This window comes from Mytilus edulis, chromosome 2 (assembly GCF_963676685.1).
Source record: "Mytilus edulis chromosome 2, xbMytEdul2.2, whole genome shotgun sequence".
NCBI lineage: Eukaryota > Metazoa > Mollusca > Bivalvia > Mytilida > Mytilidae > Mytilus > Mytilus edulis.
In genome coordinates this window covers 59,027,715-59,099,803 of record NC_092345.1, presented here as the reverse complement: position 1 = coordinate 59,099,803, position 72,089 = coordinate 59,027,715, and the positions used below count along the sequence as shown (strand labels likewise).

The window sequence follows — 72,089 nt, the reverse complement described above, 5'->3', positions numbered from 1 at the left end:
TGATGTCTGAGTAAATTGAATTGTGCTGTTGTTGAATTCTAGTATGTAGTTTTGTAGTGTATCTGAAGAAAGTGTTTCTTGAAATTTTATTGCTGAACAGTCAGTCCAGATATAATTAGGTGTCATATTTTTCAACTGGATTGGAATATCATTTTCTCCAGGAACACAATATTTTGCAGATAATTCCCACTCAAGTTTACAATGACAATCAGATAATGTGGGAATAAATCTGGATACTTTAAAATACAGTACATTTTCAAGAATTTCTTCCGACACAGCAACATAATCAACCACACTTGCACCATTGGGGGTATAGCAAGTAAAATTACCAAATGTATCACCAAGAACTCTGCCATTTAAAATTCTTATTTGTTTACTAATGCAAAAATCCAAAACTTCTTTGCCTCTTTGATCAATTTTTTGGTCTCGACTTTTTCTTGTCATAATGTTTTTGTCAGTAGGGTATGTATCAAAAATTGGAGTAAATTTTGAATCATCGTTTACTATAAAGTCATTTTCAGAGCCTATTCTGGCATTAAAATCTCCACATAACAAAATTTCACCCATTTTTTTATACTGAAAGATATCTTTTTCTATGCATTCAAAAACATCAGAAGAGAGTTCTTGGGTATATTTAGACGTAACAGGGGGGTTGTACAGTACACAAATAAATAGGTCACTTTTAAATCCAAAAAAGGATTTTTCTAATTTAATCCATTGATAATCTGGATTACTGTTAATCAATATTTTGACATGAGGTTTAACGTGACTTTTCTGTAGAATTGCTATACCCCTAAAATGACGGTTATTATTTGATAATTTTCTACATATTGGATGATAATGAAATTTGCCAATATTGTGTATTTGGGAATTATATCCCACATGAGTTTCGACTAAAAAAACAATGTTGTAATTCTCTATATGTTTCAGAAAAAGGGGATCCTCTGCTTTATTCATGCCCTTTGAAAATAAGCCACCTATATTCCAATAACCAAATTTTACAGATGATTGGTTTGATTTTGGCATTTTGGTTGATACAATTAAATCTGGTATAAATAATAGAATAGATTTTCTATCTATAAAAAAAAAAATAATAAAAATTTGTCTCTAAATAAAAGGAAGAGACAACAATGAAAATATTCAGAAATGTAAATATTTGAAATAAGTAGATTTATTTAGAGGATAGTTTTTACAATGGTTTTCTAAATACAATTAGTCTATGATATAATGACAGATAATTTCTTTTCTATGTATCCTCTTTTAACTGAATAACTATTAAACTGATTTGGGTTGAATAACCTGATATCCTGGGTTAATTCAAGATCAAAAGTATGATTCAAATGTGAAAACTAAAAATAAAAATGAATAAAATAAAATAAAAAAGGCGAACTTTTATACCTAGTAGAGGTTACATATATATGACCATGTAATAGTGTGACTTCTTCACATAATGGCTGTTTCATTTGAAAAATCTATTCAAATGAGAATATGAATTTATCAGCCCAAAAAAAAAAAGAAATATATAAAGTTGTACATGTATATATAAATTATATGTAAATGACTTTAAACATGTTAAAGGAAGTCAACATAATGATATGGTAATATGTATAATATTAAAAAGCAAGTTATTCATGATGACCTCTGCCACGTCCACGTCCACGTCCTCTTGTGTTGCGCGATTTGGATCTACCTCTTGAATTTGGCATGGGAATGTTTAAGGCAGTGTGTATTCCACGCTTTAAGTTTGCCGATAGCTGAGACACGCCAGAGTCAGAGAGATGAAATTTATCTTGACTTAGTAGCTCTGCAATTGGGTTTCCATTTCGCAACATATTGCCATGATCAACAAGTAGAACATCTTTAATGTCATCATATATTTGTTTCAACAAGGCATTTATGATTTGTCCATTTGTGTTAAAAATTACACTGTCGAGTCGAGGAGTAGTAAGAGAGATGATGCAACCACTATTTTGCCATTTTTGAAGTGCAAGCTTGACAATATCTTGTATTTCTTCTACACATTGCTGTGGTGATTTTATTTTCAAATCATTTGTCAGGGAATGAAACACTACTAGATTTGGAATTATATCCGATATCTCCAAAATAGCTTGTTTAGTTTCTTCTAAATTGAAAGCAGTAACCTTATTGGTTGTAAATGATGGCGATAGCTTCTCTGCATTGATACGTTTGGTATTGGATGTACCAATTAAAATAATTGTTGGTTTGTTATCAATGTCAAGTTTAGATTTGTCAATATATTTCGTGTCTGCATTAACAAGATGAAAATCTTCAAATCGAGAAATCATTTGGGAGCGGAGAGAGATATTTTCTTCTTGTAATTTCTCCAAGTGTTGAGTATGTCGTTTTAGAGTATCAGTTAGTTTGTCAATTTCTTCATTTTTGGTTTGTAGGCTTACCGATAGAAAGTCGATCTCAGAGTTTGAAGTAGTTAATACCTTTTTCATTTCTGCTCTAGTCTCCTCCAGTATTTGATTGTGACATTTCATTTGATCTTCATGTTGAGCTTTAATTAACATAATATTGCTTTGCTCGTGTTTTAATTTAACTTCCAAAGTCTGTTTTTCTGTTTGTACGGTTTTATATTTTAATTGTAATGTTGATATCTCATTGTCGTCTTTTCTACCTTTTCCCAAGACTAGAACATCATCATTGCATTGTTTAACAGCAGTTAATACTTTGCTGAAGTTTTCATTGTGACTGTGTTCTATTTTAGCCAGCGTGTCAACTAAATTTAATTCAAGCCTTTGAAAATCATCTTTTTGAGGTTGATCTTCTTGTACTAGTACTGATTTTAACCCAGTCTGGGAGTCAGGTAATACACAAGTGACCTTGTCAACAGGGCATAATTCATTAATGTGTGTATTGTTATTGTCATCATGACATTCGTGTGAAATACATGTATTAGTAGGACTGGTTTGTGATATGTTTGTAAGAACTTTATCAAGAATATCTTTCAGAATTGGAAAATGAATATCCACAAACTCATAATAATGACTGCCTTGTACTCTTATTGTTCCTGTTGTGACAAAAAATGTAATATTAAATTGAAGTTCCCCCTTTTTTAATACTTCAATCATCACAGAATTTCCACTGTTGTTTCGGTTTTCCCATATTTTGGGTTCGTCATACCATTCAATATCATAATCAGGTTCCTTTCCAAGATTGTCATAATAGTAAATATCTAGTGTTTTTATCCATGGTTGGATTCTGTCAAGGTTTGTGTAGAATGTGATGATTTTAGCATGTTCATCATACAAGTTTGGGTCAATTTGCTCGAAAAGGCTTAATTTTGCTTTACCAGTCCTCTTGTTTTGCTTTGATGGGAGAGATGAAAGAGGATAGTCATTAATGGTTTTGTCCATCGATAGGTCAATTTTCAATTTGCCTAAATCTACCATGATGACCGGCTTGTAGTCAACACGTGTTTATATAGTTATATGTGCACACACGTAAATCAGCGTAAATAAATGTTTGTAAATATAATTGATCGATCGGAAGTTATCTTAGTGTTTCTTCCTCTCTGATATAAATATTTGGTGTATTTTAAATGATGGAAACTGTTAAAAAACCCAGGATTCTCAGAATATTTTACCAGTGAATTTTTCCACCAACCGCCATTCTATCACATCAGTTGCATTTCGGGTTTACATTTTTCAAATCGGATATGTGCGTTTATGGTAATGATTTGAATGAGTGATTTAAGAAAAAAGAAACAAATAAACCAACATTATCGTCAGTTCATGGACCGCCGTCTTCTGTCTGATTTGTAACTGGTTCGTAGTCCGTCCATCAAATGCTAACGATTCGCGTCTTAACATTAAATGGTAAATAAGGTAAATGAAATAAGTAAATGCAAATATATACATGTATGTATCTTAACTTATGATTACAAGAGAAGACACGTTATCTCTTCGGATAATACAAGGAGATAACAATAAATGTATTACTTTACCCAATCTGTCAGCTTTTCCTTCGATAGTTGACAAGGCATGGAGAATTAAAATTAGAATGAATAACTTTACTTTCACCATTTTGAAAAGTTGGCAACCTCAATTTGTCAAACTGATAAAACACGTATATTAACTTTCATATACATGTATTATGAACAGCTTGTCTTTGTTCTATTATTAATATTACTTTTACTGTTGAATGGTTTTATGTGATATCCGTTTGACGTGGATCGGTACTTATACATCTCGTCAATGTGTTTGTATTGTCTTTCATTTTTTTGGTGGCGTGTTTTGTATATGCGACTTTTTGTATTTCTTTGGTTCTTATAACGTGACTTTTTACTTTAAAAGATCTCGTCAGTATGATATTGTTCTATTTTATGTCATTATGATATCTTTCTATTATGAAATAATTTAATTTTGGATGTAACGCGTCTTCTGATTGGCTGACGTTATTTAATTTGTTATGAGCCCATAGACATAATTTAGTCATGTGATCGTGACGTCATCAACGTTTTTTCATGGTTTTCCACGGTTTAAAATGGAATTTAGAATTAGATTATAAGAAATGACTGTAATATTTTTTTCTGTTTATTCGAAATAACATAAAAAATGTGGTGCACACTGTTAAATAACCCGCTACGCGCGTTATTCAGTGTGCACCAAATTTTTTATGTTATTTCTTCATAGACAGAAAAAATATTACAGTCATTCCTTAATTACAAAATACGTTGAACCATAAACGTCAAAATCATTCAATCGCGTAGTGGAATAAACTATTTGTGGATTCTTATAAATTCTATATATAACTTTTTGGACTATTTTCCATCTCGGTCTATTTCTGAAATATATTCTTACATACTTTTGATATTTTAACCCTATATGCTAACATTGCCTATGTAAATTTTAAAATTGTTTGTATGTACATTAAACGACAAATCTATGTGACGTATAAAATTTTCTGACATCAGACACACAAATCAATGAATGTGTTTGTAGATAGATGTTTTTGTCTTCTGTTAAATTGTTCCTTTTAAAATTGTTATACGATGAAGACTGATGTACCCATATTTTGACTATTTTATTTATTGTGTCTAGATATAGGAAGATGTGGTGTGAGTGCCAATGAGACACTCTCCATCCAAATAACAATTTAAAAAAGTAAACTATTATAGGTCAATGTACGACCTTCAACACGGAGCCTTGGCTCATGATCACACCGAACAACAAGCTATAAAGGGCCCCAAAATTACTAGTGTAAAACCATTCGAACGGAAACTGTTTAGTTAACGCATCAACGTAAATATAACGGAATTTGATGAGACTGTCATCAAAGTGAGAGGGTTAGTGCTATAAAACCAGGTTTAATCCACGATAACAGTCACTGTAACATTATGCTGAAATATAACATAATGATTGGTTGTAGTGTGTATAGCTTGGATCATCTTGTCAACTAAAGCGTACCAGGACTTCATTCAGAATTTTTCGATATAGCCTGGAAGCGATTTCCCATCCTACATTATAAACACAGCCACTAAAATTATAAATGGAGTAAACAAATGCGTTCAGATACGTTTATATCATAAATCTTGTAAAATATATTCAGATCATACATTCTTCCACACAAATTGACTCCGCATTAACAGTCTCATTTCATGGCCCAAACATATTTGCATAAATGAATATTTTATTAACACGTATCTGATACATTAGCATTTTCTTCTTATTCACAACCATTGATCGTGTGAATATACATGTACATTTGTCATAAATTATTTGCCACATTTAGCTGGACAACATTGTTTCAGACTGTTGGCTATTGAGAATATCTTTGAATTGTACATAAAATGAAATAAAAAAATTACACAAACCATTAACAACTAGCAATGCAAGGAACAAAGCAACCAAACATTACATGATTTTTTTATTAGTCGTTAGTGGCTTTGAACTAGCTGGCAGTAACTGCGAGTACTCTCAGATCTGTACTTGGTGTCTTTTTGTTTTTGGGATATACAAGTACCATTCCACGACCACTCTGTGTAGTATTTCTATTTGTATCCATCTGATGAGTTAAGCCTTTCTCAACTGATTTTTATAGTTCGTTCTAATGTTGCACTATTACACCACTGTTCCAAGTTAAGGGAAGGGTTGTGATCCCGCTAATATGTTAAACATGTAACAATGTTTAACCAAGCAACATTATGTATGTGCCTGTCTCTAGTCAGGAGCCTGTAAATCAGTAGTTGTCGTTTACTGATGTGTTACATATTTGTTTTTTGTTCATCTTTTGTACATCAATTAGGCCGTTAACTTTTTTCGTTTGAGTTGTTTTACTTTTGTCATTTCGGGCCTTGTATAGCTGACTATGTGGTATGTGCTTTGATCGTTGTTGAAGGCCGTACGGTGACCTATAGTTGTTGCTTTTTGTGTCATTTGCATTGGTCTCTCTAGGAGAGTTGTCTCATTGGCAAACATACAACATCTTCTCTTTTATATTTACCGTGAAAATCTATGCAATATTGCAAATACACATGAGAAGAAAAAAAAAAAAAAAACGAGAAATGGGGATAGTAAGCCACTGTATATATGAGACCTTAGCAAATATCATCATAAAAGAGGGAATCAGCTAGGCCTGTGCCTATGGTCAAATCTAGACAAGACTTAGAATTTATTAAATTTATACTATAAACTGTCGGTATACTGACAGAAAGTTACAAGACAAAAAAATCACAGTCCAGAAGTTTACAATCTTTTGGGTATATGAGAAAAAAATTGAAATACATAATTTATTAAATATTTGATATCGTGATGAAAACTACCAAATAACAAGCATCAACTGCCTCCTCGGTCAAAAAGTCAAAGGACAGAAAGTCACATTTAGTTTGGGAATATATTTGTTTTATTTACAACAATTATAAACAGACTCTTATTTTGTTTTGTTTTTTATACTAATTTATTAGCTAAATTTTGTCAAATCATTTATTAGGTACCTCACAGATTTATTCATGTTGGTAACAAAAATATTAACATGTGCATGCTAGAAATATAAGGTAATAACGTAAGCGTTATATGATTATGAAAAATACACACCTGAACGTTTATCGAACAACTATAAATTCAGCAATTTAAAAGCAATAATTTAAAACGATTTTTTGTTTTATTTCATTTTGATAAATCATTGATACATTTGTTGAATCGTGCATGCGAGAACTTGATTGCGCAAACTGATGTAATATACCTCATACAAGTAAATGTTTATATTTATTGTGTCATTTTATTTTACTGGCATTTCATACGTATAATTACACCTTGTTTAAATGAAGTTTAACATTCACTTAAAAGAAAGAAAATAAATAAGATTAGACAACACCTGAAAAGAATGCCCCGTAAATAGTTTATTATATACACGTCACGTGACAACTTTAATTACCTCTTTTTACTAAGTCAATAATGCAAGTTTTCAAGGGGGTCGTTAAATTCTTTTCAGGGACGGCCATATATCATACCCGTAAAAGTTTATCTCAAGTAATAGGTTATTCGTATAGATTATACAACGTTTATGACACTTTGAGAGTTTATTCCCCCTAACATAGTATATCTGCACTGTTTAGCTTGTCAGAACAAATTCCTGTACTCTGATAATAAAGGTTGGTGTCACTTTTCATTTTCTATTAGATGCAGCGTCCAGTCGCTAATTAAAATGCATGATATCTATGCGTGTGATTGCACATAATTTAGATATGGGAAGTTTTAATGCCATTACACGATTGGGTACTATAAATTTATACAGATGACTTCATTTGCAAATTTGATACAGAATTTAAGGTGCGACGCCTTTGTTTTAAATGACAAAGTTCAACAAAGTATTGGACTGGGAGGAAGGACGTTAACTGACGACAAAGCATGTATGGAAACATTTCTTATTTGGTAAGTCAGTTTTAATTCTATAAAAACTTTTGTCATTTAATTTTGATGCAAAAATACCTTTATAACTGTATTACAGTTACTGTATACTAGTATATACATGTACAGCGATTTTACTTAAATACTATAGCATGTAATTGCTAGTTTTTTTTATACATCTAGTTTGCAGATATGGTCTTTTTATTCATTGTGAATGCAGTAATCAAATTTATAAGCACTTTTTACTAACTTGGGCTTTCTTTTATAGACTTCTTAAATATACAGAGATGCAAAGGAGAGACTGCTTTTTTTCATATTTGGGAGACATCACATTTTTTTGCGTCTCACATATAAGTTATTACTACGATTCAACTGAATCTCTATACCCTTAACACCGATGCATTTTATTGACTTTGGAATTCGTACATGATTGTGCTCGAATGAATAAACACGCTTTTTCAGTTATTCTGTATAGTTGATACAGTTTTTATGACTGGCACAATATATCGGAAACTAAAATACGTAATTGTGGGTATAGACTACATGTATGTCTGACTGCATGTCTCTTTTCTATACCACATGATCTTTACATTAAACGAATTCACAAAGAACAGTTTGTGGGATTTTTCGCAAGGGTCATCTAAAACATATTCAGTTAAGCAGATCTTCTTGTGGACAAAAGACCATAATCAAGAAACCTTTAACGCGTTTAACTTCCCATTCGATTTTAAACGCAATAAAATGATGAACATTTGTCTGCCACCTTCGGCCTTGTAAAAATTAGTTTCATGAAGGAAAGATCAACAACTCAATGATTCACTGTTTTATTTTTACTAAACAAAACTCCGCATGTTTGTATATGACACCTTTATAGGACGTTTTATAACGTACTCTCAGAGATTTATGCGTGTTTCAACAGATATTGGTTACTGTAATAGTTTAGATTCTCGCAGCGTTGGAGACCCATCGATGGCCTTATGCTATTATCTGCTCTTTGGTCGTGCTGATGTCTCTTTGACTTATTCACTATATTTCCATTCTCAATTTAATGACCTCAGGTAGTAAAATAACACAATATTTTTTTTTATCATGTGAATAAAGTTATCTGTTTCAAGGTGGCTCGAGAACATTTATTTTTTAATGCATCAGAACTTCAAAACAATAAATGAAAAATTAAAAACAAATCCCATCTTCCCTTTCTCAAAAACACTTTATATCTAGTGTAATACTTTCTGACAAAACACTTATATAAAATTTACAATCTCTAACTAAAAATATGGACAATTTCATTTAAAGAGTTCTATTATTCCGTTTCTCAGCGCCAGACATGCTAATGTTTAAACATTGTTTTTAAACTAGAGAACTTTGAATATATGACCCGAATGTTTAAACGAGAAATGTCACCATATAACATTTACATGCATAAGATATAAAGACACAAACTTGGAAAGTGTTTGAAAACATTGCAAATTTGCAAGTTTTTAAAATCACTGTCGACCCCAGGGACTATATTCTTCGAAAATCAAAGGACGATAAATGTTTTCCGAGAGCAGGTAGTTGCTACAGTACTTCAATCACTGTCTAGAACTAATCGAATGCTTTCAGATTGGTAATTGCTCCACCAGAACAGAAACTCTTTGGAATAAAAGCAAAGACCATGTCGGAGCACGGTCTTGCTTGACTGACGTGTTTAATTAAGGTGGTTATGTTAATAAAATATATGTAGCTACATGTAAGTTTAATGTTAAAGATTTGAGTATAATTTGACTAGACTATAACATCAATATTTCTAAATTAAAACCTTTAAGATAAACATTTAATCGAAAAGCGAGAAAAAAAAGAAGATTTTAAGTAAATATTCAACTACATATAGTTATGCTACTATAATGCTGGTAATATTTTTCGTGATTATTTGTAATGTCAATAATGGTTCGGCTTGCTGACAGTCTGTCGATAACAATACGGAAAGTTAGATAGTCGTATGGTTTTTAAAATGCAGTCACTGTTACCTAGGAATGATATCATAAGATCTGACTGGCATGCTAAATGAAAAGAAAAGAAAAAGGAAAGGAAAGATTAGGGACTTTCCATTTTGAATTTTCCTCGGAGTTCAGTATTTATGTGATGTTATTTTTTTCTATCAGCCACGTTACACAATTTCATATGGTATGAAAACCGATTACGATTATCATCCATTTATCGATGTAACTTATAAGTTTAATTTAAACAATATCTTATTCAAATAAATTGAATTCAATTGGATTGGACAACAGGCATAGCCTATATACGTAAGTCCTCTCCACAAAACAAGGTACGATATATTACATTCCAACAAAGCAACACATACACAAACATAATGACAAAACATAATTATTTTTTTGAAAATACCTCTTAGATGACTGGAATGATGTTTCAAATAGTTAACTCAGATCAAAAGTATGACCGTCTTAAAAATGCTTCAAATATTAACTCAGAAAAATAACAAAAAATCAATTATGGAAAAAGTTTTAATATTCTAGGTAATAAACTCCAACATTAATTTGACTTATTATTGGCGATTCTGTTGTGCTGAAATCGGAGCAATTGATTATTAATTTTCAATATTTTGTATTATCAACTTATTGTTCCCGCGCAATTTTACCTCGTTTCGCGTACATAGAGATACTTGGCGTCCGTTCGTCCGTCCATATATCCATATATACCGTCCGGACTTGTTGGTGCTCTCTCATGTACAATTCTTTCCAGATTTTTATGAAACTTATATTTTGATCAACATATGAGACAAATTCGAAAATAAATTCATTGCTAGTGCTCTCATGTGTACAATTCTTGGAAATACTAATTATAACAGAAATCGCATTGCATTTTCTCTGAAGCCTTCATTTCTCATTTTTAATTTCAAGTATTAAAGATATTTATAAAAAGGCTTAAAGAACAGAAACAAATGTGTTTTTATTTTTTGGTAAGAAGTTGACCTTTGTTTACTTGAATAGTTAAATATGTGCAAGGTATGGGACTTTGAAACTCTGTCCTTTTATTTATTATTGCAAATATTAAATTGACAGTATATTGAAGTATGAAAACGACTACAGCACAATTTGTTGTAACTGTAAAAATAGTAAAACAAGCTTTTAAAATCTGTATTAATATGTAATTTCTGATATAAATAATAAACGTGGTCAGATTATACCAAAACAGGCGTCGATTATCATAGCCACGACTGCAGTATCAAACCCAATTAATCGCTGCAGGAGTCTGTGTGAACTTTAAAAAACTATTATTTATAAATTACATACATTGTTCTTATAGGCGTTGTCTAAACAATATATCAGCAAATTAATTAACAAGGATGTTAATAAAACAAAAGCCTTGATAGTGTTGACAGTGATCGCTAACATTTTATATGTCAATTGGTCATTTAATTTTAAAAAAGAGCCAAAGCATTCCATCAAAATTCCTTGATATTAAGGTTCGGTATTATTCTCAATATGTATGCTGCAGTTTCGTCAAATCTTTTGAAACCTACGACCATCAACATCTTTCAGATATTGTTTATCTGTAATTATTGTATCCAAAGAAACAACAATAATTATATACAGCTATAATTTGAGGATTAAAGATCAAAAGTAAGTACAAGTAATTTGAAATCAATTTAATATCCAAAGGGCAATGTCAAAGAGAGGGGAGTAATGTAAAACTAAATTATCAATCCATTATTTAGATTAAGGTGTCTTGTTCACATTATTTATGATAAGCGATTTGAAAATTTACAAAAGAATCCTATTATCTTCTAACCTTTGATACGAGCTATATCTGTAACATTTTAATTTGCATATGCATAGACTTTCATGCAAGAAGTCAGACTGAACATATTTATTATAAGTTTTTTGTTTGTTCTGCCTTTCTTTGCTTTTGTTTGTTTTAGTTGTCGACTTTAGCATTATACCTATTAAGAAAGTAAAAGACATATACCTATTAAGAAAGTAAAAGTCATAACAGATCATCATATATTGTAAATTCGAGACCACTCAATAAGGAAAAATTGTACAATATGCAAAAATAACAAATTATTTATCGCGCAAAAATCTAATAGAAATGAGACAATTTTATTTATTCACTTTCCGTGAAGTTCACTGAACACAAATTCCTACCACTAATGTACTATCTATAATTTGCATCGTAAGATGCAGTATATCTTGGATGGACACTAGCATGATTAAGGTGCCCGACATCATGGATTCAAACCAGCGGATCTGACCTGCCGATGAAGGGAGCATTCACTGACTGTCTGAATATACGCACTGTCATGGAGTTGCTCTCTTTATTGAAGGTCTATTATCAACACAGAGGAAGAGGAAGGTGGTAGGTTTTTCTATGCCCTGTGCAGGAATCTTCTAAGTGGAATATGAAAGCAGCAGCAGGCATCGGTTGTTTTCCTTGTAATGACTGTACAGTACTCTTCGACTTTTTTCGGCGACGTTTGGTTTTTTTTACCCTTCATGGCGGAGGGGCATTAAGGTTTAATCTTTTGGTCGTCTCTTCATCTACAAGTACGAATTTCCCATTTTTTTCTGCACTCTTTCATCACTTTCACTTTCACGTTTTAGATTCATGCCTAAGTTATAAACGGTAATTTTTTTTAAAACGCTAACAAAACATATAAATTATGAAACCATAAGTCCAATAAAAGATTACAATTGTACAACTCTCTAAATTTAAACCAACAGAAATTGTTACGTTTCTGAATACAAATGATCATGAAATGTATTATTCATTATGCATATCTCCAATAAAAAATCGAACGCTTTACATGCAACTCCGATATTATTTACTGGGATAAAGAAATAACAATGCAGGGGTGGACGGGCACTTAAAATTATGTCCTTGCTCCGCCTTCTGACAGGAGACAAACCTTGTTTCTGTTTATAGTACTTATTAAAGTGGTAGTGAGCCCTGATGTGGTTAAGATAGCCTTCAAGTTGAGTTGTGAACTAAATACTATTTCTGCATTCATCAAAGAATCATATTTAGGTAATAATTTGAATTGAGTTATCTCCATTTGTTCATGATTGATTATATATACTAATATAGTAGATATATATATAAGATTCTAATGCCATTGTATAACTTGTGGCTTTAAAAAAGTGTTCTTTTTAATTATCAGAGAAAATACATGTGTTTATGGCCCCGCCATTGCAGAGGGAGCATTAAACTTTACCCTTCTCCGTCTGTACGCACATACGTACGACCGTCCGACCCAAAGTTGGTTTCCGTTCTCTAACTTTAGTTTGCCTCAATCAAATGTTATGACACTTATATACAATGCGTATTACCACTAAACACAGATCAAGTTTGAATATTGGTGGCGTCACTTGTACAGTTCTAGAGTTTTACTCCTTTAGAAATCATGAAATAATTGCTTAAATTTACGTTTTACAGTTCTCTGACTTTATTTTGCCTCTACCAAATTTTATGAAACTTAGACAAAAAATGATTGCGTCACTTTTATGGCAGTCTAGAGTTATGCCCCTTTAGAATTAAAAAAAAAACTGAATTTTGATTCCGTTCTCTAACCTAAGTTTGCAACAATCTTATGATTCGTATACACAATGCTTGTTACCACAAAACTCATATCTAGTACAAATTTGGATAGCGTAACTTTTAGTTCTTGAGTTATGTTCCTTTGTAACGTTATATATATATAATTTAATTTTGGATGTAACACGTCTTCTGATTGGCTGACGTTATTTTGTTATGAGGCCATAGACATAATTTAGTCATGTGACCGTAACGTCATCTACGTTTTTTCATGGTTTTCTACGGTTTAAAACGGAATTTAGAATCAAATTATAAGAAATGACTGTAATATTTTTTCTGTCTATTCGAAATAACATAAAAAATGTGGTGCACACTGTTAAATAACCCGCTACGCGCGTTATTCAGTGTGCACCAAATTTTTTATGTTATTTCTTCATAGACAGAAAAAAATATTACAGTCATTCCTTAAATATATACACTTGTATGAAGCATCAAGGTCTTTCACCTTCTTAGATATCCTGTTCAAGATGGCAAAATCGAGAGCTAAAACACACCAGACGAAGTGAAAACAACTGCCATATTCCTGCCTTGGCACAGGCAATTCTTAATATGTAGTAAATTGCGGATTAAATCTGGTTTTATAGCAAGCTAAACCTCTCGTTTAACAGAAGAGAGTGGAGAGGAATAATGTTAAGAAATATTTGATTCTATATATCTTTTAAAAACAAATGCGTTCAAAGAGAAGTAAAAAATTGTATTTTGTTATGAAATAGGTCTCAAAAAACTATGTTTGCTTTTTGAAAATTGGTTGCTCTCGAATTTTATTTAATAAAAGAAGTGTTTCTTACGGAAGCGTATTAGCGCCACACATTTTTTTTTATTTTTCTTTCTATGTTTGCGTTGTAACGCAAAACTTTGCGTTTAACGCACCTTTGCGTTATAACGCAAACCTTTGCGATATAACGCAAACCTTTGCGTTGTAACGCAAACCTCTGCGTTATAACGCAAACCTTTGCGATATAACGCAAACCTTTGCGATATAACGCAAACATTTGTTTTATCTTATTTCTTATTTAAGATTCAAAGGAAACAGTAGTTATTAATGGAGGAGGCTGTATATATTAAAATTTACCACCTTTGTAGTCATTGCAAAGTAAAATGCTTGAATAATTAAATCATATCAATGACTAATAATGAGCAGAATAATATCAGAAGATGTGGTATGAGTGCCAATAAGAAAACTCTCCATTTAAGTCACTATTCGTAAAAGAAAACCATCATAGGCCGAATTACGGTCTTTAACACGGAGCATTGGCTCACACTGAACGAACTATAAAGGTCCCAAAAAACGATATCCATGTTACTACTAGTATATATATTACAAAAGAAAATTGAGCAAATTGAGGTTATACCTAAGAAAAAAATCAACCCTGCTAATATAGCTATAACCGAGTATAAATATACTTTCAAAGTAAGCTCTCGTTTGAGAACTGAGTTAAGTAGGTTACATTCAAACAAGCTACCCTTTGGCAATAAATGTATAGAATGAAGACGTTTTATTAATAAAATTATGTTCTCTCTATTCAAACTGCTACCCAAGCATCTTTAAAATACTTCACTATATTGAAATGAAAATTCAATGACTTTCTATCAAAGAATCTTGATCATATTCTGAGATTTAAAAAAATGTTTCCTTATTAATAATTCATTTTAAAGCAGAAAGATCATTTTGTCTATTTGACTTGGAGGTTTCACAATTGTATGACATTATTTTTGATCTTTTAATTTAAATATGACTATATACTAAACTATATCTATTTTCTTTTTAAATTATATACTTTTCTGATGCACAAATCAGTCTAAATTTATGTATAATTGCACTTCAATTATTCCATTATTCCTATGCATATTTATTATAATGATTTGGCCTTGTATGTATGTTTCTTTTTTATCTACTAGTAAATCACATCCGAAATGAATGACAGACGGACATATATACAAAACTTAATGAATAATTGAAATTAAGATATTTGCGTTATAAGGCAAATGTTTGCGGTACAACGCAAAGGTTTGCGTTGTAACGCAAACATAGGAAGAAAAAAAAATGTGTGGCGCTATTACGCTTCCGTAGTTTCTTGCACCGGCCATGGCCCAACAAAAGATGAATGGTTGGTGCCTTATAACATAAAACATAGATGTATACATCTGCTTGTAATTGTTTTCCTCTAATTTGATGATAAACATGGTAAATATCAAATACCGGGCTTTTTTTCAAATCATATACCGCAGGAGAATTAAAATGTGTATCAATCAAAACAACCGCTAGCCTAGTAGCGATATCATATACATGCATGATTCAGGGTATAAAGAATACCCTACAAAGTCAGACAACTTGGAAGACTTTTTATAATCGAAATTTGAATTTATAGATAATGTTTTACGTTACAAATGTGAGTTTACAAGAACAGGCTATTTTGTAAATTCTATATCACTTCAAAAGAAAAAGAAACAAATAGGTTTACATAGTTCTTATTAGTTATATCATAACACAAATATACACACCCATCTTATCCAAAATATTTCCATTATGCAGCAACAAATCACACAACAAATAAATCTCACTAAATTTAACTATCATGGTATATGTAAGCTTGTCTAAAATGATGTCTTGGTAATATTGTTAATTATCATATATAAAAAAGAATGCTGTTCTCCGTAAAAATATTTAAGCTGGCTTTCATCAGCTAGATTTCTAGCACACAATTCAGATGAAAAGCTTTGGGTTACAGCTCCAGGTCCGTAATCACATCTATGTGTTCTGCTAAGATCTAGCTGCATATAAGTATCTTACAGACACCAGAGTGCCACAGAAAAGTTCAAATTAGGTAGACTTATAAATCATGTTTATTTTTTCAAATGTTTGGCAACAGACTTCATCAGAATAATTAATGTGAATTATGTATATGTTGTAGTATAATGTTTCTTATTTTCATATTCATCCCTTTAATTTTCCTTTCTAATCCAAACATAAATCTAAATATTACTGTCTGAAGGGAAAGTATGTACCATAAATAAGTTTTCGGGTAACAGCACCGTGCATCTGTGGCTGAGAAGGGTTGATTGTATACAGTATATAGTGGTTGTCGATATTTTCTGTCTGTCAAATTTGTTTTCCATTAATTGTTTTGTCATTATTCAGGTTATTGGTTTTAAACTTATCATGTTTGAATTGTTTCTTTTGACATTTTTAGAGTTGACTTTATGTTATTGGATTTGCTCGTTGTTGAAGACTATACAGTGCAATGAAAAACATCCATTATTGTCGAGCTTCCGACTTTTGTCGCAAAAAGCATAGGGATAGTGATCTTGCGGCGACGTTAGCTAAATACACTCTTAAAAACTTTTTATTTTAGAAGGTGGAAGACCTGGATGTTTCATACTTTGTATATAGTTGCCTTGTTTCCGTCTGTAACATGTCTATTGTCTTTGACCTCATTTTCATGGTTCAGTGACTACATGAAAACTGAAAAGCTACGATTTTTTGTAATGTTAATTTCTCTCTTATTATGAGTAAAATGATGACAGTTTAAATTCTATAATAAGTAAGTAGTGAGCAGTGGTCGTTACAAACAAACGTTCACCTAATCTGTCCCAGTCAATGGGATAATTAAGGTCGTCAATCAATGGCCACAACCACACTGTTTTGAATATGATTCTATGCAATAGGTAAACTATATTTAGTGTATGGAAATATTTTATGATGTACATGTCAGTCTCCACAGGTTTTATTTGACCTTAATCTTATTTCCATGGTTCATTGCTCAGTGTTAAGTTTTTGTGTTTTGGTCTGTTTTTCTTGAACTATAAGCAACAGGTCAACTAAATTTGTTGTATGGAAGGATTGTAAGCTGTGCATGTCTGCCTGGTATGGTTCATCTGACCTTAACCTCATTTTTATGGTTCTTTGGTCAATGTTAGTTTTCTTGGTTAAGTCTATTTTTTAGAAACTATAAGCAAAAGGTCAACTGTAATTAGTGTATTGAATGATTGTAAGGTGTACATGTATTTCCTGTTCGGTTTATATGACTTTGACGTCGCTTTCTTGGATCATGTTACGTTTTTGTGATAGATGTAGTAAAGCTTTATATTTAGGACTATCAACATAATATCATTCAATGATTAGTAAAGAAGGTGAGACATTTAGGCGAGTGCACTCTTGTTAGAACAACAGCATAGGGTTTCAACAGTTATTGCATGGGCTGAATTACAAATGTACATTAAAATATTAAGTGATCAAGTACTTTATTTTCTTTTTCAGCATTCCATTCGTAAATAATAACAAATATAACAACTACTAAGAGTGAAACAAAACCACTGTTCTAAAAAAAGATACATGCAACATTAAAACAGTTTCTATTCTTAATCAACAAAATGTACTACGCAGACAAATTGGCATAGTGAAATGGTCTTTAAGTTCTTTCTTCATGTCCTTTAAGTAGTTAGTGATCAATTCTAACTTTAATATTAAGTAACAATACTGTGACATAAAATTAAACAGAATTGCAGTTATATATCATAGCCTTTATGTATTGACATTTTACATTCTGTTTGGATTTTTTGTACATTTTGCCTTCTTGTGTTTAATAAATGATCCTCTCCATACAAATTTTTCATTACAAAATTCACATGTATATCTTGGCTTTGCCTTTCCATGAAAACCACGAATATGTTCATTTAAATGTACCTTTTTAAGATACCTACGTTTACATATAACACATTCAAATTTACCACTAAAGCTACCACTATGATACTGTTTTTCATGGACAGTCAAATGAGTTTTATATGTAAAAGATTTTTTACATGTTTTACATTTGAAAGCCTGCACACCGAGATGTGTGTTCAAATGTCCTCTGAAATGCTGTCCCTGTTTGAATGACTTTCCACACAACATACATGTGAAGTCATGTTTACCCATATGACAAGTCACAAAATGCTGCTTCAATAGAAAGTTGCTCGAGAAACTGTCCCCACAATAAATACAAGTTGAAAGCATTACACTACCAGGATGGTCCACTTTAAAATGGGTCTGTAATTCTGTTGCTGACCCAAATAAGCCAAAACATGTACTACACATGTTGAACCCATCCCAAGGATATGACATGTCAGTAAACACTTTCAGTACATGTCTATTTTCTTCTTCACTGTTTTCTACTGTCGTTGTTCTAGATTTGTTGCTGCTTTCAGTATAATTACATGTATTGACACATTTTTCTTCTTTTGTTTTAATAAAAGCATCTGCATTAATAATTTCAGTTGAATCCATGTTTATACTGCCTAAATTCTCACGTAAACATTGTAAATCAGTATTAATTGTGAACTCTTCCTGCTGTTGCTGTTCAAAATTACCAACATTATCTGGAAGTTCTAATTTTATAACAGATACAGAACCTGAAAAAGAATGAAGACAATAACTCACTAACACAATGTTTAAAATTTATTTTAAAAAAATCTGTTTAAATGTTCACAGAAATTATAAAGAATAAAGGAATCTGTAACAATATCTTATAAATCATGCAATAAAATATGATATTGTAGTGAAAGTAGCATTCTGAGAGTATTGCAAGGCAATATATAGTCGACTACTGTTTAAATAATCATTGTAAATAAATCTAATGTTATCTTGATCTATAACTGGTCATGGTGTAACTATATAACAAATATAAATGAAAGTCAATATATTAAAGCACGACAAAAAAGTGTTGAAAACTGATTATTTGAGTGAATTTTTAAGTCGAAGGACCATAACTCTGCACAAAATCATCAGACCAGAAAAAAATTCGACCTTGATCTGTAACTTGTCATGATAAAACCACATTTCAATTATCAATATCTGACAAATAAAGGGTGGATAACTGATTTGCCGGACTGACAATGACTGATGGATGGACAAACAGACAGACGGAGTGTAAACCCTAAGCCCCTTTGACTTCATTGGTAAAAGACCAAATATCTAAAGTTCTATATATAATTACCAGTTGGATGTTGTTCATAAATTGCAAGCCTTTCTTCAACTTCTTTAGGGAATCTAGGATCTCTTATCAAATTAACTTCTAATGAATTATCTCCCCTTACAGATTCTTCTTCATCTTCGCTGTCTAAGTTAATATATTCTATTGAATTAGTGGAAATGGCTGCATGATCTCCATGAAGTTTTTCTTCTTCATGATGTATGGTTTGCTTTTGGAAAATGTGCTCTTCACCTCCCTGTTTGTTATTGTTTGTTCTTCTAGAAGAGTTTTGATAATGTTCATGCTCTACAAAAGTTTTGTTTCCTAAATCCCTTTGTTCTACGTTGTGACTTTGTCGTGGATACTTAGTTGATAACTTTGGCGCTATTGTTTGCGAATATAATGATGATTCCCTCTGTTGTAATTGTTCATTGGCAGTGTTTGTACTAGATTGAGAGATTCCAAGTACATAAGACCTTGCTCTGTCCTTTTCTGCATCTGCAAAATACAAAAATATGAAGAAAAAAAACTTTTGGATGATATTTTATAAAAACAGGTACAGATGAACATGTCAGCATGACAGGATCTGGCCAACACCTAAGGTCAGTCATCCCCCCTCCCTTTTATGAAAAGTTCTGGGATTTAATAGAAAAAGAGATGGGATAAATCTTTGAGATGCTCCCACTCAGGTTACAACTTTATTGTATTGGTTGTCCTTGATTGACATGGACAATAGACAGACACTAGATAAATGTACATTGTATAATACAACTATAGGCAGTTACAAATGTACAAATGTAAAGAGTGTAACTGAGTGCAGAGTGGACATTATTAACCCTCTTTGCTGCCAACCATTTTTCAAGGTTGCATTTCATATGCTGTAAAAATATGACAGAATGACGTCTGTGACATAACATGCCAAACAACGACATCTTTCAATATATATAACGTCACGACATAATGACCGTTACATTTGGGACCCATTGGAAAAAATCATGACAAGTGCAAGTTTAATCTTCGGTCTTTTAATTGGACATGTTGAAAGAGATACAGTATTGATGAGGAGCTTGCATAAATTTAACCATGGACATGTGTATCCCTCCTGCAGTAAGAGGGTTTAATATATATATTAATATAATTCCGTTTTATTTTTTTTTATTTTATTTTTACACCAACAGCAGGAACGAATAAAGTGCCCATTAGTCAGTACTCAGAGTGTTTTTTGAGGTGAAAATACAGCCATTGTTAGCCATTTGTAATGTCTAGTAGTACAATGTAATGATGAACCTTAAAATAATTGTGGCTAAAAGACAAATTTGCGGCGAACTCACCATTTAAAATGCACCCAAATATCTTATATTCTGCTACTTTGACATCCAACCACATCACAAAATTAGACAAAACCCATGGTGTCAACTTTCTAATGATGACATCAAAATCTTCTTGAGCTGAATGATAATCTAGGTTCATTTTTCTGCAGTCGAATAGAAAAACATAAATACGGAAGTTAGATTATCTTTCTAAAACAAAAATAATGTAGGTACGGATATGAACTTAATTTCGTATTTGTTTCGTTTTTAAGCTTGCTTGTCTGTCTTTTGTACAGACAGAGACATATATACACAGAGATTGGCAACTGTAACAGTGGTCAGCGAAATCTAATCCAAATCGCGCATGTGTATATATGTCTCTGAAAAAAAACTTATATACCTTAATATAAATTAAGGTATATAAGATTTTTTTTGTTTGAGACAAGTGCCTGTGGCCTTTTGTTATGAAATCGTTAATAAAAAAAGAGAAATGAAGATACTGATATATGTCTCTGCTTCTAGTGACTTCTACGGGGAGCACTAATGACAGGACGATTGCCCGGATAGTGACAGGACGGTTGACCGGACGAGATATAAATAGTCATAACTTTTTTGTTATTCAGTAGATTTGTTTACAACAATCAAATCAAACAAAATAAGTGAAAAAAATATTTTTGAGCAAATAAAGTTGACCGGACGGTATTCACACTCGGCGTTATACGCTATACATATATTCAACTGGTCGTCAACAAGTGTTAATATCTCTTTTGTTTTACAATATTTGTCAACAAAATTCCGGAATCTGTGAGAATAATAAATATTGGATACGACAATATAAACTTCAAAGTAAAAAAAAAATGTTTTTCTCCATAAAAAGTTGACCGGACGGTATTCACATTCCAGTGGCGTAGCTGGGTAATTTTTACGTGTACGCCCAAACCTTAGCGAGGGATATGAGGGGTGCCAACCGCTCAATGTAGTGGGTTCGAAAGGGAAGAAGCCCCCGAAAGCTATCGAAAATGAGATATAATAATGATTCCTGTCTGTAAAAAATCATTGATAACACCATACTTTTGAATCTAAATTTTTTTTTTTTTTTTTTTTTTTAAATTTTGTAATATGTTAACTTATTCATCGCGTTAAACTGGAAGCTAGCCTAATGGTCATTGGTTTTAGAGAAAACGTCCAAACCAATATTACTTTTAAATAAATTTAAAGGGTACCGTGAGTGAGCATACAATCGACAAAAGCACCTTTAATGAACACGAAAAAAAATATTTCTAAGAGGTGCAATATAAAAAAATTCTGGAACACCTAGGATTTCTTCCCACAAAAAGTGAAACAATTTATCATTCCTTAAAAGGGATTTAAAAAAATCTAAAATTTTCTTTTGATATTTTTTTCTTGATCTGGAATATTTCATGACAATCTATGAAGGTTTATAAACTGAGTATGTAAAACAATTAATTGCGTAAAGAAGAGTCCGGCTATCTGTCTATCAGAAAAGAACAGAAAAATGAACGAAAACAAATGCTTTCAAAATTTTAGCATTAGACATTAGTCATAGAAAAAGCTTCTACATAATGTAAACCCAAACTGCGACCACTTATTAATTGCAGAAAGAAATACATTTTGTCCTTAAAATGCTGGAAAAATTAAAGATATAGTTGCATTATTATATTGCTCTGAATACTCTTTTGATGATAAACAGTTTCTGTACAACTTTTGTAAAATTTCACGGAGAGTCATTCAAAAGACTTTATCCACATTCGGAACCTATTAATATTGACGCCGCTTTGTCTCGCTTTTGGGACATAAATCACAGGCTCGAAAAAAATACAAACAGCATATCGAATCTGAGCAGATAGTGAATTGCTTTAAATATAAGAAAAGTACGTATAATTCATAGTAGATTCAGACTTTTACAAAAGATTCGAACAAATATATAAAATGATCTATTTGAGTAAATTTACTCCCTTTTTATTCAAAATTACAATCCATTGAAAAAAGAAGCACAAGGCTGATGTGCTTTTAACCAGTTTTTCATTCTATGTCGATTATTTGTGTTATTTTCAAAATTCAAGTGTACGCGTTAATTATATTGAAAAAATGATAAAAAAAAATATGTTTATTTCTTATTTGTTTTACAATATTTTTACACGAAACTAAGAAATCTACGAGATCAATAAATATTTGATATAAAAATATAAACTTTATAGTACATAAAAATGCTTTTCTTTAAAAAATGTTGACCGGACGGAATTTTGAATATATGTACTGTATAGCGTTTAACGGCGAGTGTGAATACCGTCCGGTCAACTTGATTTGCTCAAAAGTATTTTTTTTTTACTTATTTTGTTTGATTTTCATAAAATATATTTTAATATCTTTAATAAGGTCTACAAATATTAAGCAAATCTACTGAATAACAAAAAAGTTATGACTATTTATATGTCGTCCGGTCAACCGTCCTGTCACTATCCGGGCAGTTGTCCTGTCATTAGTGCATCCCGACTTCTACTTCTATGTGGTTAATCTGCAGTCGGAAATTTCATAACGCAAATATACTGTGCGCGTGTGTCAACCAGTACACGCCATATATAGATAACGAAAACTCGGTTGAATACATAGGTTTTTTTAAAAATTAATATCTGGAACAAGGATGTGTAAGTGATACATCCTTGCTGAGACTATGTATAATTATATACACTGAAATAAACAAAGGCGCTTGGGTTTATGATGCAGATATTTTAAATTTTGCGGTCGTATATTGTTATGACGTTGGCGTCGTTGTCGACTCGTTGTTCGAAGACATTTGGTTTTCGCACTATAACTTTAGTATAAGTAAATAGAAATCTATGAAATTTAAACACAAGGTTTATGACCACGTCATAAGGAAGGTTGGGATTGATTTTGGGAGTTTTGGTCCCAACAGGTTAGGAATTAGGGTCCAAAAGGGTCCAAAATTAAACTTTGTTTGATTTCATCAAAAACTGAATTCTTTGGGTTTTTTGATATACCGAATCTAACCATGTGTTTAGATTCTTAATTTTTGGTCCCGTTTTCAAATTGGTCTACATTAAGGTCCAAAGGGTCCAAAATTAAACTTAGCTTGATTTTAACAAAAAATGAATTCTTGGGGTTCTTTGATATGCTGAATGTAAACATGTACTTAGATTTTTGATTATACGCCCAGTTTTCAAGTTGGTCCAAATCGGGGATTCGGGGTCCGAAATTAAACTTTGTTTGATTTCAACAAAAATTGAATATATGGGGTTCTTTAACATGCTGAATCGATTAAGTTTTTGGATTTTGGGCCCCGGGTTTTTAAATTGGTATACATTGAGGTCCAAAGGGTCCAAAATTAAACTTTGTTTGATTTTATAAAAAAAAAATGAATTATTAGGGTTCTTTCATATGCCCGCGAAACTGACCATGTATTTAGATTTTTGATTTTTCGGGCCCCCGTTATCAAATTGGTCAACATTGAGGTCAAAATGGTCCAAAATTAAACTTTCTTTGATTTCATAAAAAAATTGAATTCTTGGGGTTCTTCGATATGCTGAAACTAACCATGTATTTAGATTTTGGATATTAGACCATAATAGGTAAATGTCCAATTTAAAATTTTAAGATCTTAGACTACATTCATTCTGTGTCAGAAACCTATGCTGTGTCAAATATCTAATCACAATCCAAATTCAGAGCTTTATCAAGCTTGAATGTTGTGTCCATACTAGCCCCAACTGTTCAGGGTTTGACCTCTGTGATCGTATCAAGCTCCGCCCTACGGAGCATTTTATTTTTAGTTTTTTTTGTTTGTTGATTAAGAAATTCAATTTTCTATATTTATAATACATATCTATCACTTCTGTGCATGTCTCACCTCGTTTTGAGTGATTTAAACGACTCAGAGAAAATACCCAATTTTACGATCTGTAAACTGATTGCCGGTTATTTTCTCTGAGTGATAGATATATATTATAAGTATAGAAAATTGAATATTTTAATCAACAACAAAACAATAAAAAAATATATCTGTAACATATACCCAAGAGCCTGTGCAAATAAGGAGATGTGGTACGCATGATTACTATCCATCTGGGAACAGTAACTGTCTGAGATATGTATTTTAGTAATGCTTTCCGTGTGCTTCGATATGCCTGTGTTGTTTCTAGGCATTTAAAAAAAAACCTGCTGCTTTTATATCTTGTCTACATGTTGTGTGTTTTTAAGTTGTGTTTATGTTATTTCAAATTCGGTAACTCAATGTTTGTTTTGTTATATGTGAACCTAGAGTTGTATGATGTAACGACTGCATTGATTGTATTTGCCAATAATAAAAATTAAAGCTCTTCCAATTCTCATTCTGAGATGATGCATGACACACCTAACTAAACTGGTCACTCTTCCAGTCCGGGTTCAAAGAGAAAGACTGGGCATGAATAAGAGGGAAAATAAACCAATAAAATGTAGACCTTATTGCGATGCTAAACCAAACATTAACTAGATATGTAACTCATCATAGTAGACTCACAAAGTAAAATTAGCTCAATATTCACAATCCATTTAACGTGAAATTTTAGTAGTTTGAAAAGTTCAATCAGTTCTATAGGTACCCTTTTCATATTCAAATACAAATTTCTCGTTGTTTTGTAAGTATGACTTCGTGTAAATGTGGTTATACAGGAACACTTCAGATTTATATGTCGATCGTTATCATTTTGTTCGTATGGCTTCCTGATTTGAAACTTTATTGAATTTGATCCGTAATTGTACAAAAAGCTCATCTTTAAAAAATGGAGTTATCTGCCTTTGTCCAGAATTATAGTTGAATCATGCAACTACGACATACATTAAGCACGATGATTAAGTAGTGCTTTTCTACATTTTGGTTTTATTTTGTCGATTGTCTTATCAAGGATTTGTATAGTAACTATACAAATCCTTGGTCTTATACATTGTTATCATTGTGATGTTCGTCCCAGTTTGATTTATTTTCTCTTTACGCAGTTTTTACCTTTCGAATAAAATCCAATTGATCTCGATGCTCAGAAATGTACATTGTATGTACTCGATTTCTTGAATTATTACGTCGACATTGATATCTCATGAATAAAATTTCAGACCAAACAGGTATCTGTATAGCCATGTGCAGAGAAATCTGTATGATATTCGTATGTTTTTAATCATTAATTATAATGTTCAGTACCGTTGTCTCTGGTTTAATGGTGTCGTCCTCATATTTCATATTTTTTATTTTACATTCAGTTTACAACTCGTTTTGTTACTAAAATATATTTTGATTTTCCCGTAATGGTCAACTGTAAATGCGCAATATTTTGTATTGCCTGGAAAAAGTCGATGCAAACACTGTGAACAATAAATGTACCGGGGTACTGCTGACCTGCGTTTCCCCCTTTAAATGTTTTGTGAAAGATTGAATACATTTACTAAGTATTCATCCACTTCATTTTTGTATATATTTTTTTTTATTTCCTGAACATTAAATTAATGAATCTGGAATAGATGGCTACTAGTATATAGTTAGGAGCCTGTAATTCATTGGTTGTCGTTAGTTGCTGTGTAACATCTTTGGTTTTTCGTTCATTATTTTGACATAAATAAGGCAGTTTGTTTTCTTGTTTGATTTGTTCTACATTAGCAATTTCAGGGCCTTTTGTAGCCGACTATGCGATATGAGCTTTGCTCATTGTTAAAGACCGTATGGTGACCCATAGTTGTTAATTTCTGTGTCATTTGATCTCTTGTGGATAGTTGTCTTATTTACAATCATACCACATCTTCTTATTTTATATATATATATATAGCAGTTATAATAATATTATTAAGAAAAGGCATATCATTTGATATTTGCTTTTATTAGTTATAGATGTATATATCAGCTGCATGCATCAAAAATGAAACTCATATAGCTTGCATGATTGTTATCGCTCAAGTAAATTACATCTTTACCTTTCATTCTCTGTTGAAGATTTCAAAATGTCTACAACTTTTATAACTATTTTAGAGACCAGCAATGTTTAATTTACACTCACTGACACACATTTTAAGATTACGAGAAAAAAAGTGACGATGCTTTAAATTGTTTCCTTTTCAACACTTGCGGTACATTTCAGTGTATCAACTAAACACGATATTTTGAACTTATAATATGATGTTTGCTTATTATCATTGATACCGTAAACATAATCTAATTTGAATGATTCAGAATCAATCAATGCTACAATAACAGCCTCCATTTCGGAGGTAAGTAATTTGGGGAACATGTCTTGGAAATGAGCAATTTCTGTTTTTAGTTGGTCTTTTTCGATATGGTCTAATACTGCTTCAATCAAGTATTGACTGTAACCCTCCTTCAGTATAAGGACATCATATGTTCTAGAGGTGCTTGAATCGTAGATATCATTTTTGTACAATTCACGAATTGTTCTTATATTATCCACTGGCTCTTTAGACATTGATTCCACAGTCTTTGCGTCTTTAACCTTCGACAAAACTTCCAGATTTGCTGAAAATATATAAGTGGTTTTTTTTTCTTACATGGATGTCAGACATTAACATAACACACACGTGACAAAAATCAACAGTTACACGTTTGTTTCATGAAAGCAACACTTTCGATCTAACTTTATTGTATTATATATAGGTTACCGAAATCTGCTTGTTCATTGATACTCGCTATTTACACAGTCAGCAAAATAAAGAATAAGAACTGGTTATGCTTTAAAAAGTCAAACATGTCGTTAATTCTTCGGCAAACTACTACTAGATATAGGAAGGTGTGGTATGAGTGTCAATGAGACAACTCTCCATCCAAATAACAATTTATTAAAGTAAACTATTATAGGTCAAAGTACGGTCTTCAACACGGAGCCTTGGCTCACACCGAACAACAAGCTATAAAAGGCCACAAAATTACAAGACGTGTAAAACCATCCAACCATACAAGTACCTATTTATTTGAAATAAAATAGGGTTATATCGCAGTCCCACTAGGCCACGATCGCACTACGATCCGTGAAAAAAAATGTAAATTTTGATGATCGTAGTACGATCGTGTAGATCGCAGTAAGGTCGTATCTTGGTCGTGGTGAGGTCTTCAAGATCGTGATGAGTGTGGCCAACTTTGAACATGTTCAAAACAATCGTGGTGCGGTCGTTGCGAAATCAGGTCGTAGTAGAAGCGTAGTGAGAGTGCACTAAGATCGTAGTCAGATCGCAAAGGTCGCTGTACCATCGTAGCGGTAGCATAGCGAGAGCGTGATTCTATTCCGAGAGACTGTGCTACGATCTCACAGCGACGTTATTACGACCTCACTACGACCATCACGTTCTCACCTCGACACAACTACGCTTCTACTCCGACTATACCACGTTTACACCACGCTGTTCAAGACCATAGTACAATTCTAGCACGCCCTTGCCGTCCTCATCACGCTCTTCTTACGACCTGACTACGTTTATACTACGACCATCATTCTCAATGTCATTTTCACATAAAATATATATCAAATTTCTCCAAGTTTTGTTTGTCTGTATGTAATTAGACTTTTTCCATTTTCTCTAACGGCTCAACCATGCTTCTCGTTTTAATATATAGATTGTACTGTTGGTTTTCCCGTTTGAATGGTTTTACACTAGTAATTTTTGGGACCCTTTATAGCTTGCTGTTCAGTGTGAGCCAAGGCTTCGAGTTGAAAGCCGTACCTTGGCCTATAATGGTTTACTTTTATAAATAAATCTTCCTATATCTATTGCCACATTAATCTCTGCTATCTTTCACTAAAATATCGTCATTTGAGCTTTATGGACAAGCAATAGTTTTATATAAAAAATACAAGATGTGGTATGCTTGCAAATGAGACAACTTTCTACAAGAGATCAAAATAACACACAAATTAACAACTATAGGTCACCATAGGCCTTAAACAATTAGCAAAGCCCATAACGCATAGTCAGCTATAAATGGCCACGGAATGACAATGTAAAATAATTCAAACGAGAAAACAAACGGCCTTATTTATGTACAAAAAAGAACGAAAAGCAAAAAAGGTAACACATAAACCAACGACAACCACTAAATTAAAGGCTCCTGACTTGGGACAGGCACATACATATTTACGTTGGATTGGTCGGTCCAACATCTCTGCTTGATCAGGATTCGTTACTATCATAGCTCCCTCTGCCTCTACATCAACCCAATACCACCACGCCCACATGTTCTAGTAGATTTTGGTGGCATGACTATTGTGTCCGCATAATCTACGTTTTAATCAGAAATAGAAGGAATGAAACTGTATTGTTATGGAACACGATGGTGACATTTTTTCTAAAAACGTTGTAAGATCGCGGTATGAACGTAGTATAAATGTGGTAAGAACGCGCTAAATCGCAGTAGAAGCGTGGTAAGATCGTGTTGCAATCGGATAACTCGTGGTATGGTTGTAGTGAGAACGTGATGAGCGTAGAAAGATCTTCGATAAGCCTAGTGAGGTCGCAGAATAAGCGCGGTGAGAACGTGGTATAATCGTAGCGGGATCGTTGTAGAAGCGTAACGAGGACATAGTAGCATCGTGAAAGCAACGAAAATTTACATTTTCATGCCGCTCATAACGCGACCTCACCAATATCTGAATTTATTTTAGATCGCGGTGAGCGTGGTACGATAGTGGTCTAGTGGGACTGAGGCCTAAATGTATTTTTTTTTATTGTGAATCTTTATTAATGCAAAAATGTACTTCGCATATTTTTATAGGTATTTGACAATAAATACTTTATAAAAAAGAAACCAATGATACCACACTTCCTTATTTTATAAGCAGGGTACAAAAAGAAACAACAAATGTATACTCATGACAATGAGATCAATGTGGAATGCACATAAACTCTGCTTTATAGTATACAACGCTTTGCAGAGTCGGATAGCTAATGACTATACCGTGACTCAATACCGCCCAGTCTTTGCTCTTAATCCCAAATGCCGAAATGTAAGGAGAAGCAGAAAATGTCAATTTTAAAGTTTTTGATTTGACTCGGTGTGGATTGAATCCACGACCTCGCTCACCCGGGTTGAACATGTTACCACGATATCACTCATGTAGTTTTATTTTTTAGGGTATAAAACTGTATCGCCACAAGCAAATCCAGATGTATTTTGTTTATTAAGTTGCCTCTCCTCTTGGCGACCGATGACTGACCGTGCAGGTTGGATTCGATCGTATAATATTCTCTAAAATTATACATCAAAATATAAAACAACGTTATCTTGGCGTCTGACTATATCTTAATTTAATGTACTATTACCTTTTCCTGCTAGCTGCATTTCAATAGGATAATGGTCGCTGACATCAGAAGTCTGAAATGGATATCAAGTTTAAAGGCAATAACAAATGTTTCAAACATTACTAATTGCAACTCTTGTAAAAGACGAATTAATAATTGTTTATAAAGTATGTTCAAGAAGTTTTTTTTCGTTTTTCTTAATTTTTGTTTAAGACAGGACAGTTGAACAACATAAGGGTAAATCATTTCCTCGGTTCCAAAGATTAGTGTGTTGATGTTTCAGAAAGATGGAATGGCTTATACTTTGATTTCGTCGAAAGCAGTGAGTGTTTACAGCTGAAAATACCAATTCTCGTTTTTGGAGATCGTATTAAAATTAGTAATATAGGGATATGATATGTCTTCAGATGCTAATCATTATGACACACACGTGATTTTCTCGCTGTACTGAAGACCCATTAGTGGCCTTCTGCTGTTTTCTGCTCATTAGTCGGGTTGTTGTTTGGCAGTGCGAGTTTTACAAGTACGCATCCACTTTCCGTCAGAAAGGTGATATTAAATCCGATTCCTCATGTAGTAAACTCTCTGCACACAACCTACAACTATTTTTGGTATTCAAAAATTTCTCCATGGTAGTTAAAGTTACCCGACCTTCAACCAGGTAGGAGAACCTCTGTTATAGTATTTACTTGTATTCATTGTTAATTTGTTCTTGCCCTGAACATACACGAATACATGCTACATGACGTTAAGCAACCGGCAATCATTAATTTAATCTTTCACAACAGTGTACGTTTTGGAGGACAGACTGACATGACATGTATTTCAAAGAAACAAACTTCAATGCAAATGTATATTAATCCAGGCAATGGGAATAAATAAATGTATTTAGAACGATCTATTATATAAACATTCACAGATTTTAGCTACCTAACATTTAGAAATAAGAAAATGATCGTATACCTGTTCTGGTGTTAGATTGAAATAGTCATCAAATTTAAAAACTCTAGCGCTGTTGGGAACCACTGCGTCTTTTAATTTAGCACCTGCCACAACAAATCTGCAATGAAGAGTAAACTATAATGTGTGAAAACAATTTTAATTCTACGACAATGATGTTCACTCCATTCATGCTTTTGTTAAGTATGTTCATTACTGTTCAGATGTCTCTTGATGGAGTAAATCAATTTCAATTGATATCTTATAGTGGGTCTATTTTGTTATGATGTTACATTATTGTTTCAGATAAGGGTGAAGTTTGGTACCTAATACTAATAAAACGTTTCTGCAATTGCAAGTGAATGATTCGACATTATTAAATCCGTATTTATGTGAACTTCAATTTGTCCCCTTAGCTAGAGATGGACAACGCATGAATTGTCCATGTAAAGTTATTTAAAGTAAAAGAATGTCAACGTTGAAAGTCAACGTTCAAACAAAGTTAAATCATTTTGACTAATTCGATCCACAAAAACACTCTTATACAGGTAAAAACGATCATAAACATATATTTTTAATCTATAAAATGAAATTAAACAGGCCATGAAAAATCTAATTGCACGAGTTGCTTAATCCATTTATATCTATATTTATGTTTATAATAATATAATATATATAAATCAGGCTATTAGTTTTCTCGTTTGAATTGTGTTTACTCTTGTCATTTCGGAGCCTTTTGTTGCTATAATCTGGTATTGGTTTTACTCATTGTTAAAGGCCGTGTGGCGATACTTATACATGTAGTCGTTAATTTTAATGTCATTTGGTTTCTTTTAGGGAGTTGTATCATTGGCAATCGTACCACGTTTGTGTACACGATGTGTAGAACATTATGTTATTCTAGTGAAATATAATTTGATAATAACATTACCGGTACCAATTTTTCTGCACCAGATGCGCATTTCGACAAATAATGTCTCTTCAGTGATGCTCGTGACCAAAATATGTAAAATCCAAAGCTTATATAAAAGATGTAGAGCTATAATCCAAACGGTCCAAAAAGTATAGCCAAATCCGTGAGCTTTGCATGAGGGAGATACAATCCTTAATTTATAATAATTTTTAACATTTTGTAACAGCAAATTTAATAACACAAAAATCCGTATTTTCATGCCAGTACCGGAGTACCGGCTACCGGAGTACCGGCTACTGGGCTGGTGATACCCTCGGGACAAACAGTCCACCAGCCGAGGCATCGACCCAGTGGTAGTAATAACATTAACGATACCAATTTTGATAACAATCATTGTTTCTGTTACCTGTCATAACTACATTCACTGTTGCCAGTTGTTGTGTCAACATCATCTCCAATCAGCCATGTAAACCTCGGGTCATTATATAGGGATACTGTGTCATGGTCACGGTCTGGTAGATAGCTACAGTCAGAATTCAAATCACCTGCTATGATCACGTCCTGCAGAATGGAAGAAATTATTACAATGTATATAATACATCCTTTTTTGTAAAAAAAAAAGAAGATGTGGTATGATCGCCGATGAGACTACTCTCCGCAAGAGACCAAAATGACACAGAAATTAACAACTTTAGGTCACCATACGGCCTTCGACAATGAGCAAAGTCCATACCACATGTAGTCAGCTATAAAAAGTCCCCGCAATGAAAATGTAATACAATTCAAACGAGAAAACTAACGGCCTAATTTATGTACAAAAAATGAACAAAAAACAAATATGTAGTTCATATAAACAAACGACATTCGGACAACCACTGAATTACAAGCTCCTGACTTGAGACAGCCACATACATACAGAATGTGGCGCGTTTAAACATGTTAGCGGTATCCCAACCCTCCCTAACATGGAACAGTGGTGTAACAGTACCCCATATTATAAGAACGAACTATAAAAATCAGTTGAAAAAGGCTTAACTCATCAGATGGATACAAATACAAATGGACGTGGCCGGGTACTTGTACATCCCAACAACAAAAAGACACTAATAAGTACAGATCTGAGAGTACTCGCAGTTACTGACAGCTAGTTCAAAACCACTAACAACTAATAAAAAAAAATCATGCATCTACCTAATAAAGGCAAGTTATTTTAATAACTTATTTTATGCAAACGACGAAAACCATTAATTCATTCTTTATGATTATTTTCATAATCCTGTGGGGAACCCCTGCATTACGCTCTTTTGACTGGGTGTCCATTGGTTAGTTTCTTCACTATGTATCTTATTACACTTTCTTGCTTATCTACAGATCGATAGTTTTGTAAACAAGATTTTTATTTTGGGATTTTATAAACTTTCCCACCCTCCTTCCCCTTTCAACACCTTAAGCTTTTTATTAAGATATTGGTTAGATGTTCATATATATTTTTGGTCGATTACAAATGTATTTTGGTAATAACGCCAGTTTATTAAGTTTGTTGGCTGCCATCTTTATTTTTGTATGCTTATGTAGCATATGTTACATTTATCATTTTATATCTTTATATGGCTTAGTTGACCCCTTCCTAGGCCAAGCTATTGTATTCTGTATTATTTTATTTCCGTTTTATGATTTGCATTCATTATTATCAGAGACATATAATACATTATATGTCTCTGTTATTATCTTGTTGGAAAATGTATATGTATATATTATATATTGTTTATTTTTGTATGAGAAACATTTTTACTCTGAATAAGTAAAAATATTGCAATTCAACTTCTTGTTTCTCTTTTCATTTATGCATTGCCCAAATGGTCCAATAAATGTTAAATACATGAGATACTCGCCGATTCATTCAAGTGAAAGGTAAATCTCTCGTTGTTTGTTTGGGTTTAAGGAGGAAAGCATAAAAGTCGTTATAAGGGCTAAAATGGCACCTAGAAGAAAAAAGGTATCTGGTATGGGAATTGTATGTAACTTAGTGCAAAAGGGTTTATTTTTAGATTGATGCTGATCACCACCCTTAAATTTTCTCTATTTAAATATCCATACCTCCAAATTCCATTGTGACTTGACAATGTCATATACTCTTGTTATGTTATCTATTTCTTCTGGTGCTTTACTCGGTTTGGAATGGAGAGCAAGAATAGCAAAATCAGAGACATCTGTAAAACATATCATACGCAATTATATCCTACATAAACAGAAGAATGTTCAACTTTGCATTTAAAAGAAACCAAGCAAATAATGACTACAAGTTTACATGCATGTGTTTTGTGCTGACGCATTCCAATCGTATAAACTAACACACAAGCGAACCTGGCTAGTATGGATGTTTTCATATATATTTTTGCTTGGCTACGATGCTTTTTCTCTGCGAAATAGTATATTACTTTCTTATTATATTATACGATTTACGTGCAAATACGAGTTGTGAAAGCCTTCCCAAACACATACATGTAAGTTTGGATTGATTGATTGATGTTTATACGACCTAGCTAAGTCGTTATAACAAAATAAAATTAAGATGTTGTAACGAGTTGGATAAGTATTAAGTTGGTATAACGAGTTGGATACGTTAAGTTGCTATAACGAGATATCTAAGTAGATTAAACGAGTAAAGCTAATTGTTTAATCGAGTTAGCTAAGTTGTTATAACAAGTACGCTAAACTGTAATAAAACGTACGCTTTAGTTTTATAGTGAGTTAGACAAACTAAGTCGTTATAACGACTTACAAAATAAAACTCCACCCTGCCACTAACCGGCTGCCGTATAATCCATTCCTTTTTTCTTGAGTATATCGTCACCGAATACGAATTGTCATCAAGTTTTAAATTACGACGTGTGCTTCTAGTGAAGCATGATATACTTCTCATTCTGGATCACTTGAAATCAGCCTCGGTTTCATGGCAGGTTCGTATTGTTTTTCTACGTAATGGTTTGCAGACAATTATATGTCTTTTGTGCAGCTGTTGTTCATGCTAACAACTTCTGACCTGATTTTGTGTTTTTGTTACAGTAACGGCCGATTTGTAGATTTGTTTTGCATGTCAGTCATAACATCGTTATGTTAGAATATCCTTTTTTAGTTTTCATGTTAGTTAATTCTGCAAAATTAAAGAGAAAATTATAGACGTTTCTAACCTGTTGAAAGTGATTCAAAGCGCACAACAAATGGAGGCCTCTCAAAAACATCAAGTGGGTCGTCATATTGATAAGTATCCGTGACCCGGAGCTTTGTGCAATTCCTGTTGAAATATAACAAAATAGTATAACAAAAACCTTTTCATTATTTCTCACCAGAAATTTTTATCTTTTGAATATCAATTTTGTAAGGAAATCATCTAACCATGAAAACGAGGCCAAGTACAACTTTTAGTTAATATATAGAAGTTCAAAGATCGATATTTTTTTTGAAAAAACACACATATTAATATCAACTTAACAATTATAGATCTGAAAGATATTTGTAAAAGAATATATTTTATTCGAAAGGAGAGACTACAACAGTTGTGTTCAAATGAAAATGAATTCGCGCCACCATAGACAGAACTGTCGTCATAATACGGCTACATGTCTCGTGAGGTAAATAAGTTCAATACTCATGTGTTATATTCCATAACATAAAAACCATTCCTTTTGTCTGTTTTCGATAATGGCTCTGTTGGCAACGGTTTATTTATTTGTGAAGACTTTTTATCTTGAACCTTTAAATATTATGTATTGTAAGTACTGATGTATAGTACCTAGGAACTATCTAATTAATCGTTTACGTACGAAAAACAATTTTGAATCTACTTAAGTTTGGATCTAAAGAAAGTTGAGACAGACCCAATTGTTTGTTTATATACAAAACACGCAATACTGCTATCGGTAACAGGATAGACAAAACGGGTTACATGTAGGATTGTGTAATGAACGTTTCTCATATCTTCTTGTGTCTGAGGCGACAATTCTCTTGATTTTAAATAAAAATTACATAAAAACCAAAACAATTTTACTGACCAACTAACGAATTCAATATCAGACAGCGGACTGTACCCTATGTTAAACTCATAATCCCATAGAGAATATACAAGATGTGAATGAATTAGAAAACAGCTTTAATCGGATCTGACATATTCACATGAAAATTTTTAACGAAGACACATCTCAGACTGTTCTCAAATATTTGAGTTCGAGCGTTCCCGATGAAGTTAAATTAAGAAAAGCGCATCAGACACACATATATATAGAAGTGTTATATGCATTTTCTTTAATATTTTCTTGTTGAATGAAACATACCAATAAAGAAATCCATATTGTTCTTTTGATGAAGATCTTCCAAGTTTTTCACTAATCACAGATTCCAACATACACGGTTCTTCTAGTTGTTCATTTAGTAGACTAAAAATATATTCATGTAAACAATTTTGTTTAAATAGAAATAGATCTAGAAATCTTATATATATATTACGTATTTTTAGAAAATACAATCGCAAAATTTGAATGAATGAACAAACAAACAACAAGTGCAATGATAAATATAAATTAAAAATATAACAATTATTTTTTTGGCTCATATATGTAAATCGGATATGCCTTCTACGTTAAGGCTTTATAATGTCTCAAATATATTATCAAGTTGTCCACAATCAGGACAAATTAGAGCTTGATATATGTATATATGAAATAGACACTTATTCTTTCGCGAAGACAGTCATTATAACCATCAATTTTCTGGTTTTATCATGCTGTTGGGAAGGTGTTTCAATGACACACAACTACCCCATTACCTTAATATACTTTTATCACATTAACATGCTATCGTTCTCAATATGGCTAAAATATAACCCCCTAGTCATTAAACATTCATTCAACCAGCATTCAACATTCATTCTCAGGCTGAATTCATGTAGTACTATGAGACGGTGAATATTCGAGAAAAGTGTACTATTATAACTGACCATACATACCTCATTTGTGCATTTGCCTTGGCTTTCAACGCATTGAAAGCTGTGTCGCTGGCATCTCGAATTTCCTGTACAAGTGTTAGGTCACAAAAAATCAGGATCTAAAACAGATTATTTTTGCAACAGTTGAGTACTTTGGTTAAGACATAATATCTAGACAAATGTTTCATTTAATAATATGAAAGAAATAATTACCTCGGGATTTATAACATTTACACAGCTACTTTTGCATATGTACTATTTCTGTACTAAAAATATGTAGTACTGGAAATTTACTTTTAATATTATTTTAGTACTATTTCTTTACTTTAAGATTATTGTAATATTTAGGTACTTGTATTTTACAGTACTTGAATTGTACTTAATATTTTGGTACAGAAATAATACAATATTTCATGTTTGAAAATCATAATTTTAAGAGATTTGAAATAGAAAAACTTTCAAAATGCTGAAAATGTAACGGTAGTAACCAAAAATCTGTAGTGCCTAAATTTCAAGTACAAATTAAGTACTGTAAAATACAGGTACCTAAATATTACAATAATTTTAACGTAACAAAAAAGTACTGATTATTAAAAGTTAATTTCCAGTACCACAGATTTTTAGTACAGAAATAGTACCTATGCAAAAGTAGCTGTGTATACATGTTGGGTTTTTTGTTGGAGTTTTTGAAACCCAATTGTTTTGACGATACTTGTAGTAAAAAAGCTCGTCACTGTCAGACAATTTTGAATCATAGTACTGTTAATTGAGATTAGAAGGAATACCATGTTCAAAAGAAATTTTCGATGATCAACAAAAAAAAATGGATAACATTTGTTTGTTTTTTATTGTCAATAAGTTGATTTTCAAGAGGAAAACGTCTATATATATATTATATATTTTCATTCCGAGTATAATGATATATTGTTAGTCAACTTTCCATGGTGAACCGAAAACGTCTTATATTGGTTAACCATGTTAACCACCAGCAACGTAGGTCTAATATAGTAATCCATTATAGTATATTCGGTATTTTTTTCCATTCCTTATAAACCCTATATCAAGTAATACCCATGCACGTTGTTTTCTTTTCTGGTTTTGTTGTTTGTAACTGGAACGTACGTGCACGATCTATCACCATATTAAATTATTATATCCTGTTATCCGTTTTGTCTATCCTGTTACCCGATATAGCATTTTTGCGTATTGTGCGTGCTAAACTGCGAAAAACGTTCACTTTACCTTTAAATGAGTCCAAATAACCAAACATTTCCTTATTTGTAAAAATAAATTTAATTATATTATACACATTTTGAAGAAGTTTTAGTCAAATATTGTGTATCCCATATTACTGTTTCTATATTTATCAATGATGTTGCGAAATAACTACTCCATTGTATGCAGTGATATACCGTTTTTCTTTTATGTTCTTGGTTTCCAGCACTTACTTGTACTGAACGCCGATTGAATTTAGTTTGTATTTCATATAAGAAAACAATGTTACATATAATAATGAAGAAACGGAGGTTTGTCGTTATGGTTATCATAAACATGAGATACAATTGTTCATTTTTTAAGATTTCAAGGCGATCAGAAATCAGAATTTGAAATATGGTACCCTGACAATGAACGCACATACATAATCTGACTTCCAAACTTTTTTTTTTATTTTTATCATATCAAAATAGATCCAAATCATATTTATTATTGATGTTCTTACTCATAAAGCATACAAACTTTCATTTAAGCACTATTAAACAGCTTAATTATCCATTAAAAGTAAATACAACTGTACTGAGAATTCGACATTATTACCCTGTATTTAGCTGAAAGTTAAACATGCGTCACATATAAACAGTATGTCAGGCATGTTTATCATTATAATGATAGTTAAAATCAAATCTGCGCTGTTCTTTATTTTTTCTCTAAGTAGAAATTCGGTGTCAATTACTAAATCTTTTTATGCCCCACCTACGATAGTAGAGGGGCATTATGTTTTCTGGTCTGTGCCTCCGTTCGTCCGTCCGCTTCAGGTTAAAGTTTTTGGTCAAGGTAGTTTTTGAAGAAGTTGAAGTCCAATCAACTTGAAACTTAGTACACTTGCTCCCCATGATATGATCTTTCTAATTTTAATGTCAAATTATAGTTTTGACCCCAATTTCATGGTCTACTGATTCAGAACATAAAAAATGATAGTGCGAAGTTCAGGTTAAAGTTTTTGGTCAAGGCAGTTTTTGAAGAAGTTAAAGTTACATCAACTTGAAACTTAGTACACATGTTCCCTATGATATGATCTTTCTAATTTTAATTCCAAATTAAAGTTTTGACCCCATTTCACGGTCCACTGAACATAGAAAATGATAGTGTGAGTGGGGCATTCGTGTACTATGGACACATTCTTGTTTTTTTCTCTTAGTTGCAGCACTTTTTGGGTTCACCTTAATCTGGAGCGCCCAGAGTAAACACCTGAGACTCACAGGATGCATATGACAGTGAATAACCTTATGAAAAAGATAAAGCACATCCCAAATTCAAGTGTTTAAATTGACCAATTGAAAGCCATTTTGTTAGCAAAGCTAAACAAGCAGCGGATCCAGAAATGCTTGTGCAAAAGGAAGATGTCAAACCTTAACTTTGCAACTTTTCCGCGAATTCATCAGAACCTAACACTAGAAAGTTTCAACTTCTCGACCTTCACTTTTGTGCGTTTTGTTTTTATTATATATATCAGTTAGACTATAAATTGTTTTTCAACTAAAGTTGCCAACATACATGGACAAAGTTGTTTTAATTTTAAATCCACAATTTAATTACTTCATACTAATTGTTTAACTTTAACCGAATATCTTTTGAAGTTGTTAAGAATAATTTTTTTTATAGTATTTAAAAGGTATTTTTTATAGTTGTATATAGCAATCAATGAGACAATAACAATTATAATGTATGTAACTATATTGTAACACTCTAGACGAAAGAAAATAAAAATAAAACATGACATTTCATAAAAGTTTGCCAAGATTAATTCTTTAAGTTATCTTTGACATCTGAAATACTGACGGTATAATAAATATTTGGTAGTCAAAACCAACTTTTAAATTGAATGCTTCTTTTTGTTATTTTTTTTTTGGTGTAAAAGTTGAGCACATTTTGTATGAAAGCGCTGCTTTGTACTTAACAATTGTAGTGTGTTTTCAATGCATAATGATTGTTGGGATGTTGTCACGGGTAGCATGTGTTGTCACGGGTAGCATGTGTTGTCAGGAAATTGTATTTGGAATATCTATCTAATTTTGGAATGCCTATCGAATGTTGTTGACGCCATTCAAAAGTAAACCTTTTGATATTATAAACAGATGAATATGAAAGTAGACTCATTGGTCGGGTGTTTGTCTCTTTGAAATATTCCCCATTTCCATTCTCAATTTTATTCTATGGTCTCAAAAGTAATAGCTTTGTACGCCAGGATATTGTTCAAGTCAAAACATATTTGAAATTAAAATGTATTGTGCACTCTGTAACACAAATGTCATATCCGCGTTTTTATTTCAATTCACGTGAACTAGGCCGGTGAACTGTTAACTTGAAACAGAATTATTGAATTATCAAAGAATATTTTTAAAAGATTTGAACAAGAGAACTTTTTCTGCATGTGTTTGAATGGAGATGAATTAAATTTATGAACATTGAAATATATTTTTCTTCTATTATGTATTTGATTTGTGAAATAAATGATTGCATATTGACTCAACAAATAACGTTACCGAGAATAATTTATATATCAAACTTTTGTCAACTTACGGAATTTTCTTTACTATACAGAAATCTTATTCATGTAGACATTATTCTTATAAGAAAGACAAAACAGGCAATTTTTCAAAATCCTAAAACAAATTTAAAGATAGTTTCAAATACTTGTACATGATGTTTAATTCTGTAAATATGCACGACGGGTGCCACATATGGAGCAAGATCTGCTTACCCTTCCATATCACCTGAGATCACCCTCAGTTTTTGGTGGCGTTCGTGTTGATTAGTCTTTAGTTTTCTATGTTTAGTCTTGTGTACTATTATTTGTCTGTTTGTCTTTTCTTTTTTAGCCATGGCGTTGCCAGTGTTATTTTTTATCTATGAGTTTGACTTCTCTTTGGTATCTTTCGTCCCTACTCTATATGTCTTAAATACTATCATAAGTGTTGGAGTATCAGTAAATATCAAAGTAAAAGAAATGCATAACTATCACCGACTGTGCAAGGGCTGTATATATAGCCAGTCAAACACTTCCATCATCATCAACAATTATAAGTCTAATAATATTTAAATGATAATACAATTACAAAACGTAATAAAAGTATTGATATAATCATCATTATACAGATTTTTTTAATGGAAACAATACTTTACAAAATTTAAATTAATTAAAACAATAACAAAGTGAAATGGAATTTGGGGAACCATAACACTCAAGGTCATCTGCTGTAGAAATCTTAATTCCTGTTCAATAAAATTTCCAATATAATTATTTGCAACCAATATTGCTAACAGCGTTAGCATGAGATACAAATTCCGTATCATAAAATATATCCAAAAGTTATGACCCCCCCCCCATAAGACACATCATTGCTGTCAAAAACTTAATAGAATAATTCAAAAGTTTTTCCTAAATTGCGACACATTTTGTAAACCAACTAAGTACAAAGATGATATGATCTAAGGACATGCCATAATCATATTACTGCTTCAATAGGTTGTCTACCAATTTCAGTTTTAACCTTTTGAAAACCGAGAGATGTGGAAAATAGTTATTGTTTTTTGGAAATTGTAACAAGCTATAGAACTACTTAAAACACCCATAAAGTTGCTGACTTGAAAGACCTTTTGTAAGAGTTTCCAGATTTTTCTAATCATAAAACAATTAAATAAGTATCTTTCACAATTGTTGTATAGAAAAAAAAAAACATTATTAAAAGTATCCGGCATTGTTTTACTATTAATTCATAAGAGGAGTTACTTTCCTATCTCTATCGCGTCAACTGTTTTGCCATTGTGATAGCAAAATGAATGTACAAAAACCCAAGCAATCATGTCAATAGCTATATTAAATGAATGTACAAAAACCCAAGCAATCATGTCAATAGATATATTAAATGAATGTACAAAAACCCAAGCAATCATGTCAATAGCTATATTAAATGAATGTACAAAAACCCAAGCTATCATGTCAATAGATATATTAAATGAATGCACAAAAACCCAAGCAATCATGTCAATAGCTATACTAAATGAATGTACAAAAACCCAAGCAATCATGTCAATAGCTATATTAAATGAATGTACAAAAACCCAAGCAATCATGTCAGGCCTAAATTAAAATATTGTTTGTTTGCCCTTTTCCGACCATATGTTTTGAAACAGGGTAGGTAGGTAGGTAAAATCTTTTATTTTTTTCCCCAAGAAAATAACTTGGCTCGGTATATTATTTGTCATGGGTAGGCAGGTAGGTAAAATATTTTATTTTATAGATACAAAATCTGCATAATGTCATTTTTTGTCCGTTTTGTTTTTGCAAATAAGTTTTCCGCTGGGACTATTAGTTTTGAAAAAAAAAATATATAAGAGATAACTTTGTACTGGTAAGATAATGTCCGGGCAGACATATATTACTAGTAGAAAAAGTCCATAGAGTGTTACAAATTTCGTGTGTGCCTTTTTTTCCAATAAAAATGCTATAAGACTTAAAACTTAATTGTCACATATTTTGCATCACATTAATAAATGATCTGTATGGAAAACTTGGCGATTTTACTGCCAGATATTCTCCACTTTACAGGGTTTTGTCACTTTTGGTTCATGTCAGATATAAATAATTTAGCGGCATCGTTAACATAATGATTCTGATATGCGGATCACAAAAGGCCATCACTACATAGAATACAACGTCCGTTTACAAATTAGTTTGTACACACGTTAATACTTTTGTATCAAACGAACTTTTTTGTAAATGAACCCTGCTCTTTAAGTTTAAAGATACAGAGTAACGTACTTCATATCATGATTTCAGAAAGCGTTCAACATCGATTTCAAACAAATGCTTTGAAACTTCAAATGCAAGTGTTCATGTCAAACGCTCAGGTGATACCAAACGGACTGGACCTTATACGTAAAGATAAAACCCGAGGATTCCGGTAAAAAAGTTTTGAGCGGGAAATACAAATATAAGATTTTTGGTAGGAACGAAAAAATAAAATAAAATAAAATCTTGCTGGTAAATACAAATAAAAGATTTTCAGGCGGAACGAATTGATAGGGTCGGTCGGTAAAGGGCAAACAAACAATATTTTAATTTAAGCCTCAATAGCTATATTAAATTAACAAAACATAAACCTACTACGCAAGGACAGTTATAAATTAAAAGCTACCTTGATTCACAAGAAATTTATACATGGTCAACTTTTATCAAAAGATTCTACAAAATAAAATAATGTATAATATCAAATAGGATAAAATCACTTACATCTATTAAAATATCCACAACTTCAGGCTTATCCATCTTTGTTACTCCAAATACTTGTATATTGAAGGCACATATGGTGAGTGGAGATTTAGCCACTTGTGGTATGGAGGCCGCTTGGAATCCATTATAGATAGATAACAGGACCAAAAACTGAACAAACATCGTACTCTGCATATACACGTGTTATGATCAGAGAAAGTAAACACAACTGAACTTTATAATGTGTTAAGTCATGCCTGGTGTTGTTTGTTTGGGTGACTGAATTTGACGTCAAAAGGGTATTTATATCGGGAACATCATGCATAAACCTTTTATAAATTTCAAGTTGAAGCAATAATTTACATTTTTCATTTCTTAACGTCTTGTGAACCGTAAAATAGCTTGATTTGATCAAAATTGCCGAATGGTTTTTAAAAATAAATATTTATATATCGTTTGCTGCAGTTTATGTAAATAGTAAACCTAATTATCAAATATATATTATACATAGTTACGACCAACTTTTAAATGTGTCATTTTGAATCCCGAGGTCATTTTGATATTTTGATTATTTGACCACTACAAAAGTTCACTAAAAAGAAATCAAATATAGATAGGACTGGATATACACCGAAAGGCAATTTTTATTGTCTAGTTGTCTTATCTTATATACTCAAACAAGCAGGAATGTCAATATATTTCTAAATATAGTGGCAATCTACACTGATGAGACGACCATTCCATTCTTATTACTGTGGGAAGAAAAAATGGGGGTTACAAGGATTTGAAAAATAGAGCCCAACAAAATGCATGAAATAATTGTTCACGACATAGAAATCCACAAAACTCAATGTAGTATATAACACATGTTATCCTTTACATTTTGATTTTCATTTTGATACCATTAAGTTGATTATCAAAATCAAATGTGGACTGACAACTGATACTGCGAGCAAAGCATAATACACACATATATCTCTCAAAGAAAACCCTGTATTCATCTTATAATAGTACACAATTTGAATATAGATCTATACCACATAGATAACCCTTCCTATCTCTTATGCAACACACTTTCTTGTTTAAAAGGCATTCTACAGTTCAGAGTCAGAGACAACCTGTCACTTATAATAGGAGAATGTAAAGTGATACTAAGTTTATGACATTAGCAGTTAGTACAGTCATTAAATCTTTAAAGGACACACTTATGATAAGCAACTTAATTAAGGCTTTAATAGTTAAAATTCAAGACGGACACGACTTTGTTTTTTTGAATTTGAACATTTGAAAATGAGTATTTTATATCTATTCCGATTACTAAATTGAGGTACTATTTCTTAGATACTAAAAGACAAATTTATTATTTTTAACTCCTCTACCAATGATATTGGTCATATATCAACCAGTATATCCCCTTTCCTTGACATTCTTAGCATTTCAACTCTAGAATATGATTCATGCTTTTTCAGACTGTTTATGACGATTTGCACCGAATCCGTTGATCTGTATGGTCTGTGAAAATATGATTTATTTGTTAATTGTTGTCGGCTTTGAACTGGCTTTCAGTTACTCTAAATCAGTACTTTATGTTTTGTTTGTGTTTATGATGTTTTGTTGTGTGCATCGTTTCGATCTGGCGAATCAAGCTATTTCCCTTGGATTTTGAGTTCTTATGTTGTGCTGTTACACCATGCTCATAAACTTGTTCAGTGATTGTCGCCGTTGTTGATGTGGTTCCGATAAGCGTTTCTCGTTTCTCGTTTTTCATATGGATTAGACAGTTGCTTTTCCTGATTGAATGATTTTACACTAGTAATTTGGGGGACATCTGTAGTTTTTTGTTCGGTGTGAGTCAATGCTCAGTGTTGAAGACCGTATTTGTGTTATTGATATTACTTTATAATGAATTGGTGGTTATCCAGACACATTCGAACTTGTTTTGCTTATCATGTTGTCAAAGCTTCTTTATATCTTTACCAGTTTTCAAGACAATCAACAAAATTGACAAAATTTGTAAAAATCGTCAAGAAGAGGAACTGAGAACACTCAGTCTAGAAACGAGTCGACAAACGGTTGTCTACATCAGGCTAATTGGTAGGTGTTGTTTGGCTGAAGATTTTTGCTTTTTAAAGTTTCTACTTATCAGTTTTTCAAGATATTATAGGCAAACATGAAACAATTGTTAAATTCTTCTTTCAGGACAATTTTTATAGCTCCAATAACGAGTTGTCTTGTAAGTTTTGACGTCAATAGACAATAGGAAGAGGCTGAGCACAAGATTCTGAATATTTCTTCCTATGTTATATTTATCTTTACCTATTGTAGTTTTCAGAATAATAGACAAACAAGCATTTCACTCACATGCTCTCTTCTTAACCTTGATGTCAATCCTAGATAGCAGGCGGAGTCAACGCATACTATTAGTTACATAGTGTGCTAGTAACCTAATACGATATATATATATATGGAATTTACTGACTCCATATATACCGTATTACGTCACTAGGACACTATCTTACCAACTGTCTTAACGTGTAAAATTTAGACTAGTGACCTATCAAAAAAGCAAGTTTTCAATACAGTAAGAATTAACATGATTAAGAAACTACTTCATTTGATCCTACAAAAACAGATGCCAACAATGACAACTTGTTAGATTTAAATGTGTTTTATGAATATATTTCACTTTATCATCACTTTCTTCGACTGTTGAAACCTTTAAGATTTTTTCTCAATACTGTTTTGTTTTTCTAACGGGACGTAACACCATTGTGGCACCGTTAAAGTCCACAATTCCTCTAAAGTCCACAACACCGCTAAAGTACACAACGCCGCTAAAGTCCACAAACTTTCCGCTAAAGTCCACAAAATGACCTTCGCTAAAGTCCACAAAAAAAAAAAACGCCGTTAAAGTCCACAATAACAAGTTCCGCTAAAGTCCACAAAAAAGCACCGTTAAAGTTCAAACATTTTTTTTATTGATAAAAGAATCAATTCGCTTTTTTTTTTTACTTCAGAAAAGATCTTATAAAAAGCATAGACTTTTCTTGGAAAGTATTTCTTATCAGCTTAAATTGTATTTTTTGATAAATGAAAAGATAACAGGATCTGATTTTGAAACCAATAAATTTGATCTTTGAATTGCGATTTTATTTTATCTAAAGCTAGGTTCACACTGCCAATCAGATCAACTCGATGATCCCGATTGTCCAAATTACCAGGACCAAGCTGTATGACGTACCCATATTTCATACAATTGGGGGGGGGGCATATACTTGTCTCCCCATACCGATAAAGTTATCTTTGCTTAAGAGCAACAAAAACACATTTATGTCCATAGCACGTGTTTATTTCAAAGAATCAGATAACATCACATGACACATATGCATCATCATCATACAAAGGGACACAAATCTCATGACTTAACTACAAAACACATACGACCATACAATACAGATACATAACATTCCGCCCCAAAAAGAAAATTTCCCAAATTTTATCAAAATGGTGTATGTGTTTTATCCATATACAATTTCAAGAAGAGGAAAAATTGCAAGTATAATAAATTCAAACTATATACCAGTAATCATTTCCATATAAGACTCAAATCAGTTTCCAAATAATCTTTGTAAATACATTTATATTAACTGAAATATTCGTTGCTGACCAATTCTCAATCTAGCATCCATACACACCAGTATCAACAATGCAGAAAAAAATCCGAACGTCTGGAATCTCGATCTCCCCCTTAGGACCTTGTGCACGCATTACGTTCATTCAACATAAATAAATATGCATTTGATACACAGGCACTTGTCTCAGAAATTTTTTTCCTATAGACCTTAATATAACATTAGGTACTTAACTTGCATTTTCGAAAAATGTCAGGCGGTGACGAAATTCCGTTATATGCCGCTTTCTAGGCTGTCAACCCCTCTAAAACTTGTAATATCGTAAATCTAAATTGATTTATCTTTACAATGGTGTATAACACGCCTACAATTGTTATCGAAATCTTCCGTAGCAATCCTACCCAAGTATGTCAATCGTAATAATTTTTCCAACCGCTGAAACTTTGGCAATAAACGGCTCGCAGTAAATGATTAATTATAAAAACTGTTTAAGAAAAACTGTTATTTTTTGTCTGAATAGAACTTATCACCCAGTTAGTAAAATTGTATAAGATACCGTGAAAAAAAAACCCTAACACGTCTTATTTGTGGTATGTCTAATAAGTTACGAGTTTCCCTTTTTAGATTCAAATTTTCCCATGACGTCAATGTCATTCAGACTCTCTCTTGACTTTACGTATGACAATGAAACAAGATCAGGTAACTCCGAGAATCATTTAGACTTTCCCATAATTGACCAATCGGCAACCGAGATATATAAGTAGACGTGACGCGGTTATTGCCAATCATCAGCGGTTGGCAAAATTATTACGATTGATATACTTGGATAGGATTGCTACGGATGATTCCGACAACAAATGTAGGCATGTTATACACCATTGTAAAGATAAATCAATTTAGATTTACGCTATAACAAGTTTTAGTTGGGTTGACAGCCTAGAAAGCAGCATACAACGGAACTTCGTCACCGCCTGATATCTTTAGAAAATGCAAGTTAAGTATCTTGTGTTATATTAAGGCATATATGGGCATTTTTTTCTGAGACAAGTGCCTGTGTTACATAATTATGCAGTCAAAAGAAAATACGACCAATTATCCCTCTCTAACATGTCCAATCTCTCATACATCACACTCACAAAATAAAATAAAGATGAAACAAATGAAAAGCTCCAGAAATGTCAATATCAACCTAGGTTTTATTTATAACTATTATCCCACCGCTACTAACAATCCTCTATCAAATCAGTCCAACAGTTAACCTAAATATATTTGTATAAACAAAAAACACGATTAACAGATAATTAATAAAAAAAAAAATCCTGGAGACATAGTTGAATTTATAATTAATATTCGAAATAAGTCCGTGTTTTTCTTGTAAATGGGTACCGTATGACGAGATAAATCTCACACATACCAAGCAATTACAAATTTTTCTCTGCTAAATACATATGGTTTATTCAATATAGGTCATGCCGATTAGTTCCAAAAGATAAAGCCAATTACTAAGCAATTGTTTTCGAAGTACCTTTACGATGATAGGCCGGGACGTCGCATCACACATGCTATGGTTTTCTACACACATAAACATACACAGCTGCATAAATTCTTGATGTCAGACTGACCAACGCCAAATTCCGGTTAAAAATTTAATTGTTTGTGTAGAAATTTCGATCGCGTTCAACAGTCCAAATGAAAATCAAAGTTCAAATGATAATTATAAACAATTGCGAAATACTTTAGATATTAATAGGCATGTGCATGTATACAATGTTGTTTCAAAACAGTTCCTTGCATTTTACCGTTTTCTTTTGTTGACGAAAACTCCCATAAATTTGTGACTTCTGAATATTGGCTAAATCCAAATTAAAAACATCCAAATTTTACACAAAATTCAAAAATTGGTTCCAGTGTCAACTGCAAGGTACTGATATACATCACTGAACGAAAATTCCAAATTTCAACGTAGTCAAAAGTTTAATATGGCGCCGCCAGCCTCGTGGTTCAGACTTTAAAAAAGTTTGTTCTTCATCTTGGGGACAGCTCACATAAAATACACTTAAAGGGGTCGTTTTGAAGTCCTCCACCATATTACGTACATGGGGGACATATACTTGCCTCCCCATGCCGCTAAAGTTATATTTGCTTAAGAGCAACAAAAACACATCTATTCCCATAGCACGTTTATTTCAAACAGCCAGATAACATCACATGACAAATATGCATCATCATCATACAAAGGGACACAACTCTCACAACTTGGCTACAAAACACATACGACCATACAATACAGATACATACAGCTCAACCAAATTCTTGATCGAGCCTGTTTACGACTTTTACCCGACCGCCATCCGACTGTATACGACCTTTACTCAACCATTCATGACCTCTTTATGACTCCATCACGACTCCATCCCGACAACAAAATTATACGTATTCTATTATTTAGATCAATTCACGATCTTTACACGATCTTTAATCGACTAGCTAGACCAAATCAACTATTTACGATCTCAGCCTTATCTAGACCAGACCAGATTGACCTGATCGTATATTGGTCGTATTGATAATCGGGAATTGGTCGGGTATGCACATTTTTAGTATAAAAACGTCCGAAATTTTTATTCCCCGCTGCTTCGGAGTGGGCATTAAGTGTTACCCTTGTCAGTCCGAACGCACGTACGTCCCAACATGGCCCTTTATAATGTTTTATATGTTAGCTTAGGCATTATCAGTGTCCCATGGACACATTCTCCGTTTATTTGGTTATATTCAGTAGAAGGTCCGAGTAAAAACATACTTTTAAAATATCTACATAGAAATAAAGCAATTGAATTTGTGGGCAAGGTGGTAAGAGCTCAGAAACAGGTTAATAGCTTGTAGAGTGCATAGAAGATGAACAAGAAGGTGTAGACAGCAAAGGGTGCCGAGATATCTAGGTGAGGTAGTGGCTGACATGACGATCACTGTGTGGGCAGTATGAGAGACTTGCACTAACTCATCGAAGAGGAATCCAATGCTTGTAAAAACTTCCTCATATATGGACACTGATATGTAATGGTAGTTTATTGCTCTTTTTTGGAAATGACACCACAAAATTAGATTTGTCACTGTATTAGTACTTATGTTAGATAGCAATATACATATAGAAAACTTTACAATCCCCATTTCCTTGCTTTCTCACAAATAAGCCTACTGTTTGTCAAATGTGCATCAGTATGTAATCAGTATTTTTTCATAGATTTGAATCCCAGTAGTTGAATGGTTAAATATAATTATTTATTTTTTGCTGTATGGCAACAACCTGTATGTATTTGCCAAAAAAAAAAAAATGCAAAAAGAGGGCAAAGATGTCACATATTTCCCCACAATTTGATGCCTTTTCTGAAACAGTTTACAACTTTACATATATCTATTAAGAGATCAAGAGTGCATTTCTTTCTAACCAAAGTTTGGTAAACGTTGTGTGCCGTTTGTTATAGTTTGTTAAACGTAACAGAAGTAGAAACAAATGCATCGTTTGTTTAGAGGGGATTGAAGTTTTGGATAATTTTAGACCATTTTTGAGTTATGACAAGAAAGAACACGTTTAGATAATTTATTTAATGTTAAAATTATAAAGAAATGCATCGTTTGAACTAACAAACGACTAACAACAACCTGTAGAGGCATTTGCAACGAGTGTATAGTTTGTCAAAGTTTATGCAAACTTGCAAAAGTCAGTGGCGGATCCAGAACTTTGCCTAAAGGGGAAGGGGGGGGGGGGGCGCTGACTGACCTAAGGGGGGCCGGCTCCAGTCATGCTTCAATGATTCCCTATATAATCAACCAAATTTTTCCAACGAAAGGGGGGGGGGGGCCCGGGCCCCCAGGCTCCCCCCTGGATCCGCCTATGAAAGTATGTTACAAACAAATGATCAAAATGTGTGCGCGCTGACCAGTTTATATCGTTACTGGTAGAAAGAAATTCGCACCAAATAAAAAAAATATTTGTCTTTCGTCTCATTTTTGTGTGACATTACGTCAAAAAGTTCGAATGAAAAAAAAATGACTGTTTGGTGACCTATAGTCAGTGGCGGATCCAGCCATTTTAAAAAGGGGGGTCCCAACCCCCGGAACCTCCCCCCCCCCTTGGATCCGCCACTGTATAGTTGTTATTGATAATTTCTATGTCGTTTGGTGTTCTGTGAAGAGATGTCTCATTGTACCAGATCTTCTTTTTTTTCTGCTACAAACATTACTGGACAAACGGAAAATACGGACAGACAAAACAGAAAATAGCCCATAAAACAGGTAAAATTTAATCTTGATGTTCTTATAAACCAACTTTGAAAGATAACTTCGTCATCAGCAATCTAACAATGAATAAAAATGCACAATTACTTTAATATTTGAAAAATCTGCCGGTGCCAAAATTGCAGGAATTTCTTCCCTTCCGGAACATCTGCGATCATCCCATGCATGTTATGTTGGGTTACGTGTTGCAAAGTTTTTAGTTTTTCTATGTTATGTGGACTGCTGTTTGTCTTCTCGTCGGTAACCTTTTTTCGCTATGGCTGTGTCGGTTTGTTTCCGACCTTTAAGTTTGGTTGTTCCTTGGTGTCTTTTGCCTCTCTCTTAAAATGTTTCCTCTCCTTGCAAAAGTAAAGACACGTACTGTACACGAAGGAATTTTTGTACAGTTAAAAATAATGTTGCGAATATATTTTTGCGGAACAGAGTTATGAGAGTTAATCAGATCTGCACACACTTTTTGAGAATCGTGTAGCAGTCATGTGTTTTCGTGTATGGCCCAGTAGAGATCGAAGAGTGGTCGAATGTGGTCGCGAAGGGATCGGGTATTGATCGAGTTGGTCTGGGATAAAATATATATAGAAGTCACAGTGATCTGCAAGCGATCGGACATTGGTCGAGTTAATCTGGAAATGATCGGACATTAGTTGCGCACAGGTCGAAATGATCGAGTATCGATCGGTAAAATTGTTGTTTTCCGACCAAACCCGATCTCTACACGATCCTAGAGTAGAAAGTCAGATCGATGACGATCAAGGTAGACTATCCCGAACATTCTTGTCGATTGAGTTAGACAATCCTCCCGATCAAGTAATTTGTCTTGATCGGGCTTGATCGAGTTGATCTGATCGGCAGTGCGAACCTAGCTTAACAAACAGACAACATTTCTAAAAAGTTATCTAGCTATGATGCGCTTTGTGTATTCTTTAATAAACATTTGTACATCCACAAGAAACTCCAACAATGCGTTCTTTTTATATATTTGCTGGAGACACTAGGGACTATTTCATGCAGGATTTTTATCAAAATTGGTACAAATGGAGGCAGAATTCTCATAGGTTTATTTGTTTTTTTAAGTAATATAATTATTTTGAAGCGTTAATTATCAATTTCTGATGATATAACACAAATAAAATTAAGAATGGAAATGGAGAATGTGCCAAAGAGACGACAATCCGACTATAGAGCAGACAACAGCAGAAGGTCACAACAGGTCTTACAAAGTTTATATTTTATCCCAAAATTTGATTTGCATCAGGGGAAAAACAAAATTAACCGAAGAAAATTATGACTAAATAAAGAAATATATATTCAGCCAATCCTGTGTCTTTCAACAAATGGTATATGAAAATCCAACTTTAAATACCGTCATATGTTGTTTTTAATATATATTTTTTTTATGATTTTTACATTCACTGACCGATTTGTTTGTGTGTTGAGAAATCCAGAACTAATAAAAATATATGTTTATGAGCAATGGGGGATAAAGGATAAAGGCAATAGGAACGTTCATCTTACATTGAGCCCGAACACCAACAATTGTGGAACTATCATATAATCATAATGATTGATAACATTTACGTCACATCAAAGTTCACAGTATCGTATTCAGAGTTAATTTCCTTTCTTCATTCTCTTTTAAAGATACTGTTTTAGTATCTTGAAAAGCCTAAATGGAAGTCTAGTATGAAGATTTGAGCTGAAACTTTTACAAACTTATAAACTTTAAAGGAATGTTTCCGTTCTAATACAATTTTATTGGTTACCGTAGAACATTTTTAGCGTTAAAATGTGAGTTTATTATATACTGTAACATATTAATCTTTGAGTAATTTAGCATGTGATTAAAAACACTTTCCCAAGTTAAACAACTATTGTATGCATATTTTTTTTTTATCGAAAACAAATATATAGTACACAGTACACAGTACGGAATAAGTAAACAGTCAATATAAAAATAAGGAGATGTGGTATGATTGCAAATGGGACAACTTTCAATCAAAGTTCAGATGGAGTGAGTTTATGGAATTAGACAAAAATTATTGTATTAAATAAGGAAGCGCGGGACAATAAAGAAGTAGTTAATGAGGATTGGAGTCGAACGCATTTGCCTCGAGCGGGGTTCAGCGAATTTATAACCTCAGTGTTGACATCCTAGTGATTACTGTAGATATACTTCTTAGATCGCTCCGCAAACCAGACCTCGGAAATTATTTAACTGATAATGAAAAAAGATATAGTATAATTGGCGATGAGGCAATTCCGTCTCTACCAGAGAATTTATATATATTTTAAAGCACCGTACATCCCTTAATAATGAGCAAAATCGATACTTCACAGTAAGGGTCGACATCAAAAGATCGATGTATAGGATAAAAAAAAACAACTTCAATCAAATAGTTTAGGGGTGGGGTGGGTTAAAATTCTGCAAGTTTTGTATATCCAAAATCGATTTTACACATATATCCCTATATTAGTCAATCAATTTTTCCCAAATTAAGTTAAGAGGGGTGGGGGGGGGATTAAGTTTTTTTTATCCTACAGTCGTCCCTAATAAAAGGCCCCGAAATAATAAAACAAAACAAAAAAACAATAAAAAAGGTTCGATGCAAGTAATATTAAAGTCTCCTCTTTGGTCTCCGGTAGAGTGGTTTAGATATGTATTATATTTATTATTGAGTTGCTCTCTCATTGAAATGTACTCAAATCAGGTTTTATTGAAAAAATAATGTTATATTTTTAAGAGCAACGCATTTTAACGTAGGTAAATCAAAAATATAATTTAAATTCATATTTTATGTATACATCTCTCTGTAAAATAGATGCGTTTCAAAATCACCCTAACGCAAAAATAGTTAAGTTGCCTATAATATTATAGTGAACGTCAAATTAGCAATGCTGTGACATTTTGATAGACCAACATGCGGTCGCTTTATTTTGATGATTTGTACATTACTCTATGCTTTATAGTTATATATATCAAAATGTTTCTTTTGCAAAGAAATTGGACATTATGGTGATGTTTTTCGAAAAACAGATATTTTTTTTAACTCTTTTTGAAGGTTTTTAACTACTTGTCCTTATATAATAATATAGTAGACACCGATGCATGCATTCAACGTATCGATATCCGATACTAATGGATAAAAATATAATTTAAAGCATAGAATATTTTCTTTTCTTTTTTATTTGGAATTTATCATACTGGCTTTATTATGCGTTCTGAAAATAATAGCACATTACTTGTCGATGTTTTCTATAACCAACACCGAAATTACTAACGTAAAACGTTGGTTAAAAGTTGGTTTTTCTAATGTTATAGTTAAGATTTGTGTCAGAATGAATGCCTTTCAAATGTTATAGATTAGGAGGCATGTTTGATTTATACATTAGTTACGTCAAAAAGTGATTATGAATAAAGAATAATAAGAAGAAAAAATACAGCACTTGAAGAATGCAATAATAATGTAATTATAAGCATGGTGCCTAATGAGGTATTTTTTCACAATGCAGTCTTTTCAAACACAGTCCATACCAAATACACAAAAAAATGTAGCTTTCTCAAATTTTTAACATTACGTTTAACACCTGCTGAAATTTCCATTGACAAATAAACAGAATCTGTTCTTCAATAACTCCTTTTTAGTAAAGAATCATTAAATTAATAATCATAGACAATATGTACCATCTTGCATGAATTTTCATTTCTAAATATAAACAAAGTAGAAATGATGGCCCTTAGGGTAAAAATGTGTTTCTGGTTTATTTTTTGATGAACTATTTAGATTTGACCTGGTTATTTGAGGAAACTATCTGCTAAACAATAATATAAGTTGGAGATCACCTAGATTAAATGTTGACTTTCATAAATCTTGAACATAAATGTAATCAATTATGCAAGATCAATAAAGCAACGGAAATCAACTTTGTATCTTTTTTTGAAGTAGTTTTTCCAGTTGAATAAATTTTAACGGATATTTCATACTCCAGGTTCCTGGTTATATGAACGATAATGCTAGTAATGTTATAAATTAATAACTAATGAATTGTACGAATTTTTTAGAAATGTTTTCAAAATTGGCCATCATCATCACAATACAAAGATCAAATTTAATTTGATTGAACAAAATCATCTACATATACTGTACTTATTTTCATTTATCAAACTGGTAAACAAATAACTACTGAGAAGAAAAGTCCATGCTTTGTATTGTACTAACGGGATTAAAAAAAATGGTGTTTTTATCAATAAAAAAAGGTGCTTTTTTGTGGACTTTAGCGGAACTTGTATTTTAACGGCGTTTTCTTGTGGACTTTAGCGGAAAGTTTGTGGACTTTAGCGGCGTTGTGGACTTTAGCGGCGTTGTGGACTTTAGCGGTGATTTGTTGTGGACTTTAGCGGTGTTGTGGACTTTAGAGGAATTCTGGACTTTAACGGTGCCCCACACACGTATGAAATCTGCTCCGCCTTCTTATTACCTTATATGGAATATAAAGGGACGTAACTCCACTACTAACCGTGTATGAAATAGCCCCGCCTCCCAACTAACCTAATATTAAATATACACGATTTCCACGATGACGCTTTTAACCAATAATATACCTAGAAATGTATAGGAGGTAAGATAAATCTCACTCTCCGTATGATGATTGTGACCCAGTTTAGTCATTTAGCTCAATAGTTTCAGGAGTACATTTTGTAAAAATTATCGGGCGGCGATAGACGTCAAATGATAAGACAAGTTGCTTACTTTAAAAAAAGAAATGCAATCGTAAACCCAAATGCTTGTTTCGCATTATATATATATATTAGATAATTGTTTAATAAAGATGTATTGTCTTATATTACTTTTGTTGTGCATAAGAATTAGAAACTGACATTGCCTGTTTAGTGGTTTAAATAATGTAATACCGGCTTCACACATCAACGTATAGATCCGACGTACGTCGGCCGAGGTAAAAAAAATCATGCACGCTACCAAAACGCTAGTTATTTTGATGCATTCAACCTGTCAATCATATCTGTATCGTGTGCACAACGAGCTTAAAGCGTGTATTGGGTGTGCGTAAAGCGTACCTTAGCGTTTCTCCTGGTCTTCCTACATTCCCAACTGCAGGTCTGTCTATATGTGAATGTTTGTCAATAAGTCTGTCACATTCGCCCGTCTGTTTACATGTTTACCAGTCCGTCTATGTCCACTGGTTCGTCTACATGTTCACTAGCTTTGAAATAGCTTTCGGTAAGTGCGATTATTTCAGTGATTTGTGTCTATTGTTTTTATGTAAGTGATTATTGTGCACCGTACCCATAATTTTAGGGACGCGAATTGCAACTGATATTTTACAGTTTTTTCTTGGTAGGCACTTAAAGTTAACCATCGAGGGACGTTAACTACCGAGGGTAGTAATGAATATTCATCTTTACCGGATGATTGACAGCGATGTAAATAAAAACATGAGAGTGATTACCGTGTGTCAACGTCATATCAAATTAATTCAATTTAATTGTTAGAAATACTGTTTTCTGCTGAAAATTAAAAAATAAATAAAATTGAATGGAATGGAATGGAATGGAATTGAGCTATGTACAATACAGTAAATATTAGCAATTAGAATTAGACGGTAGACAAGCATATTTTGCCTATTGATTCTTTTTTGCATGCCTATTTGGTTATTATAATGCACTAATTGTTTTGATACTGTTTAATGATTAAATAAGACCCATATGTGAACCATTTATGCACTTTTAATATAAAGATCAGATTCACACAGGATCATACAGTTCGAGCTAACTATTTTATGTACGAGAGCTATAATTACTAATGTAACGGTGATGCTTAGATAATCTCCCTTTGCTAGAATATGGGATGACGCAAAATGAACTATATCACTGTGCAAGAACGGAATAGCAAAGTGAATATATAAATCAAACTGTATTGGGATGATTTGGTAAACGTTTATCCAACTTACTGGATATTTTATGAAAGATTTTGCCATTTGTATAGAGGAATTATACCTTTTCAAATAAACTTGGGAGAATAATACACTAATTATAGAATTTTTGGCATATTAAACGAACTAATCTTGTCAAATGAAATATACATCAAATTCATAGTTTTAGAATGTAAATTTGTTGCGTGCAATTGTTAAATATATAATGCGATGAGTGTCATTATAGCCTGAAATGAGATTTTGATTACAACGATTAAGAAAAAATCCTGATTAATTCAAACGCAATACTTCAAAATGCGAGTCTTAATTATTGTCGCAATAATAAAAACCTCGCATTAATTTCTGAATTTACAGACATCTGTACCGTCAGCGTACCGTGATCTGTTAAAGTTTTTTTTAATAGTTAATTCCGGTGTCACTTTGTCTCTTTTAGAGAGTTGTCTCATTGGCAATCATGCCATATCTTCTTTTTTTATATAATAAAACAAAAACCTGAACGACTTTACATTATAAATTAAAATGCATCCTAGTCGTGATGGAGACAGAGTCAAATGAACAAATGGACTAGATGAAACTGAACGAAAAAAAGAAAGAAAACACCAATTTGATCTGATAGGGGTGAATTCTATTCTTTATTCAAACTCGAGTTTGGTTTGGAACCGTATCTATTGCGATTACTACCCAAGGACAGATATTACGTATCTAAACTTCGATGCTCGAATTTGAAGTTACCTATTGAGACGGGTAGATGGGCGGGGATCGCGAGGGAAAATAGAATATGTACATTATGTAATGAGGGAATAGGGGATGAGTTTCATATATTGTTTACCTGTAAAAATGCTGATGTTTCTGCTCTTAGATCAAAGTTTGTACCAAATTACTATGTAATGAATCCAAGCAAGAAGAAATTCACTGGCTTGTTGTCTAGATGTAACGTACAAGTTCAAAGGAAATTATCAATTTTCGTGAAGAAAATCATAAAATACTTAATCTAATTATACCAATTGTCTTTTAAAATATACTATGTATTTGTGTTTCGTTTGTCCTGTCTCGCTATATATTATTTTAATATGGTTGTATATATTATTGTCCTCTTGTACACAAGTATGTGTCTGAGGTTATGAATAAAATCTTGAAATCTTGATACGAGAAAAGATTATATTTGCTTCGGCTTTTTCCATTTGCGCCAATCTGCACTTAATTAGCGCCTATTTTTTTTTTTATTTCTTTGCGCCAAATTTATTTCTTCATTTGCACAAATTAACAGGTAAACACAAGTCATGAGGCATATAAGATGTATAGAATTTATTTATATAATAACAAAAATATTCCTTCTGGCCTTTTGCCACCTGCCACTTGCTCACACATGACGGGGAGGAGGAGGGGGATTGAAAGCAGGATAAGTTTATTGCAAGTGTACATCACACTTGAAGTAGCACTTTATAAAATAAGATTGTAACAGTTTGACATAAAAAGCACATTTGCATATGCACAAATCTTTTTTAACTGAGTATTGTCATGCAACAGTTCTGTTGAACTGCAACCTTGTGATATCTTCCCTACAATAAAGCATCCCCTTTTTTATCAAAATTTTTATAAGTTAAAGCCTGTTTTTTTCTTTATGGCATCGGTTCCATATATGAAAGTAAATGTTCGGGTACCAGAAGTGTGATTAAATGATGATACCCATGAGCTCAACATGTGTCTATACACACATTTATCTATATTGTAGCTTGTGTTCATTGAATTGCTGCGTTTGGTTAAACAAGTTTAATTTGATCATCTAAATTTATCAGACCTAACCTTTCGAATCAATTTGGCGCAAATTAAAAAATGTCAATGTGCGCAAATGAAAAAAAATATGCTTTTTCAAAATTGGCGTAATTGTCATACGTACATTCACCGATCACATATTACTGGTTAGATAAAAAAATATTTTTTATTTAGATTAAGAAGTACTTTAAGAAATTGATTGATTGTTGTTTGCCATCAGTACAGCCGCAAATATTTCAGACAAGTTCAGGGAGAAAACTAAATAATGAATACAATAGGGAATGTTACTGGTCAAATAAATGTCATCGGTCATTCAGAGTGAAGTATAGATACGAAACTTTGGACTGTCGATTGAAAATAGTTTGTTTTGATAACAACCGCCGGTAGGTATAGACAAATACGGTTGATAGACGGTATATAGGAGCACTAAATTCTATGTTAACCACCGACAGTAGGTATAAAGAAATACTATTGAAAGACGGTATATAAAGGAGCACTATATTTTACGTTAACCACCGACGGTAGGTATAAAGAAATACTGTTAATAGACGGTATATAGGAGCACTATATTGTATGTTAACCACCGACGGTAGGTAAATTCAGATACTTCTGACAGACGGTATATATGAGCACTATATACGGACCATATAATACGTTATATTGACCATCGACGGTAGGTATAAATGAAAACTGTTGATAGACGGTTTATAGGAGCACTTCATTGTATGTTAACCACAGACAGTATGTATAGACACATAATTTTAATAGACAGCACTATATTTTACGTTAACCACCGACGGTAGGTATAGACAAATACTTTTGATATACGGTATATAGGAGTACTGTATTGCTTGTTAACCACCGATGGTAGGTATAAACAGGTACTGTTGATATACGGTATATAGGAGTACTATATTACATGTTAACCACCGACGGTAGGTATAGACTAAATACTGTTGATAGACAGTATATAGGAGGACTATATTGCATGTTAACCACCGACGATAGGTATAGACAAATACTGTTGATATACGGTATATAGGTGCACTGTACTGCATGTTAACCACCGACGGTGAGTATAGAAACAGGTTAGAAACATAGTGTTGATAGACGGTATATAGGATCACTATATTGCATGTTAACCACCGATGGTAGGTTTAGAAAAATACTGATAATAGACGGTATATAGGTGCACTGTATTAAATGTTAACCACCGACGGTAGGTAGAGAAAAATAGTATGGAAATACGGTATATAGGAGTACTGTAATGCTTGTTAACCACCGATGGTAGGTATAGACAGGTACTGTTGATATACGGTATATAGGAGTACTGTATGGCATGTTAACCACCGACGGTAGGTACAGACAAATACTGTTGATAGACGATATATAGGAGTACTGTATGGCATGTTAACCACCAACGGTAGGTATAGACAAATACTGTTGATAGACAGTATATAGGAGGACTATATTGCATGTTAACCACCGACGGTAGGTATAAACAAATACTGTTGATAGACGGTATATAGGAGCACTATATTGTATGTTAACTACCAACAGCAGGTATAGACTAAAACTCTTGATAGACGGTATATAGGAGCACTATATTGTATGTTAACCACCGACGGTAGGTATAGACAAATACTGTTGATAGACGGTATATACACATGTAGGAGCACTATATTGTATGTTAACTACCGACAGTAGGTATAGACAAATACTGTTGATAGACGGTATATAGGAGCACTATATTGTATGTTAACTACCAACAGTAGGTAAAGACTAAAACTCTTGATAGACGGTATATGTAATAGCACTATATCGTATGTTAATCACCGACGGTAGGTATAGACAAATACTGGTGATAGACGGTATATAGGAGCTCTATATTGTATGTTAACCACCGACGGTAGGTATTGACAAATACTGCTGATAGACGGTATATAGGAGCACTATATTGTATGTTAACTACCGACGGTAGGTATAGACAAATACTGTTGATAGACGATATATAGGTGCACTATATTGTATGTTACCTTCCGACAGTAGGTATAGACAAATACTGTTGATAGACGGTATATAGGAAAACTATATTGTATGTTAACTACCGACAGTAGGTATAGACAAATACTGATGATAGACGGTATATAGGAGCACTATATTGTATGTTAACTACCGACAGTAGGTATAGCCTAAAACTCTTGATAGACGATATATAGGAGTACTGTATTGCATGTTAATCACCAACGGTAGGTATAGACAAATACTGTTGATAGACAGTATATAGGAGCACTATATTGCATGTTAACCACCGATGGTAGGTATAGACAAATACTGGTGATAGGCGGTATATAGGACCACTATATTGTATGTTAACTACCGACAGTAGGTATAGACAGATACTGGTGATAGACGGTATATAGGACCACTATATTGTATGTTAACCACCGACGGTAGGTATTGACAAATACTGCTGATAGACGGTATATAGGAGCACTATATTGTATGTTAACCACCGACGGTAGGTATAGACAAATACTGTTGATAGACGATATATAGGTGCACTATATTGTACGTTACCTTCCGACAGTAGGTATAGACAAATACTGTTGATAGACGGTATATAGGAAAACTATATTGTATGTTAACTACCGACAGTAGGTATAGACAAATACTGATGATAGACGGTATATAGGAGCACTATATTGTATGTTAACTACCGACAGTAGGTATAGACTAAAACTCTTGATAGACGGTATATAGGAGCACTATATTGTATGTTAACCACCGACGGTAGGTATACACAAATACTGTTGATAGACGGTATATAGAAGCACTATATTGCATGTTAACCACCGATGGTAGGTATAGACAAATACTGTTGATAGACGGTATATAGGAGCACTATATTGTATGTTAACTACCAACAGTAGGTATAGACTAAAACTCTTGATAGACGATATATAGGACCACTATATTGTATGTTAACCACCGACGGTAGGTATAGAGAAATACTGTTGATAGACGGTATATACACATGTAGGAGCACTATATTGTATGTTAACTACCGACAGTAGGTATAGACAAATACTGTTGATAGACGGTATATAGGAGCACTATATTGTATGTTAACTACCAACAGTAGGTAAAGACTAAAACTCTTGATAGACGATATATAGGAGTACTGTATTGCATGTTAATCACCAACGGTAGGTATAGACAAATACTGTTGATAGACAGTATATAGGAGCACTATATTGCATGTTAACCACCGATGGTAGGTATAGACAAATACTGGTGATAGACGGTATATAGGACCACTATATTGTATGTTAACTACCGACAGTAGGTATAGACAGATACTGGTGATAGACGGTATATAGGACCACTATATTGTATGTTAACCACCGACGGTAGGTATTGACAAATACTGTTGATAGACGGTATATAGGAGCACTATATTGTATGTTAACTACCGACAGTAGGTATAGACAAATACTGTTGATAGATGGTATATAGGAGCATTATATTGTATGTTACCTTCCGACAGTAGGTATAGACAAATACTGTTGATAGACGGTATATAGGAAAACTATATTGTATGTTAACTACCGACAGTAGGTATAGACAAATACTGGTGATAGACGGTATATAGGAGCACTATATTGTATGTTAACTACCGACAGTAGGTATAGACTAAAACTCTTGATAGACGGTATATAGGAGCACTATATTGTATGTTAACCACCGACGGTAGGTATACACAAATACTGTTGATAGACGGTATATAGAAGCACTATATTGCATGTTAACCACCGATGGTAGGTATAGACAAATACTGTTGATAGACGGTATATAGGAGCACTATATTGTATGTTAACCACCGACGGTAGGTATAGACAAATACTGGTGATAGACGGTATATAGGAGCACTATATTGTATGTTAACTACCGACGGTAGATATAGACAAATACTGTTGATAGACGGTATATAGGAGCACTATATTGTATGTTAACTACCGACAGTAGGTATAGACAAATACTGTTGATAGATGGTATATAGGAGCACTATATTGTATGTTAACTACCGACAGTAGGTATAGACAAATACTGTTGATAGACGGTATATAGGAGCACTATATTGTATGTTAACTTCCAACAGTAGGTATCGACTAAAACTCTTGATAGACGGTATATATAATAGCACTATATCGTATGTTAATCATCGACGGTAGGTATAGACAAATACTGTTGATAGACGGTATATAGGAGCTCTATATTGTATGTTAACTACCGATAGTAGGTATAGACAAATACTGTTGGTAGACTGTATATAGGAGCACTATATTGTATGTTAACTACCGACGGTAGGTATAGACAAATACTGGTGATAGACGGTATATAGGAGCATTATATTGCATGTTAACCACCAACGGTAGGTATAGACAAATACTGTTGATAGACGGTGTAAAGGAGTACTAATTCGTATGTTAACCACCGACGGTAGGTATAGACAAATACTGTTGATATACGGTGAATAGGAGTACTGTATTGCATGTTAACCACCGACGGTAGGTATAGATAGAATGAAATTCAAAACAGTGTGGCTGTGGCCATTGATTGACACATTAAATTCATCCATTGACTGGGACAATGTACATGAACGTTTGTCTGTAACGACCACTATTCACGACGTACCTACGATAGACATTTAAACTGTGGGGTTACCAAAGGTTTCTTAACGCCTTTAATTATAAAATAATTCAAAAAATTAATCAGGAATAACCTTTATGTTTTGATTTATATAATTGATATAAATCAAAACATCGTGTTATTTCTGATTAGTTTTTCGAATTACTTTATTAAGTTGTTGAGAACCTTTGGTGACCCCATAGTTTAAGTGTCTTTAAAAAGTACATAGTGAGCAGTGGTAGTTACATACAAACGTTCACCTTAATTGTCCCAGTCAATGGATGAATTTAATGTGTCAATCAATGGCCACAGCCACACTGTTTTGAATTTCATTATAAATACTGTTGGTAGACGGTATATAGGAGCACTATATCGCATGTTAACTACCGACGGTAGGTTTAGAAAAATACTGATAATAGACGGTATATAGGAGCATTATATTGCATGTTAACTACCGACAGTAGGTATAGACAAATAATGTTGATAGACGGTATATAGGAGCACTATATTGTATGTTAACCACCGACGGTAGGTATAGAAAAATACTGTTGATATACGGTAAATAGGAGTACTGTATTGCATGTTAACCACCGACGGTAGGTATAGATAAATACTGTTGGTAGACGATATATAGGAGCACTGTATTGTTATTGGTTGCTGTCTTTGATATTGATTTTACGTTTATCGTTTCAGCATTCATCGGGCTGTTAGTTTTCGTTTTTCGTCACATCTAGTCAGGAATGGGTTTTAATAGCATTTTACATGAAAACATATGTGTAACTCATGACTGATTCACATTCGTTTGTCTTTGGTGGATAAGTTTCCCATTGGCAATATTACCACATATCTTCTGAATTTTCATTGCATTATCTAAACATGTAAAATTCGTATATAGAAAATATATACGTATAGATAATATATATATAATATAAAAAAGTAGATGTTGTATGATTGCCAATGAGACAACAGTAGTGTTTGTTGGACAGAATGACCCCCATTAAGGTGGACGTCGGACGCTGACGCCATATTCGAAAGTTGGCGCAGACGCTGACGCCATATTCGAAAGTTGGCGCAGACGCCGACGCCATATTTGGGCCTTAAAGCGGACGCCATAGTCGACCCTGAAATCAAGACGCAAACTTCGGGTTGGACCATGTTACTCGGACACGCCGACGCCATATTTGGGCTTAAATCCTGGACGCTATATCTTAATGTTTGACCAGGCTACCCTCCAGGGTGGATACTTTTAGTGACCCTAGAAAGAGTTTTTCAAGACTTGAGACCTGCTATACATCCATGTAGGTGTTTTAAGATTTTTTTTTCTTTTCTTCTGTTTTTTTTTCTTTCTTTTTTCATTATTTTTTTTTTGTATCATTATTTTTCATTTAACCAAATAGAGCTACGAGTTTACTGTCATTCTGAATCGTCTCAGTGGATGAAAAGTTGTTGATAATGTCCTTCATCTCGAGTCCCGACATCTCAATTTGACGTAATAAATGCAATACAGACCACATGTATCTGAATCATCGGGTTGGATTTGATTGCAAACCACACAGTATTTCGGTCCATTGACGATGAGTACATTTCTGAAATAGCGTTGGTACTTTTCCGGTAATCGTCCTAAGGAGTCGAAAAATTCTGATGGACCCGATGCGGGGAAATGAAATGCAACCCAATGACTCCCCTTTTGATCACAGTTGTCCGTATTGACCACAAACCTTCTAGGCAAGTCTTCTGCACAGCAAACGGTCACGGGCAATCCACTCAAAGCATCCTCTACATCTTTCCCGGTCATCGTTAAGGGCAATGCCGTTTTTATTCCCACAACCTTGCTGACGTTGGGCTTCTAATCCACGTAGGTGAGCAAACACTAAGTACTCCGCAATCCTGACAGGCGATGAGATCTTTCCGTATTTCAGCATCCTCTGACGAACTATGTGTTGTCTCGTCGGCAATATCTTCGTCTGATGAGACCGAACTATCGTCTTCAAAAGTATTCGAGGGACGGTCGTCATCCCTCTGTCCGTCTGGTGTCTCTCCTTGACCGACCTGCAAGACCTCTGTGTGCAATCTGGAGGCTTCTGGGGTTCTAGCTTTTAGGTCAACAAGAAAGTACCCGAAAGGTGTCCTCTTTGCCTCTTCAAATTTCCAGAGAAAGAAGTCCCCTCGAGAAGGATACATCTGTCGGCCAAGAGTCACGATGGGCTGTCGATCAATGCGGTTATTAAAGAGAATGAGATAATGACCGTTTCGTCTCTGGGTGAGGTCTTTGCCAAAGTATAAATTCTGATTAAAAACGACGACCGATAAATTCCTATGGTGACACCCTTCCGTAAACAAATCATTTATTCTGGAGTCTTTGTCCGATGTCGACATGAGGTCATCTAATAGGATCATGTTTCGAATGTTGGGATCGAAAAAAATCGTCCCTTTCGAAATCAAAAGGAATTCCACGCGTGGAAGCACTGCATGTTCGTTGTATTTCCTCGTAATGAGGTTGCCACCTTTTATACAACCAAACGATCCTGTCTGGACTAGGACTCCACAGTTTTTTTATGTGTTGAAACAAATAAAATAAAATAAGTTTTATCGCAGGAGGTTGGACCGGACACAATCATGGTGAAAGGGTGTCTAAACACGAAAGCCTTCTGCTGCTGCTTCTTATTCTGCTGCTGCTGTTGCTGCTTTTGCTGCTGCTGGGTAACACCTGGTTGGTATAGTGGCTCATCGGAAGAATGCTTACTTCTTATATGTCTTTGAAGATCGTGCGGCCACACATACACTTTACAGCAAATATTGCAATTAAACATACTCGTAATTTCCCAAATGACAGTGAGTAGTTTCCTCTTATAGATTTACTTCACTTCCTTCGAAAATATAGCAAGAGAAATACATGGTCATCTTTTAGACGACATATTTGAAGATGATCGTATCTCAAAACAAATTCGATGTGATACAATTCATTCCTGGTTACCGTGAAATAGACTGGTTTCCCAAACGTCAAGTCCGTGATATCTTCATTTAATCGTATCGACTGGAGAATATGAAGAGATTTTCCCTAACGTACGACTGGTGCACGAAATCGAAACAGAAGTACATACGTCTCGTTTAGGCTTCTAATTCCGGTATGAACGACACCTTCAATGCACATTCCCACGATCCATCCAACGTATAGCGTTTTGCAAGGCGCACTTTGAAATTGCCACGTACGTTATTTTCAAACGATGGATGAAAGCGAGTTTTCGCTATTAATAAATAAACAAAACTCGCCCATATCATTCTTTATTTATTTTTTCGTCCATTATTCTCTATTCTGAAAACCCAATCCAAACTCCTGGTATATAAATATTGATTGATTAAATATATTATCCGTGTATTTTTGAAGATAAAAAACAACTACGACCGTGGAATTTTCAAATATATAGTTAAGATTATGTTAAATGAGAAACAATTTTAAATGACCAGACGTGGTTTTAGTTAATCATTTGGGTTGAAATCCTAATCATATGATAGTAATTATATGTGGTTGAAATGAGTTGGAATGCAATACTACTCAATGTTTACGGTTCTCATGCTTATCTAAAAGATAAAGATAATTATTTAATGTCACAGACTATATTTCTATAATTGGTGTCCGTTAATTAGAACCAAACAAAAAAAGTGTACACCTGTAAACATGTTATTGAAAGAAATTGTATAAAGATACTTATTTTTAATCACCAGATGTGCTTTATCTCTTAATCTAATTATTTGAGATGTCATGTTAAACAGGACCATAGGATATTAATTAAGTGGTTCAAATAAGTCGGAAAGCTACGGACGCCCATAGGACCTCCCACAAATATAATTTGAATTCGAAATCACGAATTTAAATCGTTATTACGAATTTTATAATTCGTTATAACAGCTTAAATTTGTGAGAACGAATTGTTGGAAATCGTTATATCAGATTTTGTAATTCGTTACCAATTATTACGAATTAAATTCGTTATCACAATTTTTTGTAATGTGAGATACCGAATGAAAATCGTTATAACGAATTGTATAAATGATTATTACGGATTAAATTCGTGATAACGAATTTGTGGAATTTGTTATCACATTTTTTTTTTATGTAATTTGTGATTCCAGATTAAAAACATTTTCACCTAAATTTGAACTACCTAACCTGGCACACAGGGTTAAGTGAGCTTTTTTCTCTTTACTGAAACCTTTTGGTCAAAGTTAAACAAACTTGACCACGAGCAATTTAGTTTTAACGATTTCTATTTTAAAAATTAGCAAAATTGATTGGACACTTAATTTGGTTGTTTGTTGGTTTTGTTTTGTTTTTGTAAATTAGCGCTGAATGGGCACAAGTTCAGAACGGTAAACGTGACGTCACCCAATTTCAAACTTGATCATCAGACTCAGTGTTTTGTGTTAATAAACATTGTGTATTAATTCAATAACATTTGGTTGAGGCAAACTAAATGTAGAGAGCGGAAATTACAGAATAAGCACTACGTCTTTGACCATTTGTAAAGGGGTATAATTCACGAACTATAAAAGAGACGCCCTTCAATTTCAAATTTTATCTGTGTGTTTTAGTAATTGGCATAGTGTATAAGTTGAATTTATAACATTTGGTTGAGGCAAACGGAAACCATTTCTGGGAACGTACCCGACAAACGGACTGGACTGACGGACAAGGGCTAGACTAAACTTCTCCCACGCCTAGCGGCGGGGGCATAAAAAATGTGTTTGATACCCATAATTCGTGACAGTAACATTTATATTCCTTTTTCTTAATTTAAAGTCTTCTTAGACAGGCGATTTCCTTCGTGTGTATCGCCAATCAATATATTTTACACAGAAGCAAAAGAATTAGTTTCGGCAACATGGTTAATCGAAGTGTAAAACCTAAGATTTTCATCCCTAGGTTTACATTTCGATAAACCATGTTGGCGAAACTATTTCCGTTGCATCTGTGTAAAATGTATCCAGGTACACACACTAATGATATTCACCGCTTAAAAAAACTTTGGTAGAAAATAAAAAATAAAAATATTTCGGTCAAGAAATATGAGAATTAGACAAGTTTTCCCCCGGAGAGTTTCGGTGTGTAAACTGGGTCGCTGGCTAATAAACCCACCCGTTTACACGACAAAAATTTCTAGGTATAGTGTAAAATGCGTTAAAACTAAATTGTTTGCGGTCAAGTTTGTTTCACTTTGTCAAAAAGGTTTTAATGATTTTTGTAAAAGTAATAAACAGCGATGGGTGCAGAGTGAGGAAGAAAGCTCTCTTAATTCTGTGTGCCATGTGAGCTAAAAATCTGTGATAATGAATTTTAATCTGAAATTACCAATTACAATAAAAACTGTGATAACGAATTCCACAAATTCGTTATCACAAATTTAATCAGTTTAAACAAATTCTACAATTCGTTATAACGAATTTATCGTTATCACAAATTACAAAAAAATTGTGATAAGGAATTTAATTCTTAATAACGAATTACAAGATCTGTTATAACGATTTTCACCAATTCATTATCACAAATTTAATCTGTCAAAACGAATTATAAAATTCGAGATAACAATTTAAATTCGTGATTTCGAATTCAAATAATTTATACTTTTGGGAGGTCCTAAATGGGCTTCCGTAGAAAGCAATACTACTGAATGTTTCACGATTGTCATGTTAATAAGATAAGAAATCCAAAAATTAAAAAGATAAAGACAAATATTTTATGTATTGATATCAAACATTTTAATCCAATTCTTTTTACACGGGAATAGTTCCGCCTACTGCATTGAGTGACAGTTTTCCTGATTAATATAAATAGCATATCTTGGAGAATTCTTACAGTTGTTATAAACATGTATAAGCAGTTAATTATTTAAGAGGTAGAAGATTCTTTTCAGAATTATCACAGACTTATTACGTAGGGGTTGGGTAAGCGTTTATCAAAGACAAATTCTCGTCCATTTTCGAGAATATACCGTCCACTTTTAAGGGTATGACGTCACTTTAAAGGGTAGTCTGATGCAACATTAAGGTATAGCGTCCAAGTTTAAAGCCCAAATATTGCGTCAGTGTCTCGATGTCCGAATCATACGGTCCAACCTCAAATTTGCGTCCCGATTTCATAGTCGACCATGGCGTCCGCGTTAAGGTCCAAATATGGCGTCGGCGTTCACACCCAGGTCCAAATATAGCGTTAGCGTCCGACGTCCACCTTTATGGGTTCATTCTGTCCCACAAACACTACTGACAACTCTCCACAAGAGACCAAAATGGCACAGAAATTTACAACTATAGGTCACCGTACGGCCTTCAACAATGAGCACAGCCCATACCGCATAGTCACCTATAACAAGTCCCGAAATGACAATGTGAAACAATTTAAACGTAAAAACTAACGACCTAATTTATATACAAAAAATGAACGAAAAACAAATATGTAACATATAAACAAACGACAACCACTGAATTACAGTCTCCTAACTTGGGACAGGCACATACATAGAGAATGTGGCGGGGTTAAACATGTTAGCGGGATCCCAAACCTCCAATAATCTGGGACTTTGGTGTAACAGTACAACATAAGAACGAACTATAAAAATCAGTTGAAAAAGGCTTACTCATCAGATGGAAAAAAATACAAATATATAAGATCCATACAATACATACAGACCATATATCGAAACCAATATATACTAAGCATTCAGCCAATCAAACAAAATGCATCTTAGAACCAAAGATCATTTTCACACTGTATATGGGTTAGAGATCTTAAAACAGAGTTTTTTTGGACACTGTATATGGGTCAGAGATACAGTTTGTATACAGACTGTATCTAAAAATTACAACCATAGATAAAGCATACAGAAAATGCATACAGACTGTATATAAGAGCCACAGGCAGTGAAACACTTTATCTTGCAGTAACTGGAAAAACATACAGACTTTTGTTTCAACTTGGAACAACTTACAATGCATACATACTGTGTCTCTGATCCATAGACAGTGTTAACCGACTAAATCTAAGATATACCGACAATAGAAGTATCTTAGACTCATAGTCAAAGCATATAAACAATGTATAAAGACTAAGAACGACGTACAATACATAAACTTTATTTAATTTACAACAAAGAAAATGCATACAGACTGTATCTGGGAAGCACAGACAATGCATTGACTGTGTGTAATCAAAGAACCTTTGTGAGCACGCTCACATACTTCACAGCCCGACATTGTCACTAAGCAAACAAAATTTCAACAGATTATTTAGTTCAAACACGCATGAAATTCTGTTGTGTAATTTCAGAAGATATGCAGAAGTATATTTAGGCCGAAATTCTAAGTTCAGAAGGCATAGTTCCTAATTCCTAACAAGAGTACACACGTTGAAATTTCTCGCCTTATTTATGTTGATAGACCTAAATATAAAGTTTTACTACAATTATCACATAAACTTATTAATAACATGACCAAAGAAAATGAGATCAAGGTCATATGACCAAAATGAGGAATACATTTACACCTTACAATCATTCAATACAAATCAGGTCAAGGTCAGATGACACTTTGCACAAAAACTAAACACTGAACAATGAACCTCGAAAATTAGGTCAAGGTCAAATGAGACTTGCGAGGCTGACATCATAAGATATTTCCAGACACCAAATAAAGTTGACCATATAGTATTAGAAAAAACGAACAAAACTCAAAAGCTTAACTTTGACCATTGAACCAAGGAAATGAGGTCAAGATCAGATGACACCTGCCAGTTGGACATGTACACCTTACAATCCTTCCATACACCAAATATACAAGACATATTTCATATAGTATCTGAGATATAGACTTGACCACCAAAAACTTAACCCTTTTCACTGATCCATGAAATGATGGCGAGGTCAAGTGAAAACTGTCTGATGGGCATGCTGACCAAGGTACGCAAATACTAAACATAGTTACCCATAATATGAGAGAAATTACAAAAACTCTTAACTTTTTTTCAAGTAGTCACTGAACCATGAAAATGAGTTCAAGGACAATGGACATGTGACAGACGGAAACTTCCAAACTTAAGGCATCTGTATTTAAAGTATGGAGCATCCAGGTCGTTCGCCGTCTAAAATATAAAGCTTTTAAGAAGTGAACTAACGCTGTCGCCGCCGCCGCCGGATCACCATTCCTATGTCGAGCTTTCTGCGACAAAAGTCGCAGGCTCGACAAAAACAAGAATGTGTCCATCGTACACCGTTCCCCACTTGCCCTATCATTTTCTTTGTTCAATGGACCATGAAATAGGGGAAAAAAACCTTCTTTGCCATTAAGCTTAGAAAAAAACATATTATTGGAAACATATGTACTAAGTTTCAAGTTTATTGG

At 33.2% G+C, this 72,089-nt stretch overlaps 3 protein-coding genes and 1 long non-coding RNA gene across 4 annotated transcripts in view; all 4 read right to left on the bottom strand.

Moving 5' to 3' along the window:
- LOC139512534 (poly(3-hydroxybutyrate) depolymerase-like) overlaps nucleotides 1-4,078 on the bottom strand; it is a 19,056-nt gene extending 14,978 nt beyond the window's left edge. Inside the window, exon 1 of the mRNA XM_071300217.1 lies at nucleotides 3,974-4,078. Within this exon, the coding sequence (XP_071156318.1) occupies nucleotides 3,974-4,052 (79 nt within the window). The 5' untranslated portion in view covers nucleotides 4,053-4,078. The remainder of the gene's footprint in view (nucleotides 1-3,973) is intronic.
- Nucleotides 4,079-17,697: 13,619 nt separating this feature from the next.
- LOC139512531 (uncharacterized) lies at nucleotides 17,698-20,946 on the bottom strand. The gene is made up of 3 exons (XM_071300214.1): nucleotides 20,752-20,946; nucleotides 19,445-19,918; nucleotides 17,698-18,860 (listed from the first exon to the last, which is right to left on the bottom strand). Exons 1-3 carry the CDS (start codon nucleotides 20,888-20,890, stop codon nucleotides 18,010-18,012), a joined length of 1,464 nt encoding a protein of 487 aa, XP_071156315.1. The 5' UTR covers nucleotides 20,891-20,946; the 3' UTR covers nucleotides 17,698-18,009.
- Nucleotides 20,947-26,603: 5,657 nt separating this feature from the next.
- On the bottom strand, nucleotides 26,604-30,161 carry LOC139512533 (uncharacterized). Its single transcript, XR_011662298.1, has 2 exons — nucleotides 30,058-30,161; nucleotides 26,604-27,262 (listed from the first exon to the last, which is right to left on the bottom strand). It is a non-coding gene; the product is annotated as an uncharacterized lncRNA (long non-coding RNA).
- Nucleotides 30,162-30,951: 790 nt separating this feature from the next.
- LOC139512532 (deoxyribonuclease-1-like) lies at nucleotides 30,952-43,644 on the bottom strand. Its single transcript, XM_071300215.1, has 7 exons — nucleotides 43,381-43,644; nucleotides 36,891-36,988; nucleotides 36,220-36,321; nucleotides 35,080-35,183; nucleotides 33,986-34,098; nucleotides 32,295-32,449; nucleotides 30,952-31,096 (listed from the first exon to the last, which is right to left on the bottom strand). The coding sequence occupies exons 1-7, from the start codon at nucleotides 43,552-43,554 to the stop codon at nucleotides 30,967-30,969; spliced, it is 876 nt and encodes a 291-aa protein (XP_071156316.1). The 5' UTR covers nucleotides 43,555-43,644; the 3' UTR covers nucleotides 30,952-30,966.
- Nucleotides 43,645-72,089: the final 28,445 nt, after the last annotated feature.

Coding starts and splice junctions, on each gene's coding strand:
- LOC139512531 (XM_071300214.1), bottom strand. CDS start 20,890: ATGAACCTAGATTATCATTCAGCTCAAGAAGATTTTGATGTCATCATT. Junction 19,919..20,751: donor ATTTGGGTGCATTTTAAATG/GTGAGTTCGCCG, acceptor TGTATTTTGCAG/ATGCAGAAAAGGACAGAGCA. Junction 18,861..19,444: donor TTATGAACAACATCCAACTG/GTAATTATATAT, acceptor ATTCTTTTTCAG/GTTCTGTATCTGTTATAAAA.
- LOC139512532 (XM_071300215.1), bottom strand. CDS start 43,554: ATGCAGAGTACGATGTTTGTTCAGTTTTTGGTCCTGTTATCTATCTAT. Junction 36,322..36,890: donor AAGGCAAATGCACAAATGAG/GTATGTATGGTC, acceptor ATATATTTTTAG/TCTACTAAATGAACAACTAG. Junction 32,450..33,985: donor AGTCACAATGGAATTTGGAG/GTATGGATATTT, acceptor TCCATTCTGCAG/GACGTGATCATAGCAGGTGA.